The following is a 57,028-nucleotide window of genomic DNA, read 5'->3' as shown; positions in this document are numbered from 1 at the left end:
TTACTATTTGTTCCTATTGCTCTTTCTCAAGTTTTTAACCAATGTCATTTTCATTCACACTACTGGTTCTCTATCAAATATTTAATGTGTCATAAACCAGCACTCCTGTCCAACGTAGCAGTTTTCTTCCCAACTCCCACTGCGCTGAGCCACTTTCTTTCTGAATCATTGGGAACACAAGCAACTTTGAAAATACTAGTATACCTGAAGGTTATGTAATAATGTTACAGAATTCTAAGATACAGATGTTTCTTCCTCACAGGAAAACATTTCATGAAGAGGAGAGGGCAAGATGCTGAGTTTGTCAAGGTGTCCCCTGTAAGATCTGAATTAGGCCTACGTGCTATAGTGGCTACTTGTCTTTGTGGAAGTTGAGCTTTGCAATGGTAATATGCAGCAGTTGCTAATTTCAGACAGGAATTACTGGCATAATTCAGCTCTGATCGATTACGGTTAATTTAGAGGGAGAGGTGGTCTTCCCCATAGCAGGGAAAGGCTCAGAGCCAACATTTTGTAGGAAGGAACTGAAAGCTCGGTTAGGGGCGCTAAAAGACTCTTCTGTTTCATAGTCCTCAGAGAAGTTAAAAATTCACCACCAGTGTCCCGGTTGGAGCTACCGAGGTCCTTCAGCAGCCAATGTGGAAAAGCACTACAAGCAGATATTTCCCTGACCTTAACCTCCCAACAGCACTCTCAAAACAGCACGCATCACATCCTTCATTTTCCTACTGTAGCCAAAGCATGAATTAAGCTTCCTTGCCACACGCCCTAGCAACATATCGCTCGACTCCACCGCTCCCGCAGGAAAATTAAAGTAGCCATCCCTGCTGCCGTGCTCAACTAAACACGCGGCACCGCACACCGCTGCGGGCCCTGAGGGAGACTAGGCCCCTGATCCCCACCGGGCGGCCACCTCCCCACCGCAACCTTCCTGCGTTAACGTGATGCCGCTCGCTACCTCCACCGCGATCCGACAGCCGCCCGGGAGGCTCCGCGGGGAACCCCCGGGACCGGCTTAGCCGACAGCCCGGCCCTCGCCGCGGTACCTCACGGACGACGCCGCCGCGCCCCAACCACAACATGGCGGCGGGGGCCGTCACGTGCCCGGCGCCGGCGGGCGCCCACCGCGCCTGCGCAGCGCCTCCCCCTGAGGGAGGCGAGAAGATGGCGGAAGCGGAGTAGAGCGGCTTGTCCGAGGCGAGTCTCCCGGCGGGACGCGCGGAGGAGGAGGAGGAGGAGGAGGAGGAGGAGGAGAAGAAGGGGGGGAGCGGCAGCGGCAGGCCCCGGCCAGGCCGCGGCGGGGCGGGGCGCGTAGGCGGGGACCCGCGCCCTGACAGCGGGCCGGCCCCGCTCGGGGAGCGAGTGCCTCCCCTCCCGCCCACCTTTCCTCCCTCCCCGGCGGCGGCTGGCGCCTGTGGGGCCGCCGGAGGCGGTGGTGGGCGGCGGGGGGGTGTGTGCGGTGAGCGCTGCGCCGAAACGTGGCTGCCGGTTGTGGCGGCGGCTGGGCCGGGCGAGGCCGCGGCCCGGTGCTGAGGGGGCGGCGGGTCAGCCCGCCGGGCCCGGCCTGCGGCGGGGAGCGCCGGCCGCGGCCGCCGAGGGGCCCTGCGGCTGCCTGCCGAGCTGCCCCGCCGCTCCTGGGTCGCTCCGTGCCGGTTGGCGGGCGAGTTAGTGCCGCATGGCGTGGTTTGTATTTCCACAGAGCGTAGTTTTAAATGTGCCTGTTTTGTTTTGGTTTTGTTTAACGAGAATACAGAACCCCAAGGTTTGGGCGAGGTTGGCCTGTGCTGTAGTTGGAGCGAAGGGAGAGAGAGGATTTATCTCGGAGCCTTCGGTCACGTATGGAAATGCCCGTAGGGCTTAGACTTGGAGGAAATTTTCAGGTGTTTTCAGTGGTGTTTGTACCCTTGGAGTTGTAAGGAGATGTCATGAATGGAAAGAATGAGATTAAACCATATATGTAAAAAAAAAAAAACAACAAAAAACAAAACCAAAACAACAAACCAACCTCAAACTATTTTCAAATACCAGTTACGATTGCAGATTGTCAGCAGTGTTTGTTATTACTGTGACATTTACCAAAAGTCAGACTTTCTAAGTAGTGACACTTGTATTCCTTGTGAAGGTAGTTTAATGTTATTGGTATAAAATAGCAGGTATTTCTTTACTTTAGATATTTGCTTTGACCAAAAAAATAAAGAGAACAGAACTTCTGAACATTTACATTATGGATGGTGTAATTTGAAATTACATGGTGTCTCATGCTGTTACTGCTTAAATAAATACTTACTTTCAGGATAGTTTTCTGTTGTGCTTTGTGTTTTGGGCTTGCTTAAATGCGTGGTGGTTGTTTAAAGTCAGAGTTTAGTGCGTTTTCTAAAACTTTGCATTACAGAGGTTCTTTTGAGTTAAAGTTGCTCACAGGCAACATCGTTGTAAGGTCTTCATACATTAAAATTAATTTTATTATGAGGTAGGAGTTTTGCCTTTTTGATATTATTGAGTACTCAATGAACAATTTCAGAAGATTATTTTCAATTGTGTGTGGGATTTTTTTTTTTATGACTAGAAGCGGTCTCCGCATATGCAGCGTTGTAAAGTAAATGAAAGCAACGCTGCAAAGGCAGTCTGATTTTAAGTCGCTAATGGGTTTTATGCTTTCTGTCATAAAATACCCATCTGCTGAATTGCAATGGATTCTTGGTTTCCTTGCTAAAAACAACCACTTTTTAGGTATTTCTTCTTCTCCCTTAAACATCCCATTTCTCACTTAGAGAGGAGAGTTTTCAAACAAGTGTGATCTGTTGAAACACTTAACTAATCTCTCAGCCAAAAGAGGGCACGCTATTTCCGCGTGTTCATGCTGTGATGCGTGGTGTTTGTGTTGCGGTAGGACTGCGGGGTGGCGAGTAAGCATCTCATGCTGGCTCTAAATGAGGTGCTAGAGGAGGACTGAGATACACCTCAGCTTCAGGCCATGCTGAACAAAAGTTTAGGGGCTCTTTCCTGTTTTGGTTGTACATCCGTTGTGGCAACAACTTGGGCAATGACAAAATTATTTTTGAAAATGAGACACTTTCAGCTGAAGGGTTAAAAACTCTCATGGGCTGAACTTCTGAGGGAATAGCTTGTAGAGGGGGATACGTTGCACATCTCACTAATAATACATCTAAAATGTGGCTGAGAACAAAGGAAATTAAACATCTGATGTTGTTTTCCTAGGCTAATTTAACCAGTTGCATAACTCTGCTAAAACAAGCTAGACAAGTTGTAGGTGTAAATATTTTGATGTGCTTTTTTTATGTTGTCCTCTGGAGGAGACAGGACTTTTTTTCAAGGTACTTTTCATTAGCATTATGTGAAATTAATGTAAAGTGGTTTTAGAAGCGATGCTGGTTTTATTGTAATTGAAGTGGTTAACCATGTATGTTAACTTGTGCTCTAATGTAGGTAGGCAAATGGCATCAATAAAGCACAACAGATCTGAATTTTTAAAAACAAGGCCGTATTTTTTCTTCAGCTCTAGTAGTAGGGGTCTCTGCTTTTAAAGTGTGCTTTATTGCCATGAATTTTCTTTGATGGCTAAACATAGACAAGTATACAATAGAATGATAGGCGTGAGGTCCTTGGGTGACCACATATATCTGTTAAAGTTTAGTTATTCAAAATACCAAGGAGCTATAGCATTGTGTGCAGTTCTCTACTTGCGAAGTAGTCAAGTTTTGAGAGGGGAAGGTAGCAGCCTGGCAGCATTGCATTCTGCTTTCAGCTGTGAGAGTTGAAACTTATAATTATGTTCGTGTTTGATGCAGCATCCAATGGGCAGTGTGTTAAGCACTTGGCAATGCTGCTTTTTTCCTAGTACATTGCAGCGCTCTCAACAATTATTTTTCTGAGCACTTCTTTACTGTAAGGAAATACATCTTCTCCCCACCCTTTTTAACATCCTTTTAAAAGCAATAAACAGCAACTATGCTGTTTCCTGTTAATCATAATACCAATACTGAAAAAGAAACTAAAGTAAACTCTCCTCATATATTGAGGCATGTGATTGATTTCAGTTTTAAAGACGACATTTTGGGAGAGATTGTACTCTGCAGTAGAGGGAAGTCTCCTAAGTCTCAGGGAGAACCATCAGAGATGCTTAAATAGGTAGTTTCTTCCTTGGTTCTTGCTGTATTTTGTGAGGTATTGCTGTAAAAAGTAAAAGCATTTTTCTCTACATCCTTTCCATCTCTTTCCAAATAGAGCATGCCACCAGTGATTTTTTGGCAAGAACATGTTTTGCTCAATGTACAGAATGGTCCTCCAGCAGTTTCAGTGCTATGCCGTGGGGAAGAGGGATGCGGCAGTACTCCTGTGTAGCTTGCTGGAACTCTTGCATGTATTCCTAAATCGGTCACCTATTGCTACTCTCAATGGATCTTAGAAGATTGTAACTGCATCTCTCAACAAATGCCATCAAGTAATAGCAAATACTACAAACTTATCCATTTGAAAATTGTCCATTATTCTGTCTCAGTGAAGCTTAGATATTTTTTTTTTGCCTTTAAAATTGGTGTGTACTGGCCTTCTGTTTGTGAACCACTTTTATTTCAATTCTCCCAGGCCGGACGAACACTGCACAGCTATGGAGAATGAACCAAACACAACGACATGTTCCGCATCTACAACTACTGTCACTACCACCTCCACCGCCCGGACACAGCTACCACAGATATCCGTCTACAGCGGCTCTGACAGGCATGCCGTCCAGGTACTGGGCTATGAGATATTCTTTCCTGTCCTGTACAGTGCTCTCAAATACAGGCATTGCGCAATACTTTTACACAAGATTAACTTTCCATTCTTAATCGTTGTCTTATTTCTTGGTATCTGATTTACTGGTTTTCAGAAGATGTTTTTTACTGATGGGTATCAGACCACTTAAGAATAGTGCAGGGTATGGGCCTGCCTCCCAAATAAGGGAAGGGGAAATGCTATGCTAGAAAGTTTGGGTTTTTTCACCATTCCCTAAGGGTATGGATTATTAACATAAGACTTTACACCAAATAAAGCTGTATGACCAACATTGACTACAGGGATCCAGAGGTATCTGTGTGTGTGTAACTGCTGCTTTGGATCCAGCCCCCTCTTGCTGTTCTTTAAATTAGGTCTCCCAGACTCTGTACGGTCCATTCTGTTGGGTTTGGTAATTGAGTCTCACACACTATCCTGATCTTTCAAAAAGCTGAACATTATGTAGGACTTGTTGACAAGAACCTAAGAGGCTTGGATGTTGTGTTATGAATGATGGTGTATTGTCAGCTGATTGTCAGGCTTTTCTTGAAAACATGAATGTATTTATGTTGGCTATATTCTGTGACTTGGCTGAGAACAGTGATGGAGCGAGTTCAGTATTATGTAATTGGTGTGAAAGCATTTATTTGGTTTTATTTCCTTGTAAAGGTAAACTTCAGCATCATGTCAGCATGGTGTGTACTTTGTAATTGTAATTAATTACCTACTGATTCATCACAGGTTATTCAGCAGGCCTTGCATCGTCCTCCTAGCTCAGCTGCTCAGTACCTCCAGCAGATGTATGCAGCCCAACAGCAGCATCTAATGCTGCAGACTGCTGCTTTGCAGCAGCAGCACTTAAGCAGTACCCAATTTCAGAGTCTGGCAACTGTACCACAGGTGAGAGCGAAGATTGCTGAAAAAGAATGGTGCACTACTTTCTAGAGTAGGACTACAATTCTAGAGCATTGTCAAACATAATAACAGCTTAAGTGCCTGAGCTTAATGCCTCACAATAATTCACTGTTATATTTTAATGACTTTGTTATTTTAAATTGTACCTTCCTCCAAACTATTCGGAGGATTTTGTCCAGTGTTACAGATGCTCCAGTAGGCGACCATTCCATGCTTTATTGCATGCATTATAATGCATCATGTAAATCATCAAATAGTAATAAAATAAATATTAAAAATAGACTACTTCAATCTTCATCCCATGTTTTTCACTAGAAGTTGATGGGGAAAGCAATGAATAGCAATGTATCTTAGTGAAATCAAATAAAAATAATGAACATCTGGTATCTTAGTGTGTTTTGCCACACATCTGGCTGCATTATAAGTAATGGCAAAATTCAATTTTAACTCTGAGTAGAAATATAAGAAGTAAATGACATCTCATTTCTGAAGCACAGCTTTTAACATTAGTTGAACAATGGAGGAGACCCATTTTGAAAACTCAAGCAGTGGAAAGGTTTCCTTTGACCTCAGTGAACCTTGGATTGACAATACTATCTTGCAGAGATAGGTGGTTGTTAATGATTTTACACATGGAAATGCTGAAACGGAGTTAAAGACTTCAGGGATATAGCTATTTGTTGTCAGAACTGGGACTGACTCTTCTATGCTCCTGGCTTTTTCTTCTATACCTTTTCCATCAGATCACTGTAATATATTGATTTGTCATATTTTTTTCTGTGACAGATTTGTGTGTGCATATACAGTTACTGAGACAGACAAGCTCAGATTGGGAAGGGCTAGAAGGTTTTGGTATAGAGTCTGTTAATACGGAAATCTGAATCACTGTCCCTGTATTTATCTGAAGGGCTGGAATAGCGTACTGTTACAGACACTAGATGTGCATACATAAATCATTCTAGAATATGAGGGTGTTCTTTACAGCATTTATAAAGTTTGTTTTATTTTTAGAGGATTCTAATCATAATAAAAATTATGATGTGAGTTTTAATAATGACAGTTTTTAATGATGTCACATTGTAAGTTCTGAGCACCATAGGTAGTGAGCTGATCAGTTAACTCCATCATTAACAGTTTGATAGACTTTACCTCTGATAGTTTTTGTTCAAGTCTTGATCTGCAAGACTCTGAGTGCCTGAAATTGGGTAGGAATTCAAGGCATTTAGCACATTGCAGATGGCATTCCTTAGTGCAGAGTGCACTTTGCTGAAAACTAATTCCACTGAGTAAAGCATTTTTACTGTTAACTCAGAGAAGAGGTAACGGTAGAGAGGGATGTTTCTGATGTTCATATTATTGCATAAACCATCACTTAAACACTTTTTGATTTCAATATTTGACACATATTCTTGCTATTTAGGCAAGCCTGTCAGGTGGGAGGCAATGTACTTCCCCCACTGGGAGTGTCACTCAGCAGTCAAGCATGTCGCAGACGTCGGTACGTAACTGAACCAAGCCCTCCATCCATTTTCAACCCCTCTTGGTTATTATATAACTGCTTGGAAAAACAGAAATTATTTTAGTATTTAAATTTGTATGATTAAAATTAGTATTATGGAAACAGTAAATAGAAGTATGACAACTCTGTAGTAAGTGTTGGCTGCACTTCCAGCATCCTCCAGTCATCCTGATGCATGTTGCCAGCCGCTATCGTTGCTGGCCAGTGTTAGAGGCTTCCCTGGTCCCAGCCCACTCTTGGTGCTCTGAGGGGCAGCTGTTCGCTCCACAAGCGCTCATGACTGTTCAGACCGCTGCAGGAGTCACTCCCTGAGCTTTCATCTCTTACATGATTTCTTACTGGATTTTTCACATTGGTTTCTTTATTCAGGGCACTATTGTAGGTTAAAATCATAACTGTGTATCTGTGATTAAAGAGCACCAAATCTAAAGAATTGAAGTCGATGCTCACATACATATGTGAAACTGATTAAATGTTTGTAGCATTCATTCTTTTATTGATTATCATCTTTTATCATGCATCTTTTATGCACTTTCAATTATTTTATCCATATTCTAGGCATGTGCTCAGGTTTCAGTTATTAGCAGCTCTGTGTTCAGTCCATGCTGTATTTCTTCAGGCGGCATCTTCAGACATGTAATTTGCACAGTCTCTTATGTACAGTTCTACAGTTGTCTTGAGTAGGACTTTGTTAGTCCTATAGACATCCTGCTTATTAATCATGCCCTCAAGCTGTTCATGATTGCAGTGCATAGCTTTGGTAATTTAACTGTATACTTTTTTTAAGCTCTCATAGCATTGCTTTGGCTTATAGTTGTTAGAAGCAAAATCATTAATTCATTAAATTTAGGAGGGAAAGTCGTTAAAGATGTCTGATGTCAAACTAACAGAATAATTGGGCTGGGATTTTTCAAGGAAATCTTTTAAGTAAGTGATGAAAAAGAGCTGGGCACTTAACTCTGTTAGAGCAGTTAGAAAAAAAAGAGAAAAAAACCCAAACCAAAACCACAATAGCTTTTCTTTGAAAAGATGCCAAAGAGCAATTGTTGAGGAGCATTTAATATGAAATTGTAGAAAGTTTTAGTCTCCAGTCATTTTTAAATGTGCGTGTGTAGAATGAGGACTCAGAGTCCATATATGGTAGCACAAAGAAGTGTCCTGATCAGGTTGCATAACAAGCATAACAGAAGATATCAGTCTAGTGGGATAATATAAACATTTAAAGATGCTTATATATTCAAAATTAGGTATTTTCCTTAAAATATTGCAAGCTCATGCTACATATTCTGTAAATGTGTATTTCTATGAGGTATATTTTTCAGACTTCATAATATCATTGTTTGTACTCGTAACTGCCTATTGTTTACTGCAAAATGGTTGCTTGCAGTTTAAGAATGAAAATGTACAGTGTTGCCAAAATCCAGTTTTATGATGATTGGCTCAACCTATTTTTGATATCTTTACAGTTCAGAGATTTCAACTGCCCCTGCCATTTTTGTCAAAGGCTTTCTGGCTTTAGACCCTAGGATGAATGAATTTCCATGACAGAAGCAATATTTTTGTTTCCTTAGATTAACCTCTCCACCTCTCCTACACCTGCACAGATAATAAGCCGTTCACAGACCTCCAACACCACCAGCAGCAGTATTACCCAACAGACAATGTTGCTGGGGAGCACCTCTCCAACCCTGAGTGCAAGCCAGGCTCAAATGTATCTACGAGCTCAAATGGTAAGTTTTGATTAAAATTCTTAAGTTTGATTTTGGTCTGTCCCTGTCGTCTCCACCCCGCACCACCTCACCCAGAAAAAAAAAAAAACCACCCTAACCATTTCGGGTTTTATTTTGTTTCTATAAATTATTGATAAATATATTTCTTTAGTTTTAGATAGTATTGAGAATTTAGTCGCTAATTTTGTGAACATGTATTTTCTGAAACACTATAGGCATCAGAAGTAAAAGGATTGCTGTAGCTTAGTTCTCTGGTGAAGTTTGCTCAAGTGTTTTTAGCCTGGTCATACTACAGTTATTAATTTGATCAAATGTGGGGAAAAAAAGTAGAAAAAGAGCACCTTTCTTTTCTGGCTATGTAGAAGGGCGTACTGGAGTCTCTCTGTATTCAAGGTAGATTGTTTTCCAATGCACTGGTAACATTCCGAGTTGCGGCTCTGGATTAAAATTTTCTTAGATTGTTCTTTGCATTATTGTCTCTAGAATTAAAGTTAGATACATGGCTTTCATTCTCTTTGGATTCACATGAAACTCATTAGATTCTTGCAATTTCCTGTCAATGTGGCACTTCCATTTCCTAATGGGCAACTTTGAAAAATCTGTTCAGTGACTTTTTTTTTTATTTTATTTTTTTAAATTTAGTACTATCTCTAGTGAGTTTCATATGAATTGAACCTTAAAATCTGTGTGGGTTTCCATAGAAATTACTGAAGTTGTACATGAATGCTCATATGCCAATCAGTACTTGGTAAAGGCCAGAGACTCTATTATGGCTTGTGTGAGTTAATGACCAGAGCTTTCTAGTGTTAAGTTCAACTACATGAAATAGGAAGAATCACTGTTATACTACACTGAGATTCAGAGCCAGATGTCTGTGACTGCAGTGGCATATAAAAGTAGATGCAGGTGTGAGTTCTTGCAGGAGTTGCACCTATGAAGTATGTTTCGGAAAAGAGATCCTTTGTTCTTTTTCTGAGATTTTTCTTAGGCATGCACAGCAATGCTTTTTTGCTGTGTTGAGGTTTTTTTCTTTGGCTATTGTTTTCCTACATGTTTATTGAAAAAGTAGTGTAACTTGAAGATAAGGATTTAAAGATCAGACACCTGTTTATCCATTTGCCAGTGAAAGGATTTCCCAAGTCTCTGGTTTGTAAGCAAAGCTAGATGCTGAATGTACCTACTACTATTTAACAGAACAGGAATTACGAATTCATTTCATGTCACTGCCTTTCAGTATGTGTTAACAACTTAGTAGCTGAAGCAGTATGAGGATGACATTGCTGGGTTTTCTCGTAGCAATCTCTCTCAATGACATGGAGTAATGATGCAGGTGCTTTACACCCCAGTTTCAAGAGAGAAACTTACCCTGTTAGTTTCTGTTTAGAATGGTATTGCAAGATCATTTTGCTAGCCTCACTGGTTCAAACATCATACTTGTCTTTCAGTGTTTCTAGCTGGCATGCTAAAAGTCAGGTATTTTTCTTCATCACCAAGACCTTTCATTTTCTGTAAAAAGGTCAACTCTATGTTAACTTGTGTTATGTATCTCTCTTTAAAATATTGCATTTCTTTCAAATACTTTCAAAGTTTCAGTCTGTTACCAGATATTTTTTTCTTGCTTAACAGCTTATTTTCACTCCTGCAACCACTGTGGCTGCTGTCCAGTCTGACATTCCTGTTGTCTCATCATCTTCCTCATCTTCCTGTCAGTCTGCAGCTACTCAGGTGAGCTTGTGTAAATTTATTAAAGGTCTGTCCCGTAAGAGTGGGCCAAAACCGAAAAGTAAGGAAACATTGTGCTTAAGTTTACTTGCCTATAAAAACTATTAACGGGTACTGGTTATGTACAACTTCAGTGTGTTCTGATTGCTGTCATCACACATTTAGAGATGATCATGTTATATGTCATATCCAGGATCCAAATTTTACATTTGAGGTGTTTGTAATTAGCTGTCATCTTTATTGCCTTGAATAATTTCATGTTACCAGCTGAACCTGTATCACCTTTTCACTGCTCAACATAGTTGTTTATCACCTGGAAAAAAAAAATGTCATTATACAGATTGCTACAGAATGTATTAGTCACAGTCTTCCACTGTGAAAAGTGAACACTTGTCTAACAAATTTATCCTCTTGTGAGAGATCTTCTATCTTAGCAGTTTCTTTAAAAGCCTTTGATAAATGGACCTTGTTTAGAAACCTTTTGGAAATCCAAGTAAATTATAGCAGTTGAACTTTCTCTGACCTTATGTTTATTGACACCTTCAGAAGATTCTAGTAGGTTGGAAGACCTTAAAGATGTGTCACTGTTCTGAGATAATGGTATATTATTGAAGCTTGCCTTCTCTCTGCTTTTCCAGTAGGTATTTTGAGGCAGGCAGAGCTTGCTGGAGTCCAACTGTGTATTTATGTAGGATGTTGTTGATCAAGCTCACGATGTTAAGTTCATCAGTTGAGCCTCCGCTGAAAAGACAGGCTGCTCAGACAGACTGCTCCTTCAGTCTTGGAGTTATCATGCCTCATTGTCCTTTATCACAGCTGCCTCTCCTCCAGATTCTGCAGATCAAATCTGAAAGTTGTATTGGGTTTGCATGGCAAGGTTTTGGTAGTGGGGGGATTACAATGGTGGCTTCTATGAGAAGCTGCTAGAAGCTTCCCCTGTGTCCGACAGAGCCAGTGCCAGCTGGCTCCAAGACGGATCTGCTGCTGGCCAAGGCCGAGGCCATCAGCGACAGTGGTAGTGCCTCTGGGATAACAGATTTAAGAAGGGAAAAAAAGTTGCTGTGGCACAGCAACTGCAGCCAGAGACAGTAGTGAGAACATGCGAGAGAAACAACCCTGCAGACCCCCAGGTCAGTGCAGAAGCAGGGGAGGAGATGCTCCAGGCACTGGAGCAGAGATTCCCCTGTAGCCCGTGGGGAAGACCATGGTGAGGCAGGCTGTCCCCCTGCAGCCCAGGGAGGTACATGGGGGAGCAGATCTCCACCTGCAGCCCGGGGAGGACCCCACACTGGAGCAAGGGGATGCCTGAAGGAGGCTGTGACCCTGTGGGAAGCCCACACTGGAGCAGGCTCCTGGCAGGACCTGTGGCCCCGTGGAGAGAGGAGCCCATGCTGGAGCAGGTTTTCTGGCAGGACTTGTGACCCCATAGGGGAGCCACACTGGAGCAGTCTGTACCTGAAGGACTGCAGCCCATGGAAGGGACCCACCCTGGAGCAGTTCGTGAAGAACTGCAGCCCATGGGAAGGACACACGTTGGAGAAGTTCCTGGATGACTGTCTCCCACAGGAGGAACCACATGCTGGAGCAGGGGAAGAGTGAGGAGAACTCCCCCTTAAGAGGAAGGAGCAGCAGAGACAATGTGTGATGAACTGACCGTAACCCCCATTCCCTGTCCCCCTGTGCTGCTGGGGGAGAGGAGGTAGAGAATTCGGGAATGAAGCTGTGTCCAGGAAGAAGAGAGGGGTGGGGGGAAGGTGTTCTTAAGATTTGGCTTTATTTCTCATTACCCTACTCCAGTCGATTGGTAATAAATTAGGTTAATTTTCCCCAAGTCGAGTCTGTTTTGCCCGTGATGATAATTGGTGAGTGATACCTCCGTGTCCTTATCTTGGCTTACGAGCCCTTTGTTGTATTTTCTCTCCCCTATCCAACTGAGGAGGAGGAGTGATATTGCGGCTTTGGTGGGCACCTGGTGTCCAGCCGGGGTCAACCCACCACAAAAGTGCAGAGAGGTTACTAGATGGGCTAGCAACTCTTTCTGCATTTGTATCTTTGTCTTTTGCATTCAGGGTAGAGATGTCAATAAAGCCTGTCACTTTACAGTCTTGGTCCTTTTGTACCACAGGGTTTTAGAGGTCCACTTTGCACAAGTCTGCCCGTCTGTGCAATTTCATGAGGCGTCATTGCAGAGGGACAGTAGAATCTCACACCAGACAGCATTATTCAGTCAGATGAGCTGCTGTGGTGACCCTGCCAAACTTAAACCGTTCCTTTCCCCTCTCAACATTCACTACTGCACTATTGCCAGATGTTGTTAACTTTGGTTGTCTGGTAGTTTCTATAGCAGCAATGACATTGCAAAGATCCAGTTTCATCTGTAGTCAGTGATGCAATGGAAAAGCTTTAACACTGGTACACTTTATTTTTCTCACCTTGTGATAAATATGTCCTTGGGGTTTCAGTCAGATGGGTTTAGAGAAATGTGTTTACCGTATAAACAAACCTGAGCAAGTAGGCAATGCCAGTTCATAAGAAAAAAATGCATTTAGTTATGTACATAGATGTGTATATTACACTTAGCCAAGATGTTTGTGAAGGTACAGTATAGTGATCTCACAGTATCGCCTTCTATGTAGAAATACCAGAGAAACTCAGAAATTCATCAATGATTAGCAGTGTCTTAATGGCACATCTAACATGGCCTCGTAGGTGAACTGACACTTCTCTCCTACTTACTCTTCTTCCCTTCTGCTTTCATACTTTTTTTCTTTTCATACATGTGCCCCTCATGTGTGACCTGGACATCTCAGATTAGTTACCTTATCTGTTAAGGTGTGCTGAAGGTTGATTTGTACTCACAGAGGTACAATTGTAGTAAATGCCTCATGCATGCCAATAAGGAAGCAAATACTGTTGTCTTCAGAACAGGATTTGAATGCATCCTGTGGTAACACACTGAACAGCAAGAAGTAAAATGTAAACCGGCTGTTCGTTACACAGGTACTAACAGTTGAATGAGGAAGGGATTATGTAATCAAAATAGTGGATGGTGATAATAATTAGTCCTCTTTTTCATGTGAAGTATGATGTAAATTAGTGCTACAAGGGTAGTCTTTATCCTTGAAAATAAAATTCTAGCTCAGCATGTAGGATTGGAAAGCTGGGATCATTATGTACAGAATCTGGCTGTGATATAAAAGACATTAGTGAAAATAATCACTGACTGATTTGCATTTCAGAAAGCAAACCTTTTGTTTCATGTGACATTGGAAGTGTCATGATGAAAAGGTACATTAATATCGCTGTAGATATAAAGGGCTCAGATTTGTTAAGACATGGATAACATACAGCAGATTCTGGTCCCATTGACCGCCCGAGGCTCTGGTTTATGTTAGTCTCTGGAAGCATGCTTATAGACCTCTTGCACTTCTGTAGCGTCTGTAAAAAATAAAATTGCATTTGCTTAAGATGCTTTGTGTCATTCACTTCGAAGGCACAATAAAAGAGAAAAAAATGCAAGTTTCAATTCAAATTAATGTAATGAACAATTTCCATTTCTTTTAAAAGTTCAATAAGAAAAAAAGACTTTCCTGTTTCTTTATCACTGAAGTAATTCAAGATCCCTATTCTTTAAATTTGGTGGCTTAATAGATACATTGATATGCAGATTTTTAACTTCTCATGTATTTTGATCACATAGGATGCGAATCATTACATAATGGGTTTTTTTTGCTATTTTTGCCTGGATGTTTGTCATAGATGTTTCTTTGGTTTGGGTTTTTTCACATTTTGCTCATTTTTCAGGTTCAGAACTTGACATTGCGCAGTCAGAAGTTGGGTGTATTGTCAAGTTCACAGAATGGCCCACCAAAGAGCAGCAGTCAAACTCAGTCATTGTCTCTGTGCCCTAATAAACCTGTAACCAGTTCAAAGGGCAGCCAACCAGATCCCTCAGAAAGCAATAGAAAAGGCGAGAGCCCATCTCCAGAGTGTCGGAGTACACCAGTCACACGGACATCAAGCATACATCACTTAATAACACCAGGTAGGTTGAAAATGGACCTATAAGAAAGTTATTTCAATTAAAGTTTGTATGTTATGGTTCTGTCAGAGTCCAGTGCTGTCTGACCAGGTTCTTAGATATTCCACATGAATAGAGTTTTACGTTTAATAGTAAATTTACTTATTTGTCGATATTGGATGTTACACAGGTTTTTGATTTAGCAGAGCGATACAGCAGTGTTCTTAAATCACAGTACAAGCACAATATAGCAATTGCAAGACACAGTTGAATCACAGTACAAACATGATTCTCATTACTGTTTTTTCTGTATGCTCATTGTTAGGACATGTCATCCCCAATCTTTGGGAAGCAATACGTGGGCTGAAACCACCTCAGGCCTCTTGCTCTTATCAACATCTATTTTGCTGGGGTTGTTTTTTGGTTGTTTTTTTTTTTTTTCTGTCTTGTCTGTGTCATCAGAATGTTCTTATATCAAGTACTTTTGTATTTTGTATTAAGAGGTAAATCAAAACAAGCATGCAGTTGGTTAGATATTGCATGCAATGTAAAAGCCTGTATTTGCATTTTAGCTTCCTTATTTTGAAAGAGTAAGGCTAGTGTAGACAATTGATCTGAATTCTGTGGAATTTAGCTTGGCTTAATGGCAGCTTTTAGAGAAGGAGTAAAACTGCAAGGCAGACATTCCTGAGGCATTGAGCCCTGATGCTCCTAGAACTCACTTCTATAAGGAAAAAATCCATCTTCCCTAGCAGAATAAATAATAAAAAAGGCGACATAAATGAGTTGTTTCTCAAGTGGAAAAGACAAAGCAAGAAGAGGTTTGCATGTGGAGGAAAATATATGTGCGTGCGCTGTATGGAATTACTAGTGAGTCACTGGTTCGCTTGAAGGTGATGTGATATCTCTGGAAGCTGCACTATTTTTAAATTCATACCTTTCAGCATGTGTGTTCAAGTTCAGACAAATACTTTGAAAGATTTTAATTCATACTGAACTCTTGGAATTTTGTTTAGTGTCTTAAAATCAAATTACCTAAACTTTAACTTAGCAGTTTTCAACAAAGCCTGTGGATTGTGACATGCTTATCTCTTTCATTCCAGTCTGTTTCAAAGTAAAGGTTAAATCCATTTAAAGTAGCATGAAATTTTTAAATAAGCAAAGGCTGGATCAGCAATAATCCTAGAACTAGCACCAAAAAGATAAGTTTAGATGCTTTTATATAGAAAGTACATATAGGTGTATATATATGTAAAAAGCATGGCTATGTTCCTTTATTCGTTGCTGCATTTTGCTTTGGAAATTGATATATTACCTTAATAAATGGTTCTTGTGTACTCTATGCTGTCAAAGATGATATTTCTAAACATAGATCCGAAGGGTTGAAGAAGTTGTGGTGGTCTTACTTTAAAAACTTCCTTTCTTTTAATATTTTTATAATGTTCTCTTGACTTAAAGAAATAAATACTAATTGTCACTTTTTTTCCTCCCTCACAGCTTCATATTCTCCATTGCAACCTCATTCTCTAGTAAAACATCAGCAGATCCCACTTCATTCACCACCTCCAAAGATTTCCCATCATCAGCTGATATTGCAACAGCAGCAGCAAGTCCAGCCAATTGCACTTCAGACTCCTTCGGGTCAGGAACCCCCTCCATCACAGCACTGTCTACCGCTCCCAAGCCATGGTCTTCCTCCAGGTCCCAGCAGTGTCCAGTCTCATTGCTCACCTATTCACATCCATCCTCCCCCTCTAACACTATCTCCTACTCCATCCCAGTCAGCTCAGCAGTCAGTAGTGGTATCCCCTCCACCTTCTCACTCCCCTAGTCAATCACCCACAATAATTATTCACCCTCAAGCACTTATCCAGTCACAGGCAAACTCCCTCATGCCAACAGGTCTTCAGCCAGAGCAGACTGTTCCTCAGCAACCTACTACCAATCCAGTTCGACCAATTGCACAGCCGCTTAATCTTCCGTCACATCTTCCACTTCCATCTTCCCCAGCTGTACATATAGGGTCAGTAGATCAGCCCAGCTTAGTTTCCCCAGGCCAACAGATTGTGTCCTCGACACCACACCAGCAATATTCAGCCTTGCAGTCCACACCTATCCCTCTTGCAGCTCCTCCTCAGCTGTCAACATCTTCAACCCAGATTCAACAACTGCCGTTGCAGTCTGTGCAGTCTTTACAAGTGCAGCCTGAAATTCTGTCCCAGGGCCAGGTTTTGGTTCAAAACACTTTGGTTTCTGAGGAAGAACTTCCTGCTGCAGAAGCTTTGGTCCAGCTGCCATTTCAAACTCTTCCACCACCACAGACTGTTGCAGTAAATCTTCAGGTGCAGCCATCGGTACCAATTGAAACTCCAGTGGTAAGTGGTAATATTGTAGTCCTTTATTCTTTATCCTTGGCTTCTCTGAAGAGTTGTAAATCTGGCCCATTGACTTCAGAGGGAGCTAAACGAGGTGCTAGACAGAGAACAAGAAGAAACCTGTTGATTACAGAAACAAGTTTTAAGAAAACAGACATTTTCCTTGTGATTTGCTTTTTGGCTTTTTGTAATGGATCATCAGTCAAGACTATCAACCAAAAATCATGAAAGTGCAATTTTGGGGCCTCAGATCTTATTTCTTAATGAAATTGCAGCATATCTAAAGTTAAAAAAGCAAGTAAATATATGTCAATGCTTTTGTCAAAATGAATTTTAATAAATATACCGTATGGACCGTAAGCTTTTACCTGTTTACCTCTTTATGTTAATACAAATATAGGCAATCAACATTTTGAGTAGGAGAATCATCTGTATACTAGGCGCGAAGGTGTGTAGAAGATTATTAAGATGATAGAGTTCTGGATAATTAATTTTGTACTAACATCAAAAAGATCCTCTTCATAAAAGAATAGGGGAATTTTTGATGCTGTCTTGGTGTTCCCCATCACTGCCATTTAATTTAGTTCAGTGTTAGTCTCAGACATCTACAGTTTGTAACTGAAGATTCCAGCTTCACTCACACTGAACTAAAATCATGTGCAGTGAAATATCAGTGAAATAAAATGATATGCAAATAATGCTGACATTTAAGGTGGCATTTAATGGTAACATGCTAATGAGATTAATGTAAGTAAAAGAATCAACAGCTCTTGTAGGCTTTTTTGAGACTACCAACAGGGTAAGGAGGAAGGTGTGCTGTTTAATTTATATTAAGAGGGTAATAATCTCAACTTCCTGATATTTCATGTAGAAATTCAGCAAAAGAGTAGAAGCTAGGTTTGCTTTTGGCAAGGTGGTGTTCTACATCCTCATCTGCTAAACTGACTTGTCAGTAATTCATGTAAATTTACTTTAATAGTTTTGAGGAAAATACTTCATGATCTCTTATAACCACTAATGCTTGATAGTCTTAGTGTACTCTTCTGAAATACTCAGTTTGATTACGCTGCTGTATAAGATAGAGAACAATTTGCAGACTTGTCATTATGTTATAAAGCTTGCATTTTACAGAAGTGTTTAAATAGCCACAAATGTGTGTGCAAATAAAAATACAGTAAACTATAAAGATAAGATATTGAAAAAGTCAAGTTCTCTGATCTGTTTGATAGAACTATACCTCTTCATATTTTGCTATTTGTACCAAATAATTTTGCTCTTGTAGACATTATGATGCCCCCATAGTTCATTGTTTTGTATGCAGTTTGGAAACTAGTATTTTATTAGGAGATCAGCATATTTTAACTGGTAATTTATTTTAAAAGCTATTTATGTAACTCTTTTAAGGTATTAAGGTAGAATGGAAATCTCTCTAAAGCAATAGTTTGTTGGATGCAGATTTACCAAGTGGAGAATGTATGTGAAGAAGAGATGCCTGAGGAATCAGATTGTGTCCATATGGCTAGAACACCTACGCCACCCACTCTGTCTCCACCAGCCATAACCTTGGGGAATGGAGAGACACTTAATTCAGAAGATCCTTTGTCAGGTGAGAACAAATGTCAAACTAAGGTAGCTGTTCTTCTTAGAAACTTCTACTAGTTATTGATGTTTTAAAATAAAAATCTATTATTTTGATCTTTTCTGTAATTTAGTGGTATCATTTTTTAAGTAAAACAAACTATATGAAATGTATTAGAAATCCATGTGATAGAACGAATAATTCAGTCCCGAAGGTGTAGCTTATATACATATTTGGATAACATGTAGCATGGAAAATGCTTATTTGAGCTCTTTAGCATGTACTTTTATACTAAAATCTTGACAGGGGTGTCAGTCTCCAGTTAATCTTTAAGTGATAGCTGTGTGATATGGGCAAAATATGCTGACTGGTCTGGTGTGAAGATTGATTTTGCAGGATCAGGGTCAGCAATCAGAAGTTGCTGTTGGAATGGTTGACTGCAGTGTATGATTCTTTTTGGCACCATTTTTTTATATGCCACAGTGAAACAAAATTCTCAGGTACTTTTTAAGGTCCAAATCTCCCCGTAGGGGAAATGGAGTATTCAGAGAGTTCCCTGAAATAAAACTCAATAGCAACGAAGCTACTATTAAGCAGGCATCCTTTATTACAGCACTGGGCAGCACTGGGGATGAGTCCACCACGACTGCTCCAACGATTGGGTGAACCTTTAGAGGGTTATATACATTAAAGCTATACATATTCATAGAATTTCTGAGAACTTATTTCCATAAACAGGTTTTCCTGGTTTTTGAGAACTCATTAATATATGTAAATGTCTGATCTGCATGCGGAGTCATCTTCTTTTGTTGGTCTTTTGGGGTCCTCTGGTGGTCTTCGATAATCTTCATCACCTGTCCGCTAGTTGACCTCTTCCTCGGATTCTGTGCAGGGGCACATTTTACATGTTTGGATAGCTTATCCTAAAGAATGTTCGTGGGCAACTCTACTATCTATTCTTCCTTGATTAACATCCTTTTGATGCAAACCATACTGACAAACTAAGCTAATTTATCTGAAAAAGGGCTTAAGGTTATTGTTATCTTCTCAGAGGACAGAAGGAAACATACCTTTATTTACAACATCCCCTTGTCCTTGGGGCTTTAACCCTTTCAACAGTAAGGAGCTGTTCTAATGAAAATTTTTCTTCAGTGAATTTTAAGATATACATGCCTGTATCAATTGTTGTCCTGCAAACTAATGTAACTTCCACAATGTGCTAAATATACAAATATATACTCTCTCTCTATAGTATAGAGTGTGTATGTATATATGCTATGCATATAACTGGGTGCTTAGTGCCTTGATGTTGTATATACTTGTGACCCTGCAGGTTACTGAGGCTCAAAGCATCCCTGAAAATAAATTCTTTCTTCAGAAATACCTCAGCTGCTCACTCTTAAGAATCCAATGTTTGAAAATACTGGTTTCTGCTTTTGACTTAGGATTTGTGATTTGTGTAGGTAATTAATAGCCAAGTATGCTTATAGTTTGTAGCTACTGAGTAAAGGAAAATGTTTACATGAGAACTATTCATTTGTGGAAATAGTCTGTCAAGGAAGAACATCTTGTTTTGAAGGTAAAAACTGTAAACCATAGGGAAAAGCACGTGTTACAAGATGATGGGTGCAGAGATGGGTGCGTTTATCACCGCTTATTTCTAGAATTCTGAGCCAATGGTTGGACATAAGTGACAAAAACATAACGTAGTTTGTTACTTTTTTTCAGAACATGGGGGACTACCTTCAGTGACATCATCAGTCAGTGCCTCAGTAATTAAATCTCCGTCTGATCCTTCACATGCCTCTATTCCACCACCACCTCTTTTGCTTCCAGCAGCAACAACAAGGAGCAACAGCACATCAATGCCCAATAGCATTCCTAGCCTAGAAAATAAACCTCCACAGGCTATTGTTAAACCACAGATCCTGACCCATGTTATTGAAGGCTTTGTGATTCAGGAGGGGTTAGAGCCGTTCCCTGTAAGTGTAAAAGTTGCTATGAATTTTTTTACTGCTAATTTTTGAAACAAACTATTTTTAAGGGTGATGTTATTTGTGGCTAGTAGCTATTTAGATCTTGAATAATTTTTCAAATGTTGGTTTTGACCTTTTTTCCACTGATTGGTAACCTGTTTCTTACAGCATTCAGTATACTTGTATACTGTTTTTATTGTCTTACATATGTAGTCAGAATTCATGTTACTGTTTGGCCTGCCAGTATCACTGGATGACAAGGTTCTAAATGAAAACAGAGACAGAGTTGAGTAGATAGGCTATACGCGGAGATAACTACAGAGAGTGATTTTAGGCTACCATTTGCAATAACTTTGGTTTATGTTTGTCTGTCTTATAGATAACTTAAGTGATAATTTAAATGTGTGAGATGAGTCTGTGTTAAAATTCTAAAATGTTAACATTTTGTTGTTTAAAGCACTGGCAAGCCCCTTATTGAGCTTGGTGTGATTAGTACTATATCTGGTAAGAATTACTGTTGAAGACTTTTAAATCCGCAAATGGACAGTTTGAAACCTATAAGCCTGCCTTATTAACTAATTTAATGTGTCTCTCATTTTCCTATTTCTTCACTTCTCTAGAAATAATGTGTTTCTTCCTTTGTTAAATGTAATTGCAAACTCTGCAGAGCCAGGAGTGAGTCTTTGTTTTTGCTTGAGAAATGGTATTTAGAGCTTTGGTGCTGTATCATAATGATTCATTGGTACGGAATAGAAACTGTGATTCTAGTCTCAGTTACAGCTGCTAAGTCACAAATACTATTTTCAATTATTTATTGTTCAGTTAATCACTGTTGCTTTGCTTTTATTGCAATAGGTAAGTCGTTCATCTTTGCTGGTAGAACAGCCTGCAGAAAAAAGATTGCTAGTGGAGGGTCAAATCATGAGTGTTGTGTGTGTTGAATCAGACTTGCAGAATACAAAACATGCAGACAACTCATCGGACACAGAGATAGAGGATATGATTGCAGAAGGTTTGTAGTTTTTGTTTAAATACCCATTTTTTTTCCCCTGCAGTTCTGTATGTATTACAGAATCCCATCCTGTCTGTACTTCTGGAATCTTTCTCCAGCCTTTACACTATCTCTAATAGAAACTATTTTCAAGTGTTTTTTACTAGCTGCACATCATAACAGCAGTTGCTGTAGATGCACACAAATGTCAAGAACCTATGCACTTGTCCTGCTTAAGAATACAGTGGTCTTAGGCAAAACTCATGGGCTAAATTGAGTTCCCCATGCAGTACCTGACATAATCACCATCATGGATTTTTTAGAACTTGGCAATCAACTATTTTGGCTGTGTTACACCACTATTACTGTTCAAGCCCAAATGTAGGTAGCCTCATGAGTGATGTGAAATGACAATTAAACCATGGCCTGGCCCAGGAAATCCAAGTTCTTCTTCTTTAGCTCACATTTTTGTATAAATTCATCCAAGATTTGAAACTCCAGATTTTTTCAGCCACCTCTGTATTTTCTCTTCCACAGCTTGAGCAATTGCACAGGAGCTGTTTTTGGTGATCTGTTTGAATTTGTCTTAATGCAACTCTTAGTTTCATTCTTTTAAAATAGTTCTTTTCCCTCTTTCATTATCAAAACTGTAGCGAGCAGGTTAAGAAGGGACAAATAGAGTGCCTTCTACTGCCACAGGTCTGCATCAGGCAAGGGGCTAGAAAATGCCAAGACAGCGTGTCCTGAGCAGTAGCAAGTGTCATCATAGCTGTGCTTCAACTGCTTCCTGCTCTAGGCATTGTAAATTGTCATTTAATTAAAACAGTCCATCCCCCTGATCTTTTCTCACTGGAACTTTTGAGATAGCAACACCAATGGCAGTTTGTTAGTTACTGTGGTTTCTGCCCTGATGAATGGTACTGAAGTGCAATAGGGAAGTTGGCTGCATCTGTTGTGTATCTCAGCAAACAAATTAGCTCAAAACTCAGTCTTTTAGATTATTAGATTCTGATACATTATTTTTTTACTGCAGTGATTTATATCCATTACTGCTTATAAGTCTATTGGGTCAGACCCTAGTCAAGGATTGCAGACAAGGTAAAAAGCTTGCTTTAGAAAGCATTTTGAATTCAAGAAGAGTATTTGTTGGTAGTGAAGTCAAGTAAACATGGTTGGAATTTTTGCTTACCTGATTTACTTTACCGCTCAGGCAATATGTATCTCTGCTTAAAATTAAGAGTGTATTTTTACTTGCAGCACTGATTTTTAGTAGAAGCTGGATTAGCTTGGAAGGACATCACTGAAAGGAAATATTGATGGGTTGCAGTCCTCCTACGTGTTGATATAACATCTGTGCAAAGAAGTCAGAAACTGTGGAAATAGTGCCTGAAAATGAAACATAAAACAGGATATCCTGAATTATGGCTAATTATATGATTGCATTTACTAGTATATCTCAGTATAGTACAGAGCCCTGCATTTTGCAGTAACAGCGTAGTTTAGGCAGTGGCAGACATTTGAAGTGCTTTACTTTGTAACTGTAACTTTCTTTTGATTCTGTTGTGATTAAGTTGTCTACATAGAAAAATGAAGAAACAATTTTTACAGAGTAAATTTTTTAAAATATATTACACAATATTCTACTGTAAAATAATTCGAGGCCCATACTTTATTTTTCACAAACCTTCACATAGGCATAGCAGACTAAATTTTAGAAGGCAGGCATCTGGCATATTAGTAGTGGAGGCTTGCAGTGTGACTGGAAGTTTTCTAAACCTTTGTTTCATTTAATTTAAAATTGCTGTTATTTGTTTGGTCTCCCAGTAAGGGCTTCCGTTTAACCAGTTCTTTGAGAGGGAAGTCCAGTGACATGAAAGCATCAAGCACAAGAGGCTTTAAAAAAAAAAAGTAATCGGGTAAATTGCATGACTTGTTTGACTTTTTTTTGTTATTTTACAGCTCAATGGAGTTATATTACTTTTATATACAGAAAATGAGATGTGTAAATCTCTTAGGTCATGACTGTGCTTAGTAAATCGCTTCATAAATTGCTATTAAATGAACTTGCTTTCTTGATAAGACTACAGCTTTTTTTTTTTTCAATACCTTGTTTCACCCAATATATTTCAAACAAAAGAAACTTCTTGCCATCTGGTGTATCTTCTAGACTATGTGAAGCTCTGTTTGCAATAGTTATTTTGCCCTTAATTTGTTACAGTAGATCTTAATTCAGTTTTCTTTTCAATGGCATTCCCTAAGAACTTTTCAGTATTAACACTATGTTGTTTCTCAGATTTCAAACAGCTTGTCTGTTGTTTTATGGAATTATTCAAATGTGCATGGTTTTGGTTTTAGTTATTGTTCCTCACAGCTGGTGTTAGGTTTATGTACACAATGTGCAGCTACTCATTAGATGAACTAGTAAGAAGCATCCAGCATTGAGAGACATCCGCATATGCAGAAGTTGAGCAAAGGAGATTTTCTGATGCTAAACCAGGGTATGGTATGGTTGCATGTATGGTAGAAACACCTAATATGCAAAAGAAAAGGCTTTTAGCATCAATTTTCGCTTCGCTCTGTTGTCACTTTTTTCCACATAGCATGACCTGGGTTGGGAGCGAGGGGTGTTTTGGATTTTTTTAGAGAGAGTGTGATTTATTTGAAGGTTGCATTTCTGGTATTTAACTTCAGTTGTAAGGTTGGTCAGATCTGGTATGTCTCCCATTGCCAGTTTTTACTTCTTGTGTGATACCAACTTACTAAGTTGGAGACTTGCAACATGGTAATTTTCAGTCTGACACTGCTGGAGTATTTGTTGATTTCAGTTATGTCTTTGAGTCCTGATGCATCAGATTAGTTATTCAAATACTCTGTTCAGCATTTTCAGCCCTTTGCTGCACTAGTGCTTTTTTGTTACTTTGTCAGTACAATAGTTAGTGTTAGCAAGCAGTTTAGTGAGTTAACATTGCTATAACAGACTTTTACAAATTCATAGTTAAAATCTTTCAATTTAATATCAATTGATACCTGCATTTGCATTAGCTGGCATCAGAGTTTAACAAAGTGTTTAGAACAAAAGCTAGTTTGCAATTTTTGCAACTAATTGTGTAAAATGAAAAGTATGAACACAGAAGGTGAATAGCAAGAGGCAAACTATATGAAACAGTGACGTGTATAAATTAGAAATGTGGAAAAAATGTATGTTTGTTTAGTCCTCTGAATTTTTGAGCAATGTATTTTGTCTGTGATTGCAGCCATGTGGCACGCAGTTCTTTTACTTAACCTGAATGACCGCAAAATGTTGCATTTCAGTTCGTGCCAGTTTCACTTCTTCTCTCCTTATGATGTATTTCACAGATAGTGCATGGGGATAAGTTTATTTTTTGGTTGTGGCTTTTTTTTATTCCATGCCAGAAGTCAAGTTGGTTTGCAGATATGGAGACATTATTCTAAACTATGTACAAACCATGCTCTACCCATGAAATACACTTCCAGCAGAAGAGAGCATAGACATTCAGTATGTGACATGTATGCTGCCTTGTTGCCTTGTACTGCCTTCTTTTGGGCTTTTCTATTTTTTCTTTCACTGATCCTTCTGTCAGCTGGTGTTTGAATTCTTCACAAGGAACAGGAAAAGTGCCTCCTCATCTCACCAATAACAGAAAAATACTCTGCAACAGTAGACTGTAGATTGGTAGATGCTATAGTCCTTTTCTTTCTTATATGCAGCTTATCTTTTTAATAGATAAGATTCAGTGTTTTACTTGCTTTCACAAGTCCCTTTGGTTGTAGCGGTTGCTTATTCAAAGAAAGTATTTTAAAAGGTTAATGCATTATCTCATTACAGGAGAGCTTGAATTTAGACTGTGGAATGCCTGGTTGTCTTAATGAACTTTTTATAGGCAATTCATGAGGGCTGTAACACTTTTTAATTGTTTGCTATGTTTGAGGGCATACTTGCTCATGGATGACTTGAAATTTAACAAAAAAGCTGATTAAGTTCATTGAATAACTTAATTGAAGGTTCAGTAAGGTTCAGTTTGCTCAAGATGTTTTCTATAGAGAATGAAATCTGTGACTTGCTTAGCTTTGCATAATTTCCTCTTAATCAAAGTATTTAATTAAATGTGTTAGATATTTCAAACTCTTCTGCCTGCCTGCTTGAGATGAGAAATTTGAACATAATTTTGTGTCATTGAAACTGACTTCTTTATGCCTCACTCCTTTCTTTAGAGGGACTGGATGAAATTGAAAATGATCTTCTGAAGTGTGAATTTTGTGGAAAAATGGGATATTCTAATAAGTTTCTACGGTCAAAAAGATTCTGCTCCACATCCTGTGCCAAAAGGTACTCTGTCTAGTTATTGCTTATCATTATCTGGTGAATGGAATAGCACCCAAATAGTATCTGATGTTGAAAAATAAAGAAACAGTAAAACATGACTGCCTTCTACCCGAATTTGCAGAATATACGGGTACAAAGGACTATGGTAGATTATATTTCAAGAAGATAGACAAAGGAAATTACAGTAAAATCATGAACTTCTTTCCAGAGGGTGCTGTGAGTGCTCTTGGGCTTATGGGAAGGTGATGGGTATCATGGAAAAGAAATCCATTAAGGGTTACTAAGTGTTTGGAAATTGGTGCAGTGGTTCACGGGCCACAAATGGTTACATATTTCTCATATTCTTATTGTCTTTCCCTTGATGTTGGGCAATGTCAGAGAAAGAATGCTGGGCTAGGTGGGCTTTCTTTATAGTTTTGTGTGATGCTGGTGGAAATAAACCCACTCAGTTTATCTTGGCATAATTGAAATGCCACATAGACAAAAAACATTCTTAAATGTTTTTAGCAACAACGTAAAAATTCTTTATTTGTATACAGTAAAATAGAAATATTCATAAACATAAATAATTTAGTGTTTTCTAAAGCTTCTCCTTTCTTGAAAAGAATAAGTGATGCCATTTGCTTGTAGGTGGTTGGCAGAGGAAAACAGCTAGTTTCTATTTCTCTTTGGGTTTATATGCTGTGTTTGTTTTGGTTTGGTTAAGAGAGGAAGAATTCATAGTCAACATCTGAATGTAAAATTTTCCATCATTACAGCTGGAAAATTGATATTCAATCCCAGATGTTTTAGAAATGGGGAATAGTTTCCCATTTCTAATCACCACTTAGTTCTTTTTTTTTTTTTGCATCAGTGTCAGTGTGCCTTGAGACCACCTTTCTCTTACGTCTGCTGTTTTTTTAATCCCCAGTGTGAGACATTTCCATTTTCAGTAGTGGGAATGTATACATTTGATTTGGTACTTGTTGGGACTTCTATCATGGAAAATTTTTAAGAATGGGAAAGGCTGACATCTTCCAGGGAAGATAGAGATATATTTGATCTTGCATCAAGACAAGGGGTTTGAGTAAATGGCCTTTGAGATACCTTTCTCTTATATTTGTGACACCTGTTGTTATCTTTGATTAGGCAGCATTTCTGTAGACAAAAATGTAATTTTATTGTTACTTGATTGAATGCAGTCCAAAAAACTATTAGTGCATTATTGAGTATATCTTACTTCTTTAGGCACAGCCTTAGTTGCACTAAGAAATTTGGGCTGTTTACATCAGACAAGACCAGTCGCTGGAATCGGAAATCAGATAGCCAAAGTCTTGGGCGACGCGGGCGTCGACCGAGTGGCCCTGATGGGGCGTCACGAGATCATTTTCTTAGACAGGTCTGTGGAATATTTGCTTAAAACTATGGCATTGTTTTGGGAATTATAAATAAATTATAATACTGTAGTGTATTTGTACTACGTTTTCCAGCTTCCAATTACTTATCCATCTGCAGAAGAAGATACAGCTTCTCATGAAGATGCTGTTCCAGCTGCCATGACCACGCGTCTGCGAAGACAGAGTGAAAGAGAGAGGGAACGTGAACTTAGGGAACTAAGAATTAGGAAGATGCCAGAGAGCATTGACTTGTTACCAGTGGTGCAAGCTGACCCATCAGTATGGACTGTTGATGAAGTTTGGGCCTTCATACATTCTTTGCCTGGTATGTGCAATGACTTCTTCCATCTGTTTTAACAGTAAAGCTCCTTGCTTTTTAGCATTGGTGTGATGGGGAAGTGGTGTGGTAACAGCACTAGTGTACTCGTTAGTTGGTGATAGAAACTGGAATGTGATTTCTTTCCTCTTGCTTGTTCCTTCAGCACAAATCTCATGTTGATAGAACTAGTCCCACTTCTGCTGTTGCACCCCAGCTGATGGAGATTAGAGCTGTTCCTTCAGTCTGATTTCTCTCAAGAGGTCAGTAGAGAGATCAGACACACTTCCTCCCCTTTACATTTCTTTCTTCTCTTCCCTCCTCACTTGCTGCTTATTCAGTAGAAGAAGCAAGAAGGGAGTTATTTTCCTTTATACAACTGAAAAATTTGAAAGACCTGTCATGATATGTCATTAAAAAAGAATAAACAAATTTCTTCTATAAAGCTAAATTTTGTTTTGCATAGCTTTGCTCAGTAACTGAAATGCAGAGAACTTCTGCATACAGTCTCTGCATACAGTCTCTGCATACAGTCTCTGCATACAGTCTCTGCATACAGTCTCTGCATACAGTCTCTGCATACTGTTAGACACAGTCTGTTCTCAGAAGAAAATAATGTTGTTTCTACTTATTCACAAACCTTTTTTCTAGCTCAGTATTAACAGTTACCTTTATATCATCTTCAGGTTATTTGGTATTTATTTATCATTTCCTAACTATCATAAGCTGTAAAGTTTCACTCCCCTCTTTCTCCCAAGGATACCATTCTGTCTGATCAGATACTGTAATCCTTCCAGGTAACAAGGTAGGTCTCCATAATAGCAGTCATACAAAAATTTTTGTTCCTTACCCATGTAACTCAATGTCAAAACATTGAAACACAGGTTAAGTTTGTTCCTAATTTTCTAGTTTAGAAATGCTAAACCATTTTTCTGTGTATCCCATTAGGTTAATAACCTGTAAGGAATGTATCTTCATTGCGAAGTCACGCACGTGGGTTTTGACAGTTAATCTTCTATAAAGTAGGTCAGGTAAAGAATTGAGTAAGGGATGTCTTAAATCAGCAGAGGTCATCCTTGCAGTACCTTTCTTCTGCTGGTTTATAAATTTCAAGTAAGTTACACTATATGCTTCTGGGAACCTGTAGTGATGTCTGTAAAAACAAGCAAAGCTCCTTAAATTTAAGACACGGTCATTCATATTTCTGTACTTTAGCTGTGTTACTGGAGTATGACTGTATCACTGCTGGTTTTAGTTACTATTTTTATAGATCTGAGGCTCTAGTTAACTCAATACCTTCCGGATCCCAGGTTCTGCAAAAGAATAAATGATAGTTCCTTTATAGGAAACTTAAAGTACCACATAAACACGATTCCCTTGCAAGTATGAAAACAAAAATATTATTCTTAACATGTGGTTTCCATTTTGAACCCATTCCTTGTAGAATGTTTCACCAGCTGCTGGATCTGGGTTTTTTTATGTTCCATAAACAAGGTAATCTTTGATTTTAAACAAACTTCATATTTTTCTGTATTTAATGAAAAATTATTGTAATTACTCATTCCCATCCACATTAAGGCCTAGTTTCTCAAATACTTTTTTTAAAGAAGTTCAGTAGGTATTTAAAATTATATTCACAATCTGCCAGAATTTTTATTGTTACATAGCTACATTCATGGTTTTTTGGCAATTTTGCGGTTCATTCTGTTCAATATATTCTCAAGCCACTCTCTTGAAAATATATTTTTTCAATGCTGTCAGAGTTGAATAATGCAAGAAATAATATAATTGACTTTCACTATACTATTTTGTTCAATATATACTTGGTGCAGTCCATGCAGACCATCTGCCATGTTGTAGGAGAAGGTGATTTGTCAGCTTTTCATAAACATTAGGGACATCTGTTCTGATTTACAGCTTCCTCTATAGAGACTGTAGCTGAGGTGTAACTGTGGAGTCGTGTCCTTGTGAGGTTTTCCGATTGCTCTGGAGTCTTTTGGAGAAATGAAGATTGTAGGACAGTTGTACTGTTACTTTCTTCTTCTGGGGGAAAGAGCAACAGTTTAAGCCCGAGCAGAGTTGTTCCTCCTTTCTTTCTTCAGTTGCAAGATTAATGGTCTTTCACCCACATCCCATCCTTTTTTCAGCTAAGTTATTGCACAACAACCTATGGTGAAAGTGCTTAAGAATAACCAAATGTGCTTGAATGGGGGAACTGAAATACATCAACTTTCATCCTTTGCTTTTCTGAAATGGCTTTGAGAAAAGGTATTTTAGGAAAAGTTGCATGGAAATGCTTCATATCGTGCTTAAAGAAAAAAGCCTGCAACAACAACCAATTATCTGTTTTAATAAGACTGCTTTTATTCCTACATGTAAAAACTTCTCTTGATCTCTGATTCTTTGTAAATGCTGTGGTCTGACAATCACCATGTTCAGGTCTCAAGTCAGACATACAGTGGCACCTTTCACAGAAATACTTAGCACTTGGCTTACATATGTTTTGTCTGTTGTCAAGACATAAATGAGAACCTTTATGATGATGATAGAGCTGTTAAATCCTCCTGAGAATGGTCAGTTGTCCTAAGATTTTTCTTCATGTTACTGGCAGCATTATTTTCACTTGGTAGCTGGAATTGGCAGCACTGTTCCAGGCACCCTCTGACAACTCTGGGCTCTTGAAGAATGTTCCCTTATTGATGCACTGCGCTAGTGCATCACTGTACCAGGAATATTAAACGTAAATGTTATGGAATACATGCAAGCCCTAAAACATTTTGATGGCTTTAGTGGCTATATAAATACTGGTTTTGACAAACTAATTTTTTTTTTTTTTCTCCAAAAGACACCACTCTAATTTCTTGTTACAATAAATAATGCTCAAGAACTGGGTGTTTATCATGTATTAAAGCTGCGTTGTTTTAAATGCTATGGAAAATAGTCCTTAGTCCTGAGTAAAAGTTAGCCAACTGCTACAGAATAACTGTTTTACTTTTGGGATTGTAGTTTATACAGTTGTAACCTAAACTACAGAGGTTCAGAGGTGTAGCCAGAGGCTACAATAAAATTCCATAATAAGACCTTTCTCTTTTCAAAATATCTTTTAATTTTTCCCTTTCCTTTATAAAGTGGCAGCTAATTGTTGCATGAGGTCTGCTTAACAAATCATTAAGGAAAAAAATCCTGCTTTATTCTCTGTGAAAAGCTAACCTTTTCCAACCTTGAATGTTGTGACTGCTGCACAGTAATAAAATTAAGGTTTGGATGTCAATACTTTCTTCCACATTTCCTTTCTATTTTTCTCTTACACATTTGTAAATCCATCAGAAAATTAGAGTATCTATTCTTTATAGAATTTAAATCTGAACACACAAGAGGACATGAAATTAGTGAATTGCTCTTCATCTGGGGTGGAAAAGGAGTTTTTCACAATGTGTTCGCATTTCTGTAATTGTATACTTTTAGAACAGGGGAAAATACAAAAACGCCAAAAAACAGGCTTTACTGAGGAATAATTGAAAGCAGGAATGGAAGGTGGAGCACAAATTAAAATGTGTCTGAAAGGCTCTGAGACAGATGGAGAGACCACTGGATCGAGAATATAAATAAATGAAAAAAAAAAAAGTGGTTATGGGGAAAGAAGTTTCAAATAAACAACTGACAATGAGTGCTGTTATTGCCATTGTTAGAAGACCTTTGTCCATACAGCAGAGCTGCCATACAGGCAGGCATAACTGACTGTTTCTGCTTAACAGATGTCCAGAACATCGTTTGAGGAACCTTTTGTTTCCACAGTGTTCTTCAGTGGAGAGGTGCCCTCAGTTACTTGGGACAGTCTGACCAATGAAGAGTCCTTTTTCTAACATTGTAGGCCTCAGTAACCTGAGACCATGTTATTTCATGTTCAGAAAAAGTTCATCATTTTAAAAACAACCCAACTAGTTTAAAGTTGCACTTGTGAAGTGAGTTACTGCTGCGTATAGAATATTCACTCAGGTAACTGATGATAAATGTCTTCATGAGGCAGTTATGCTAAAGCCCATAAATGAAAATTCTGTTTCCTCAACCCAGTGGTGGTAACATACAGATGGAATCAACACCTTTTGGAAATTGTAGCTATGTTAATTTTTTCTTTGAGTTGTACATAGCAGTAGAATATGCATATCTTTTTATTGCTGGAAAGAACCCACTTGAATTATGCTCTTACTTGATTGCTATTTTGGTGGTATTTTGCCAGTCTCTTCCAATTGTCAGATCATGGCAATTGTTCCTCTTAATGAATTGAGAAAGCTTTATTCGCTAGGACTTGAAATTTCCAATGAGTAATGCTCCAATAATTACAGTGTAATTAGAGGCTGTAGTAAAAATTACTTTCAGATTATCCTGGAAGTTCCCATTGTAATACTGAACTCTTGCATATACCTTGGGTTCTACGAGCTAAGGGAATGAGCATTGCAAATTGTGTAGCTGGAAAGCTCTAGCGTGGACAGTCATTGCATCTCAGAGTGCACATTTATACCCCAGTAATTCTTTTTTCTGTTGCCTTGTAGGTTGTCAAGATATTGCGGATGAATTCAGAGCACAAGAAATTGATGGACAAGCTCTCCTCTTGTTGAAGGAGGATCACCTTATGAGTGCAATGAATATTAAGCTTGGACCTGCATTGAAAATCTGTGCACGTATCAATTCATTGAAAGAGTCGTAGAGGGTGAACATGAAGGTTTAAACAAGTTTCTCAGTGACAGAACCGACAGTAATATGCCAACACCTTCACTGTGGCATGAGTGTTACTGTGATGTTTTGTTAAATATATAGGGGTTTCCCCACATAAAGACTTTAAAATATTCCTTTGATTATACCAGGTAGTCTTCTGTAGTTTCCAATGATTAATAGATTCATGGTAAAGCCTGAGTAATACTTAGAGTTGAAGTGGGAGTTCATGGGAAAACATGAAGTGAAATATGCTGTGATAGGTTAAATGTTCCCCAACGTGACCTTATCTTATATGTTTAAGATTAACACCCCAGCACCCACCCCAATCTAAACACCATTTAAATTGTGTTGCTGTATTCTAAAAGATTTTTTTCCCACATACAGCAGTTTTTGGACTGAAATAACAGAAGTGTCCACAGACCCTGTGGAAGCACTAATAACAGTAAAATGCTATGCATTTAGTTGTGCTCTCTGATTTTCAAAATTAGTCTTGAGCAAATTGTTTGTAAGGGGTAGGTTGGCAGCCGGTTTTCCTTGTGTAGGCTTAGCCTCATCTCTGCCACTGTAGTATTTTCCTGAAGTCTGGAAATACTATAAACCATGTAGACGTCTCATCAAAACCCTCGTCATCAGGCTACTGTAATGCAATGGCATGACACTCTTGCCAGAGGTAACTGAAGCACATGTTACTTTACTCTTTGTATGCTGCTATGCACTAAGAGGGCATTAAGTTGTTAGGTTTGTAGTTTTGCATGCTGCTAGTTAAACTAGACCAGCAGTTCTCAAATGGGTGTTGAGAGTGGATCCTGAGGAGGTGTGAGAACCTCAGGGTTCAGGTTCCGAAATTCCTAGGCGTGAGGGGCTGAAAACTGCAGCCAGAACTAGCTCATGTTAAGACAAGTGTACTTTAAAGACTGGAGGTGGAGAAGGGATAGCATAGCTCAGATGCTCTTTTTCTTGATGCCTCTTCTAACTTGTCTTTCCCTGTAGTACATTCCCATTGCCTCACTGGAAGCTTCCAAGCACCTTTTATTTGTCCACTGGCTAGCGTGAGCTGGGCTTGCAGTAGTCTGAGGAAGGAGCACGGTGAGTTGCTCGATGAGGTCCCTTCAGAGCTCGGTGTAGGAGCGGCTGCTGCTGTGATGAGGGAGCCTGGAGCTGCAGGTCAGCAGGAGTGCCACCGGTAGGCAGCTCTGGGAGAAATCTCTAGGGGCTCTGCTTTGTCCCTCTGGCAGGAGATACTGACTTGCATCCTGCAGACCCAGGCGGTGGGATTTTAGTGTCTCCCTCTGTCTTCCCTCTCTTGCACTCTGTCCGGAACAAATATGAGTTTCCCCAGTTACTGACGCTCTCAGAAGCTGCTTGGGCTCTGGGGCGGCAGCGCCTTCTCAGCCTTTGCTTCCCCATCACCTGTGTATGGATGTTCATGGATGTATTTTGTACCGTCTATTCCTTCCCTTTGCAGCTCCACTCCCCTTATGTACAGACCTAGGTCCCTAAGCTCTTGTATAGGGAAAGAAGGGCACGTGTGCCGATACAGTCGTTGTGTATATTTGAATTAATTATGTGTATGTGTCTGCAAATAATGTATTTTGTATTTTATGCAAATTAATGCATAATATATGATTGTGTAGGGAGATATCCAGGGGGACTGTAAAGTATTTCTGAAAAGAAGAGGAACTGATCTCAAGTTTGAGAACTGCTGACCTAGATCAAAAGGAGTCAATGCACATACACTGGCTGAAAGGAAGGTTTATGACAGGTAGATAAATATGTACATTATTTAACTGATGACCTTAAAGAGTAAATTGGGATTACAGAAAAATCTGTGCTTCACTTTCCTTTAATTAGACTATTGCTTTGTTTCTACTAACTGACTTTCTACCGTTATCTTCCAGAGATCAACGTTAGAATCATTGTTTTTAATTACAACTGTTTGAGCTTACTAATAGCAGATGTTATTAATATTTTTATTAACCACTGAAGCTCCAAGTTAGGACAACCCATTGCTGTTACGTGCTAGTATGTGGTGAGAGCCCTTATCCAAATGGCACCAAAGGCTGTAGAGAATTAATTGATGTCTGGGTTCATTTTGGAGGGAAGTTGCTAAGCACTTTCTAATTTGTTTTTTGTGTCTCCAGTTACTGTTGTAAAATAAACTTCTTAGTTTAAGGTTCGAAGTTTGGCAATGTTAATTTGAAAGATATTCAAATGATGGAGACAGTACGTTCCCATTTGTAGCATTTGTGTAAGATACACCGTGTAGCATATCTGTAACATATGTTCTAAAGAGTACGTTCTGTTTTGATGAGCTAATTGAAGACTAAAGATATCTTAGATATTTATCCTTTGGCTTTTGTCTTAAAGTTTTATTATTTTTATATGAAAATTTCACTGGCTAATTTTTAATCTGTCTTCTGATTGTACTGTTCTTTGGCAATGTAAAAAGTAGCTATACGTAAATGTGATTTGCTAATGGCTTAAGGCATATTTGAAAATGTGGACTTATGAGTCTTATTAGACCTGCAGTTAATCACAGTAGTGTTACATGCATGAGGATTTCACGGCCATTTTAATTTTGCTTTGTTAGACAGCTTTCAGAAGACCTTCTACAGCTAGTGTTTATGTATGACTCGGACATAATCACTGACAGATGCCAGGAGCGCAGAGCAGACCTGACTAATGCACGTCTGTTCTGGTTGTTCTGGTACACTACGTTTTCTGTGGTTTTGGGAGAGCCACAGATAGTGAGTTATGCTTTAAACATTCGTGAAAGCAGCAACTAAGAATGTGGGCCTTATGCAGATTGAAAGTTTTTTCTCCTTCACTGATTTTGGCATTAAGCAGGAACTTAAAAGCAGACACAGCTATACTAACCTATGCTGATAGAAGTGCACATGTATTGGAGTGTTTGCCAGTAGAGCCGTGTCAATAAAATCAGTTTTAAAAAAATCACACCTGTACGTGAAAGTAGACTGGAAGACTTCCAAGTGCAACTGAAGTCTACTTCAGAAGCTTTTGAATTTACTCAAAAAAGCAATATAATATGTAGAGTAATATTCCTCCAGAACGATTTTACATACCAGTTGCTTGTTTCTGTTCAGATTGGTGAGGTTTTCCCAGGATCATACTGCCATTTCCCATGGCTTTCCCCACAAATTCAGCTAGACCCTCCTGCAAAAGAGAAACTATTGCAGATTTTAATTGACTGGTTTTTTCACACTTTCTCTCACTCAACGTGTGTACAAGAAATCCTTTTCATTAGCTTTATTTCCTGGAGTTTTGTTTTCTGTATTCAGACTGCTGCTGTTGTGGGCTACGTCTCATGGTAATCCCTGCAATATTTCAATTCCTATAGAAAGGAATAGAGGATGCCATGGGATCTTAGCTCAAAAGGGAGATATGTTGGATGGCTTTTTTCCCTTCCTTTTTCTCCACTAGTCTCCATCCTACCCTACTCCTTAATGCAAACTGCCGCATTACCTCAGGGCAAAACCCTTTTGCTGAGCACTGGGCTGAAGGTGACTGTCAAGATTTCTTCCAATAGAATTACAACTATTACACTTGTCTCAGCTTCAGAATTTATTTGGGATTTTAAAGAAATGCACCTGAATGATCAAAATGGGTATGCAGACCCCCCTGCTTAATCTGGCTCCTGTCACTCAGCAACCCTGCTTTGCAGCAGAAACAGAGAACTCCAGCAAGGAAGCCGGGCCATCTCCACTCACTAAAGTGCTCTGGGAGCTTGAGGCTGCTCCTTGTTCAAAAACAAGCATTGCCAATGAATTGCTAACTTCACCTAGCCAGCCCATATTGCCTCACATTTGGCGCACTTGTAAGACTTTATCACCTTGCTCATGTAGAAAATAGACAATAACCATCTTGTCAAGTTAAACTGCTGCTTGTCTTGGATCACCAGAGAATATTTGAAGGGTTTTTAAACAGACTGCATGGTAAATCCATTATTTACCCATTAATCCATCATATTTTTTTCCAGAAAGGAAGTTCCTGATGGAGGGTAAAACCTTTGCTAGATTTGTGTCAATGAGATATCTCAAATAGAAGGTTTATGCCCTGCAAGCATCCATTTCCTCATTTCTTTCCTGTGAAAGCAGGGGTTTTCCCCTTAACTTCTTTTTGGACAAATCACAAGTGGGAATCCAGCCTTCTGGATAGAACAGATGGAGTCCATTGTAACTGCAGATGTGGCAGCAAGAGGAAAGGAAAGGGATAAAACACATTTGAGCAGGCTTACAATAGCTGTTGCGTAACTTCCTTATCTTGATCTTAGCTGTAAGAACATGTTCAGGTATAAAACCATTTCTTAAATGTAGTTTGAATGGAAGTTTATGTAGTGAGACTTTACTGGCTGTAGTGTGTCTCTGTCTGACATACCAGTTAAAACTAATGCCTATTCCAGATGACTGTTCTCATTTTAATATCACAATATCAATGCAGAAACTTACAGCTCAGTAGCTTAAGAAATTTGTTACACATTGACAAATGTATAGCTCTAAGTGATCAAAGAATTCGATGACAGCTGTATTATGAGTCCTGGTTTTGTGAATAATTAGACATCCACATAATTTATAATGAGTATTACTTCTGATTCTGTTGAGACTATTCATATTAAAATTAACCATGTGTATAAAAGCTTGCAGGGTTACTTTCTTACCAGTATTGCATAGAGATGTCCTGTTAGCATATCTTTAGATATACAGTTGTCACTCGTTAACCAGACTTTTACTCATCAATAGGTGGCAGATAATGACTCTGCAAAAGAGTCAATCTAGGATACTTTTTTTAACATTTACCCAAACTACTTTATTAGAGATGGAGAGCAACTAACATTTTAAAGTATTTTGTTTTAAATATACTGTTTCTGTTGTGTGCTGAGTGGAACAGGAATTAACAGAGCTATAAATGCATAATTTCAGTGTAAGGAGTTAATAATTGCTCATAGTGAATTAATTTTTAAGTCACTCTTGCACAGTGACCTGTAGTTTCAGACGGGAAATATTGTGAGGAGAAAGAAATTTAAACTCATTTAATGCTTAGTTCATTTAAACTAAGCCTAAATTAAGTTAATTTTAAAGGGATTTGCCTTTATTCATGAGAATTTTAGACCCTATCGCTTCTATGTAGTTACATCCACTGGATGGCTTTGCAAATAGTGGCATTTAAAAAAAGAGATGTACAGATAAGTGCCTGCTGTGTAGATGCTGTGTCTACTTTTCAAAAAGCTGTCCCTAATGTAGTCTGAGCTGATGGACAGCCTGTACCCTGCAGTCAGAGCCTGGGACGTAGGCTGAGTACAAAAGCAGTTAGCACGTTACCCTAATCCATATGAATCAGCCTGATTTGTTTTTAGCATCTTCATAACTCTGGAGGAGGTCTATCAGGTGCCATTTCCTTCTCCATATAAATTTCTAAATGTGCTTTTTGCCCTGTTGGGTGTCAGCTGGAGCATTTTGTGTCCCAAGTCTCATGCTCAGCACTTCCACATGTATTCAAGGCCCTCATCCTAAGCTGCTGCGTAGGTTTGTGTAACCTCTGTTAAAACCTATACACACCTGCTCATTCACTTGAAGGTTGTGTGTATTCTTTACTGATCTCTTATAGCTGAGTGGAAGGAAAAAACAAAATTCAAAGATGTGAATATGCTTGTAACTGAAGTTACGTAGTAAGCTTATAGTCTAGATTTGTAACCGTTGATCTAACTTTTCCAAAGCACGGTTCTTGGGAGCGTGACGGATGTGAACAGATTTCAGGTTAAAAACTCAAACTTCCAGCATGTATTAGCTTCCTGCTGAATTATCCAAAATGACTGTACAGTAAGGAGCTAGAAAAAGGAGATCTAAAGAGATTTTTTCCATCTAGAAAGAATTATAATTTGAGCACAATTGTGCATTCATAAAATAGTGATCATAAAAATCGTTTAAGTGCAATACATAACACTTAAGGAGCATTTTAATTGTGCGTGAAAAGCACTGTATTGTTACGTGGGATTGTTGGAAGGCTTATAGTGTTGTTCATAGGTACTAAACCAGCGTATCCTTGCTGATTATGAGATTAGGCTAGAAGCACAAATATAATTTACTCATGAGGCATATCTGCTTTGCAGGTGAAGTCTGGTGGGAAGGCTCATGTTGTCCTCCACTACCTGGCCAGTGTACTGGCAGCCAGGATGTTGCCATCCTCTGGCAATTTTTGCAAAGCCTGTGTGTGAAAGAACCATGAGATATTCTGCACACCCAACTTCCTTTTTAAGTAATCTTTGTGTTACAGTGTTAGCAAACCAGTACTGATCAGGAAAGATGTGTGTAAAGAAGGAAGGGTTTTATTAATGAGTGCCAAATACTTCTATTTAGAGTTGAAAATGCATAGAATATCTCATTAAAATCAATGTTGATCTTTAAGGGATTCTTTATATGAGGAAAGTACAGAAGTTTCTCATAAAGGGTTAACACTTTAGCCGCTGTTACCATTAATATCAAATAATCCTATAAGAATTAAAGACTGTAAAGTATTTGAATGGTGTAAGGCCATTAGTTGCTGGCACAGCACAAGAAGTAATGTACAGAGTTGTCTGTAGTTCTTACCGTTTCAGATATCGGCACCTTCCTAGCGTAGCTTCTCTCCTCTTTCTGTCTGGCAGTGAAACTGTAATCCTGTTGTACAGAGTAATGGTTTATGGTGATATGGCTGGACTCAAGGGTCAGCTTTAGGACTTCCCAGAAGCACCAGATAAAAGAAAACACACAGAGGAAGAGACTTAGTTGTTAGGAGTGTCATAGGATGAGGATTACAACTGGTTATCTCCCTCCATAAAAAGTCAAGGATAAAAGTGGGCTTACAAAGAGAGCTATTAATGTACTTTAAAATAGTTACATAGCAGGCTTAGACGCCACAGTTGGATGCCATGTGGAGACCTGTAGTGCCACTATTACCTACTCGGTGGGTGTAGTGACAACCTGAAGGTTGATGCTCTTTGGCTCTTTTCCCCAAAGAGTATGGAAGAACAAATTTGATAGTAAATACAGTGATGTAACATCAGTACATTAATACTTGCTTTGGCTGCACGTTGTGGCTTCCCTGTAAAAAATAAAATTTTAAAAACTTAAAACAGCTTTAGAAGCGCTGCAGCAACTATGGGAATTCTGCCATGTCAGGGCAGGTGGGGTTGTATAAACTTTAATTATGGGTTGAGAAGCTGAACCACACTGATAAATAAAACACAGCAGCAGCCTTACCCAACTTCTTGCAGTTCTGGTTTTGTAGACGTTAATGAATCAGAAGGGTGAGACCAACTACACAGAACAGAAGCATCTGAAATGTATGTTCCTGAAAATAACTTTGCCTTCATCTGGTGTTAAATGAATTTTAAATTAGGAATTTTTCCTTGCCTGCTGAGTCTGTAGGGATTAGTTATTTCATGATCTTCTGAAATGCCTGGTGCATTACTATATTTGAGATATTTGCTGGTTTTTAAATGGAATTAGGTTTTGTAAATATTTTGTCAACCCCATTTCAGTGGGTATCCAGTTTATATAAAACCTGAAGAAATGCTGTGTCAAAAAACTGTGTTTAGACATGGTTTATCCTATAGCATCTCAAGCGCTAAGTAACAGCAATTACAATTTGAGAGAGCAGGGAGTGATTGCTTAAGATTGTTTTTCACATTACTATTGTATGTGCTTCCCTACTTTTAACAGAGAAATAGAATTTCCTCCAAATACATTTTCCAGCATAAAAGATGAAATAATTTGTGGTGCCAAACACTTCAAACTATGTTGCTAAGCATTGCCTCCTCTTATTGCACTAGTTTTAAAATTCAGTTTTTGATCATTTACTGTCCTTTTGATGGCCTTTTTAACAGATTTCCCCCAAACCATTTTCTACTGCTTAAAAATGCTCATGTCCTTTTGATTACATCACTGAAACCTCAAAGTTTACCACAGACTGTGGGTGAAGTAATAAACCAGAATGATAATTGGACTTTGGTATATTGCAGAAATGTAAGATTAATATATGATTGAGACGTGATTGTGTATTCTTATGGAGTAATATACTGGAATATTCTTTTATAAGAAATTTTAACCCATGTAGGATTAAATTCTGCAATTAAATCTATGTCTATAATTGATATATAATAATGTAAATTATAACCCCCAAATTAAATTTTACAGTTGAAGAGCACACAGTGAACTATGTAAAAATATGATCTTCACTTTGTGAATCATTTTTTTTAAAAAGCACTTTCCTATTACCAACTAGCATGTGAATGAATTTTAGATTCTCTCATTTGTTACAATCCGTAGAAGTGAAATTTCTTTAATCTGTCTGTTAATGGGTAAATTCATCATACAAATGCTGAAACAAAGCACCTTATACTATGCTGCTTAAACTTGCTTGTAATTGCACCTTTTGTTATCTGCAGATTTTTCTTAATGAGTATTCTTGTGTGGTATCATTGTTCCCTGTAGGTCTGGGTGAATGATTAACCAACCTACAGCATCATTTACTTATAGAGTTTCTATTTCAATACAACATTGTATTGTGAGTTCAGTGCTTCAGAAATAAATGCTACTTCCATTTGTCTGCTTTGGTTGTGTATCATTTATTTCTCTTCTACAAAATTAAAGCAAGACCTTCATAAAACTGTAAGAATTTGAAAATTAAGAGAGTATTTTTGCTAGAAGCCTGACTAATTCTTCCCCTACTGCAGTAGTCCCACTTCAAGTTTAACTATTTTAATTTTAAAGTCATTTTGGCTTCAAAATAAATTACGTTTTAATTTAAGCCATTCTTTGACTTTGGGCATGTATTTATGTATAGCAACCAACCTTGCTGCTTATTGCTCTGACTGTAATTATTTCATTTTTAATATGTACATATATACATTAGAGGAGCAGTAGCAAAGAAATAATGAGACATCACCACCTTTCCTGTAGCTGTGGAAGTTGCACATCTTGCACTATTTTTGTACTATGTAAACAAAGTTTATATTTCTGGAGGAGTTGTAGTTTTCCATTAACTAAAACAATTTATTTCTCATTAAACAAACAACCTTAACTTAAATCAAACTGACAAGACATCACACTTTAACAAGAAAATACACTTCAAAAAATTGCAGAAGTTTTTTGAACCTTTGACAGTAGTTTAACACATGTACATAACTGATAAAAGGGCTCCAGCTTTGAAAAAGACTTTATTGCATTTTGTACTATAAAACCTGAGATCATTTCCATTTAAAGCAAGTGTAAAATTTGAGTAATAAACGTAAGGTTTAACTGAAAACTTGTTTTTTGTAAGTAGTGGTCTTTTCTTAAACCCATACTTCAGTTAAATTGTCTGAACTGGCAGGTGCTTACTGCCCACTGGAACCCAGTGTGGAAGGTGCACAGTGTCCCACAGGCTGGTGCAATATTCATTACAATATTGGTGGATGCTGGACTTTTTCCCACGGGTTGTAGCTCTTTTCCTTGTATTTCCTTGAGATGTTTCCTTGTATTATCTGTAAGGACATGGTCAAAGAACATCAGAGTACACACTTCTGTCGCACAGCACTTATTTGCAGTCTTTTTCAGTCAGCAGCTCATTAACAGATTACAATTACTGTGCCTGGTTTATCAGCTGGCTCTGTGTTTTCATTGTTAAATGGCATAAAGCAGAATTTCCAGCTGACAAATGGATCTGTAGACCACATCTCCTCTGTCAATTCAACATCGTGGCATCGACACCAGTATGCTACTGCAATGAGAAAGCTGTTGATGAAGTACAGCCAGGGGACATTCATCTCCATGTAGGCTGGAATCCGAGCACCAAGAAACAAAATGATAATTTGAAGAAGAACAAAAGGTGCCCAAGTGCCAAGAAAACAGAGGAGGAGTCTGGTCAGGAGCTGCCACTTAAAGCAAGTGCCGTTGTTGTTAGACACATAGGAGAACATCAGAACAGGCTCATTGGCAAAGGAAACCACCCTGACAGACAGCAGCATGGCTATAAGCTCCTTCCGACAAGCCAGGAGAGCTGTACCCATGAGCAGCACCATGGCACACGAGACAGAGTAGCTCTGCACGCTGGCATAGAGAGGACACTGATAAGCAGAAAAATGGTTCTGAATTTCCAGTTCTTCATAGGTAGCGGGAACTTTCAGAATACAAAAAAACCCTGAAATCCATATAACAGCCACAGCAAATACATAAAGTAATCTTTGACCTCTTCTAGGAAATTGAGAGGTTTGTGCTATAGTCATGTAATAATCCAGACCAGCCACAAGATACACCGGGTAATGCAAATTACCGTAGGTAAGAGAAATAATCTGCGTGAACAGGCAAATGTGGTACTTTGTAAATCGCAGACCCCAGAGTGCAAAGTCCTCAAAATAGAAAATGAAGGATATACTCATCAGCAGTGTGAAATCAAGAAGTGCCAGCGAAACACAGAAGTATCCCATAAAACTAACTTTCACGGTTTTTTGCTTAACTTGCAACATGAAGAAATCAAGGAACACTTTTCCGAGCATAATCAGGAGCAACATGCAGCTGATTTCAAGAGGTTGGTTGACCTGGGTGTAGTGGTACTGACCAGAACAATTTTCACAGAGTATGGCAGCCATCCTCCAATGGTGACAACCAGCAAAATCAGTATCACAGGGCATAGTGCTTCATCTCTGAAAAGACAAAAAAAAGTTTGTAAAAATTTATTTCTGGGTACCTCTACCAATTAGCTAATTCTCCATCACAGCAGCTACCAAATTTACAGCTGATTTTTCCAGGCTCCTTAATTAAGACTAAATAGCTTCACTAACACATCATAAAATTGTCAAAAAGTGCCTAAATTTTATGTTCTTTGAATTACATTCTTGAGAGTTTAAAGGTCAACATAGACCTTATAAGGTACTTTTCTAGCTACTGTCCTAAGGAAAGGTTTAGGAAATAAGGTTGACTGCGTTCCTTTCCTTTAGAAAGCATGGGGGTCTTTCTGTCCAGCTGGGCAGAGGGATGGATGTCTCGGAGCCTCTACATATTTTGAAGAAATTAGACAAGCACATAGGACAGAAATCATACAAGACACAGGAGATGTTACGGCATAGCCTCACAGTTCATTATGCTCATAGAATCTATATGGAATTGAGACTGCAGAAATATCCTGAAAGCAGAAAAAGCATCAACCCAACTCATGCTTTTTCAGTGCTAAAACCCTGGAACTCTGAGGCAACAGAAAGCACACACGCTTCATTAGTTGATCGGGCTTTTTTGCTCATCCTTCAGCAATGTAAGTACTACAATGATAGACAGCTCAGAACAGCTGTTTTCTCCCCTCGGACTTCTGTAAGTTTCCTTATGATAGCTCTTTTCTGTGTTAATTCCTAAGGAAAAGGAACACAGGATGGCTTCATGTATGTGAGCAAGACTTGTTAGACAAAGCTGTACATGCTTTCTTCTCTCTTCCCTGAAGAAGCAGCATGGTGTCAGCATTCTCAGCAACAGCAGAGAAAAGCTGAGAAGCAAGGCAGCTGTAAAAAGGCATTGCCGCTTCGGATCTCTGTTAACAGTGATTCACTTGTATCTAAATAGACGCCTACATTTTATTACCAGCTCGCCAGAGCTAGTGAACATTTGAGTTAGTGTCTCCCGAAAAGCAGACTAGGAACAGCTAGAAGTACTTGGCGGTACAAGTGGAGACGTACCCGCTGAACGCGGTTTCGAGCCTGCGTGGGCTTGCCGCTTCACTCTTCATCCGCACAAGTACGTTTCATCCTCTGAAACGTAACACGTCCTACAGTACAAACTCCAAACAGCCTTCCGTGTGTACTTTGTCGTCAAAGATGCTGCACTTGCGCGTGCAGAGCGGAGGAAACCCGCACGCGGAACTGGGTCACGCTCTGTAAGCCGTCGCTCCGGCTGTATGACCGCAACGCCAACTCACCTGTTCGCAGGTTAGGCCTCTCCTCTCCTGTGCCGAGACCGCGACGCGGCAGCAGCAGCAGCGGCGGGAACAGCGCTCATCCTGCGGGCACAGAGGGCACTTGTGCCCGGGGCGGCCCTCAGGACCTCCACGTCCCTCGTCCCCGAGGAGTGCTCCTCCACCCCGGCCCTCCCCGCCTCCGGCGGGGTTTCTGTTCTTCCCTGCAGCGCTCCGGTCCCCCGCCGGGCTGAGGGAGGCGGCGGTGGCCGCAGGAGGGAGGGGGGTGGTGGCGACGGTGACGGGACGCGACGACTCTGAGGCGAAGCCCGGGCCGGGAGCCGCTCCCCGCCCTGTGTTCCCGCCCGGGCCGTCCCCCTCCTTCCCCAGGCACCCACCTGCTCCGCGCTCCTCCTCGGCGTGTGCCGCGGGGAACCTTCCCCGGCCTCCCCCGCCGCTCCCCTCCGCGCCGCCTCGGCCACCTCAGGTGGCGGCCATCTCCGCCCCTCCGCATCGCACGGGGACCCGGGCGGGGTGGGGAAGGGAAGAAGGGAAGGGAAGAAGGGAAGGGAAGGGCTCGGCTCGGCTCGGCTCGCCGCCCTGCCCTGCCCTACCCTTCCCGCCCCTCACCGGGCCGAGCCGAGCCCGGCCGGTCCGCCGACTCGGCGCCCGCCAGTTTCCCGCCGACCCCGGGGCGCCTCAGCCGCCCAGCCCCGGCCCTTCCTCACGGCGGGCGGGCGTGGGGCAAGGCGCTGAGGGGCTGGCGTGGAGGGAAGCGCCACCGCCTTGAGGAAGAGGGTGAAATGGGGTTTAATCCCTCCCTCCACACACGCTCGCTGGGACCGAGGGAGGCGAAACGGCTCCGGGCGCGGGAGGTGAACGCCAGTCGGTACCTGAGCGGCGAGGGCAGAGCGGAGCGGCCCTCCTGCGGCCGCCCGCATCACGGTAGACGTGGCGGAGAAACATTTTCTGCTCTAAATGTCTGACGTGTGTGAGGGAGAAAAAAAAAAGGAAAGAAGGGCAGCAGGGCGATGGCGGGGCGCTGAGGGGCCTTCAGCGGGTGAAGTCGGTGAGAGCCCGGGCCCTCAGGGCTGGAGGGCGATCGCGTGTGGCAGCGACCGGGAGACGCTTCGTCCACGAAGCCTTGCGGTCGCACACGGCGTGTCTTCACCCACCCGCCCACGTCGGCTTTGCTTCGGGACTCAGCCCTGTTGGTTTCCCCCAGGCCACGTTAAGTCCCAAGGAGCGGGGATGCTGATCCCCTCCCAGAGGTGTCCCTGAAAGCACCCAGCGGAATTCGGAAGAAGGAATTTCTGTTTCTTTTCTGCTCTGGCAGCTGGACGGACTCTCGGTGCGTGCCGTGTGGGTGTTTGGCGTCCCTGCAGCCTGGCAGCGGATCTCCTGTCCCCATCCATGGAGCCCTCCGTGGGGAAGTGCGTGGGTCACCGTGGGGCATGATCGCCCGTGAAGTGCCCTGGCCTTGTGGGCTTCCACATGCACGTCACCCACCCCGTAATGAACGCGGTATGCCTCTAAAGACGTGACAAACCGCCTTTTTGCAGCCTATGTCTCTACTTTTACCGTGGATTCAGACATCAAATAAATCTGAGTGTTGCAGAAGTCAGCCAATGGTGTATTTGCAACACAGTTCCGATTTTTAACATCACGTAATGGTTTTATACAGCACCTCTGGTTTTGAAATACAACACGGAATTGTACAAACCCCTCAATACTGGATATTTATTCTCTGCCACAGGGCAACTTAATATTTAACTGGCAACTACATTCTGGTAATGATATAGTTAAAGGGCTATACAGTAAATATTAAGGAATATTTTACTGTGACTGTTACCTTGGCAAAAGGATTTTTTACAAATGGCTCTCTCAATTCTATCCTCTTTAGAGATTCTTAACAATTAAGAAGAGTTTAGGGGAGAGGTTAGGGAATACCCATTATTTGTTTTAAGAGAATGATGAATTAAAGTAGATTATCCTGAAAGTATATATAAAAACTTCTAAATGAGCTGGGTTTTTGGCTTGGCCATCCTGTAGCAGTCTACTTAATAGAATTTAAAAATTCACAGTAACAGCTTTTCACCTCTTCCAAATTAAAGTACTGATTTAGTTTTCCATTTGTTGTTTTAATTCCCATCTACCAACACATGTGGGATAGGAGCACATCCCACTGCAAGAATGGCTTGCTGAGGGACCTGAGCTTTGCTCCTCAAGTTAATTAGCAGCAGTTTCCTGATTGCTGCGTGTATGCAATATAGCTGTAACACTGTGACATAATGTGTTTATGGGTTTGCATAGCAAGGATCTGGTAGCGGGGGAGGTTACAGGGGTGGCTTCTGTGAGAAGCTGCTGGAAGCTTCCCCTGTGTCCAACAGAGCCAATGCCAGCCGGCTCTGAGATGGACCTGCCACCAGCCAAGGCCGAGCCCATCAGTGACAGGGTTAGTGCCTCTGGGAGAGTGTATTTAAGAAGGGGAAAAAAACCACCTGCACAAATGCAGCTGGAAAGAGGAGTGAGAACATGTGAGAGAAACAACCCTGCAGAGCCCGAGGTCAGTGCAGAAGGAGGGGAGGAGATGCTCCAGGCACCGGAGCAGAGATTCCCCTGCAGCCTGTGGGGAAGACCACGGTGAGGCAGGCTGTCCCCCTGCAGCCCAGGGAGGTCCACGGGGGAGCAGATCTCCACCTGCAGCCCGGGGAGGAGCCCACGCCAGAGCAGGGGGATGCCCGAAGGAAGCTGTGACCCCATGGGAAGCCCGCGCTGGAGCAGGCTCCTGGCAGGACCTGTGGCCCCGTGGAGAGAGGAGCCCATGCTGGAGCAGGTTTTCTGGCAGGACTTGTGACTCCGCGGGGGACCCACGCTGGAGCAGTTTGTGCCTGAAGGACTGCAGCCCGGGGAAGGGACCCACACTGCAGCAGGGGAAGAGTGTGATGAGTCCTGCCCCTGAAGAGGATGAAGCGGCAGAGATAATGTGTGATGAACTGACCCCAACCCCCATTCTCCCTCACCCTGCACCGCTGAGGGGGGTAGGTAGAGAATCTGGGAGTGAAGCTGTGCCTGGGAAGGAAGGAGGGGTGGGGGAAAGGTGTTTTAAGATTTGTTTTTATTTCTCATTACTCTACTCTGGTTGATTGGCAATAAATTAAGTTAACTTTCCCTAAGTTGAGTCTGTTTTGCCCTTGACGGTAATTGGTTGAGTGATCTCTCCTGTCTTTATCTTGACCCACGAGCCCTTTGTTATATTTTCTCTCCCCTGTCCAGCTTGGGGGGAGATGATAGAATGCCTTTGGTAGGCACCTGGCATCCAGCCAGGGTTAACCCACCACACATCTTTATTTTTTCCCTTTATGCTTTTGGTAATTCAGGGCTAAATCTAATGAAAGGCTTGGAAGCCTGTGAGTTCGATGCTGCAGCACCTGCCCTGTGCTGAACAGTCCAGAGCCCAGTACTGCCGCTCCTCTGCCTCCACGGGATGCTCGTCCAAACTCGTTCACTGAGCAGTAGCTGCTAGTGTGAGTCTCTAGGTGATCTGGGAACAGGTAGTGTCTAATGTCCTGCTTTTCTCAAAAATGAGGCACTGGCAGGAATAAATGACATCTTTTAGATGCTTCCTGCAGGTGGGACCGCTGGAGAAATTTAGGCAGAACACCTGATTTCTGGGACCTAATGAGGGGAGCTAAGCCTTTGGGAGCTTTTGGATTTGTTGTAAGTTACTCAGTTTAACCTGTCTTTTGTTGGGTCTCAACTTCCTTTGTTGATCATAGACCAGCTACATTTTTAGCATGTCTAGTGTCTGTTGGGAGGGAAACATTTTTTTATCATCTTTCTTGCAGGGTAGGTTGCAAATCCGTGTTTGATCTATCTGTGTGTGATCTGTGTGTACAAAAGTATGAAGTGGCTGTAGGACCTCTTCCTCTCTGGAATTAAATTCAGAGGTAAGTAGAGCTTTTCATTTTTGCCCCTTTTTTTTTTTTTCCTTCTCCTTTCATGGTTCATCTCAAGGATTAAATAACTTCAGGAAATAAAAAGTTTGGGGTTTTTTTTGTGTGGAAAACCAAGATGATCAATATTATGTTCCGAAAAAATGTGGGAGCTTAAAGTAATCTCAAGCAGCATTCACACTGGCGATATTTACTTATCCAAAAAGTACTCTACTAGGACCATTGCACAAATTGCAATATGGTAAGAAAATGTTTACACCTGAGATGGGTATTGTACATTCTGAGTACCCAGTCCACAATGTGGTCCCACTCACAAGTATCTGAATGGTGATGCTCTCAATAGTAGCTAGTTTTCTTCTTCTAATCCAAAGTTAAAGCAGCGAAAATGATTTTCCTAGTGGTAGCTAATGAATTGTTTGGATGGTATCTTTCTGATGTTTTTGTTTGTTTCTGATCATGTCTGTCTTTATGACTGCACAAATTACTGTACTGGCCTATGCCAGGAGATACCTGGATGGTGGAAATGAGCAACCAGGAGGGGATGGGGACAGTTTAGACATTTTTTTCTGCTGACAAAAATCCTAGTGAGCATGTGACCTCCAGAGTATGCAGCACAGTATGCCAGCTCCGTGCTCAGTGAGCCTTCTGAGCAGGCTCCTCAGCGAGGCCCACAGGAGCACTGTGCTGCCCAGGTTACATCCTGAGTTAATGTTGAGACTACTTCTTAGCTTCCCTTTCCCTCCACCAAGGCCCTCTGTGGCGCTTGTTTGAAAGTTTGCTTATTACTCACCGATTGCTGTCAAGTGATTGTATTCTGCTCATGAATACTACATTTAATCTTCCTGTTTTTTAGAGAAATGATGATGCACAACGGGATGCTGTGGAAATCAAATGCATTGCTTAGTGTTGGCGGGTCCTTCTCACTGTGTTAGGAGCAGCTTACACTCAGTCATGAATAAGGTCAGGCTCTTCTTTAGCATCGGCTCAATTTGCAACTTCACAGGAAAACTTGCAGGTACTTGACAAATACCATACTCTGTAAATAATGATTAAAGAGGCTGCATTTATATTCATGTGCAGCTACAGAAACATTTAAGAAATTACTTTATATTTGCATGCAGGCAGCTGTGTGTGAAAATAAGACAGGAAACTGCCTCCTCCAGAAGGAGAGTACATGCAATAGTACACCAAATCTCTTGCAAAAGCCATTTGTGTATTCTTCAGATGATTGTGTTGTGTTTCTATGCCTGCTGGAGTCGCAAGATACTTGCGTAGATGCTTCCTTCCTTCTTCAAGACTGTTTCCTGCTGCTGGTTGCTCATATTTTGGGTTCTGTTGTGGAACTTAACTGTAAGGGTAGGATTTTAGGACAAAGGGGAAAGGAACAAGAAAAAAAACAACAAACAAACTAATTTCAAATCTAACTTGATCAGTTTCTGACAGGAAGAGAGTGACTGAACAAACTTAGTGTCCTCACAGAACAGGGACTGATCTCTACCCTCTCCTCCCTTCTGTGAGGGAGTTCAGCACTGCAGCCCCACGGTTCACTGCGCCTTCTGAAGTCACTTATAAAAGACCCATGGGGAATAGTAGAGTTTCTGCGTGTTGCTTCTACTTCATCCTCAGTGCTGCCTGATTTAGGGCCAGGAAGTTTCCTTCAGACAGGGGTAGGTGTAGATAATGAACACAACTTCTTTACCATCATGTGAAGGAGTGTAGGGTGTGCTTCCTATCTAGTTAGAACTGAATCTTTGCTTTTCCCCAGTTCTTCCTGTCTGGGATGTGTTGTGCTTCAGAAGCTGGTTGCCATCTGCCCCTTTATTCAGTTGAGCAGAAGGAATAAATTTAAATCTCACCTTTGTGCATTTCAAGACATCTTATGTTGACCTCTTGGACATGTCAAGCCATGTGGGAGCAAGACAGGGAGATCACATGCATATTTATACATTTTGATGTCACATGGGGAAAAGCTATACACTGAAAAGTGAACTCCTGAAAAAATTGTTATGAAAAATCAATATCCTGAGCAGCAAGGAGATGGGTGTGACTTGGTTTGGAGAAAAATGGACATAACATCCGTGAGCAGAGCTGGCAGTGGACCGCGGTGAGTGCAGAATGTCGTCTCTGGAATGTATTTGTACGTGGAGATAAGTGCCAATCTGATACAGCCTTTCCTGGATATGCCTTTAACCGGGTGTTGCCTAGCAGAGCATGTTTAATGCCCTATTAGATTTTATGCCTTGTCAGCACAGGATTAGCAACTGGAGTTTTGCAATGGCTGATGAGCAAGCAGTTGTGGAGTTGCAGTTCCTGAAAGGCTGCATGTCTCAGAAAAAACAGTATGGTGTTTATGAGGATTTTAAATTTTTAACAAAATGTTTTACTAATAAAATATTTAACTAATGGACTATTTAACTAACTTTATTTTTGAAAGAAGAAAATGCTTGGTCAGTGTCCCATTTACAAGATGTTTTCATTTACTTTTCAGGAATCTTTTAAAAGCACAAACAATGCACATTTGGATCTTGATTTGAATCATTTGAGGTGCTCATCTTAAAAGTAACAGGTTTGTTCTTAGGAAGTTCTTGTTGAGAAGAAACTCTAAATATTTCCACAGTAATTTTAATTTGAAGGCATCTTGCTATAGAATTCTAACTCTGCTTATTCAGAGAAGATCTAGTAAATGCAGTACATAGTTGATGCCAGCCTTGATGCATTTTTCAGTAGTAGTGTTTCCTTGATTTGTTTAACTGCAGCATGCTTTTGCTGTACAAGGTGTAACCTTTCCCGGTGCTCATGATGACATTGCAGTCTTTTGGGGTTTTTTTTGGCTTATCTTTGACAGAAAAAAATTTTCAGGGAATTAGAAGAAAGATGGGAAGAGCAAGGCTCAGAAAACTACATTATATGAACCAGTAATTTATAAAGCCCAATTCATGGCTTGCTGGTCACTGTGACAAGAAACTAAAATTGTTAAGACTGAAGCCAACATGGAGTGCAAGATATGATCCTATTCATTATGTTGCTCACAAACAACAAGACATAGTAATCTTCTGTAACCTTTTAGTATATTGCTACCTCCCAGTAGACTTCAATTTTAAACAAATTCTGTAGTGGCACTTTCATTAAAAAGGGAGGAAATGTGATTTGAATCCCACCCTAAATCTGAAGAATTCAAAACTATTTCTTCTGATTACCAACAAACATTCTTTCTTAATTATTGGTTGTAGATTCATATGCTAGAAAGAGAAAAAAAGAATTTACTGCTAAGGCTAGTGAGAGTCACTCAAGACTCCTCTCTGTGTTTCATTTATTGACTAGTAAAGGTAAACTGCAAGAGTGTCTCATAAGCACCTGCATCCTTTACTGGATCCAGGCTACAGAGTACTTTCAGGGATCATAAGCTTAGCCTTTGCCCTGTTTGGTTTCTGTTGCACATGATGAGGATTAATGGCGGTTACCACCTGTAGAGAATATTTTGACCTTTATCTAAAGCACGGTCAGTGTTTACCGAGTACTGTTAGCTCTCTTTTTAACTTGCATTGAAACCATTTGCGTAGTGCTACTACTAATTCCTCTCTCAAAAGTCTTTTATTATAAAACAATTATTTTTCTGAGTGATCATTATTTTCACATAAAAAAAATACACATGGCAAAACGAATGCCTACTGTGTCAGCCAGTAAGTAATGGACTCTTTGTGGACACAGTCAGGAAATGTGTCTTTTGTTTTCCTGCACCTGTTGCTGTATTACAAATAAAAATCACCCAATGTTTTATTAAATAAAATGAGAAGCCCTAATGAAATTGTACCAGCCATTACCAGGAAGTCTATTGAAAACATTCAGCAGCTGCTTCTGTCTCAGTTCATTGACACTGATAGGATTGTTTTGTCCTTCTCCTTACGCTCTAAGTGAGAAAGCTACAGTGCCATGTTGGTGTACAGCAGAGCCTTGGACCATTTCACACCACTGTTCTCTAACTCCCTTTGAAGTATTTGATCAGAACCAGTATCAAATCATGCTCAACAGTTAAGCACCTCTGACTTGTAGAAGTTTGTTAGAAGTCAGTGTCCTGGGTCTTACAGCTAAGTGTTTTGCAAACACCAGTTTATATAACCTTACAGCACAGTGGTAAAGCAGGCAAAGATCTATTCTATTATTCTGATTTTATAGAGAGGGATTGATCAGAGAGGTTAAGAATCAAATCAGTCAACCCTTCTTTTTAGACGAAATACCTAGGCAGCCTGAGGAATCTTCTGGAGTGAGCTGGGAGTCAGCCTTGTTCAATATAGTTAAATATCACCACTCCTTCTCTAAAGGTCCCTAACAGAATTGATCTCTCTGTCTCTTCTGTATTTAAAAGTCAATACATCTATCACATAACTGTGCTGGCAAGGAGGTGGAGACTCTTCCACGGAACAGACTGTAGTTCCTAGCAAGAGTTGCCTAATTTAAAAAAAAAGATGACCCTAGCAATAATCTCCATGCTAAATGCTGAGCAGCAGATCTTACATTAAAACTGCTAAGAAGTTGCATCATAACCGCTTTGGATATTGGAACATGTTTGATAAAAGACTTTCTGGTAGAAATAGCATAATAAAGAATTTTGTTCAAACTTGCATGATTCAAACATTTCCAGGTTTGGTCTTAAAAATGTATGAGAAGTAGTCAGATGAAATGTCAGCCAAGCAGTAAATGATAGAGCCCTCCCTTCCCACAGCAGCTAGGGCAGGAATAGCTATGCCTGTGGGCAGGAGGCGCAGTACGAGGAGGCGCAGTCTCTGAGCATCTCCTGCTGGAGCATTCCTTTCTGACCACAGAGCGTGAGCAGAAAAATTACCACTGGAGTCTGACTCCTGTCCTGTTTTTTGTGATGTTACGAATTTGTGAATCTACTCTGGATTTATCCCAGTGCAACTCCATGAAGAATTTAGACTCAAATATAAGGCAGGCAGGCAAATACAAGCTTTCTAGAACTCAAAAAAATAATATGTATAGACTCTTCCTATCTGAAAAGTTGATCTGAAATTATATGCTGCAATGTGCCTCAAGCAGTTGTTGGTGAATGGCTTTGGCATCCCCGGTCTGGCCTGCCACGAATAAAGTCAAGCCAGGGACACCCCTCGCTCTTAGGGTCCTGTATCTGCTCCACTTTGCTTTATTCCACGACCGGTCTTCTTGAGTGGGTCCTACTGGTGTTTTCAGCCACCGTGAGATGGCCCGTCTGTCCTTCTCTCTTCAAGCACTAACCTGAGGAGGAGTGAAAGAGGGAAGTGAATTTGGATGTTAAAAGGACTCAGATCTCCCTTAATAAGTAAGTTAAGGCCAGAGCATCTCTCATGGGGTACTTAAGGGCCAGCACCTTTTTAAAATCACCAGTTGTTGCCATTGGATCCGTGCATTAGGATTCTGCACCTCTCTGCCTTACAGACTCAACGCCTCCCTGGTGCCAATATCAAAAACTTCCTAGCGCCTGGAGCCAAAGCCGTGAGCTCCTTCATCCCGGCTGGCCCAGGAACGGGCACGTGCCGGGTGTGCCCCAGGGCTCGCGGATGTGAGAGGCAGGACGTAGCGTTACTTGAAAAATCCTGTCTTTTACCCCAAGCTAACGGCAGCGCATAGCAACGTGGGGCACCTAGATCGGAGTAAGGTGGATTTGGGGGACAGGGAAGAGGCGAAGGACACATCCCTGTTGTTACAAACAGCCGGGCTGTGGCATCTACAGTCAGGCCCACAGGGACCAAAAGCTCGTTTAGGCTCTGGGACACCCCGTGACGGGGAAGGCAGTCTTCTGTCCTCACTGTGGCATCTCCAGGGAGGAAAACAGTAGGTACTGATACGTAACTCCTGCACAGGGGTCTTCTGTCAGGGTAGTGTTTAGGTGTATTTTATTTTGTAAATTGCTTAGGTTTGCGGCTGGAGTATATAAATTGCAGCATGGGGATAGCAAGGGGTAAGCAGCTCCACAAATGCACAAGGGAGGAAAAGGGCAGGGCACAAAACAGCGAGGCGGATGAAAAGGGTTCGCTCTGTAAACAGCTCACTTGAACTGAAGCTGCCAACAGATCTAAGAGGGACTCTGACGGGGACTTCCAACTGCTGCCGGTATGACAACGGCAGCGGGAAGAGGATGTTTTTTTGTTGCCCAGTGCTTTTGATGCCAGCTGTGAGGTTTGAGCGTTACTTTGCTCTCATCATGACCCTTTTAGAAAAGCGTTAAATGCTCAGAGGAGCTGGAGGGCAACCCTGCAAGGCTCTCGCAGCTTAGTGCCGCAGAGAGACCCGCAGGTGGTTGCAGGAAGGAAAAGAAGGGGCTAAGCCAGGCAGCTATATTTTCCACACTTCTACATTTAATGTTTACATCGTCTACATTGAATGTTTACATAAGGCAGGTGCTTCTGTCAGCCTTTCTCCTGATCTAACAAAAGGAAGGCAAGTCCTAGTTAAAGTATAATTCAAGAGTTAACTGAGGAACCGAGACATGCTCCATTTTTCTCTATCTGCCCTTCATGCTGTGTGGTGCTCTGTGAACTCCATCCAGTACTGATTTCAAACAGAAACAAAAACAGGCCTAAATGAGCAATGTGTATATACATATATCCTATAAAATATGTATTAAAAAGAAATAAATCAGAAAAATCTGCTATGTGATATATAGCAGGTGAAAGTACATGTTCTCCTTGAGCAGCTGCTACAAAGGTACTTTGCTATCAGAAAATTGCTTATCATCACAGATACAAGCATCCCCACCAGCACTGTAACATTTCTACAGATAAAGAAATACGCAAGTTTGTCAAAGAATAATTTTTAATTATTTCTTAATTGCTAGAGAAATATCTGCCTTTGTTTAAGAACACCGGAACACCACAAGTGAGCTGAGGTTGTATCCACACCAGAGCAGAGCACACTTGGGTATGACACCTCCACTAAATACTGATCTGCATTAAATACTCATTTGTGTTTTACCAGTAATTATTTAGTTCCAAAAAGTTAGGAATAATCCTATTTTCTTGCAAATAAAAATAATCAGAAATTTATATTGGGTATATAAAACACTGGAATACCAGTAAGACCACTATAAAATTTTATTGCAGGTATGACATTTTAGTAACTAGTTATTTCAATAACTTTCCACTAAATATATATATATGTATATACTTGTTTCCCTAAGGTCACCCTCTGGAAATTAAAAGTAAAAATCAGTAAGAAGAACTTTGAACCACCTGATACGAAAGCGGCCCGTTAACTAACTCAATGTGGCCAAGTACCTTTGTGATTTTCTCTCCTTGGACTGGAAGCGTTTGTCAGGATACCGTTAAGTCCACTCATAATTTTACTATTACTGGCACATTGTAATCACTTCTCCCATTATCTCATTCCAAAATAATTCTGAAGTATTTGGGGAATATTTGTAGAAAATGCTAGATTACAGGAATGGGTCATGGAGTCCCTTCCTTTACCACAGAACAGCTCTGACAAGATCTCTTTCTTCACACTACTTCAGACGATTCAGTTGTTCACTGCAGATCAAGTAAAGAGTTTAAGACCAATTTCTACAGCTGTGTGAGCCTGGAACTCTATTAAGGTGACAGTACAAATTTTTGATAGTTAATTTTGAGATCCAGACACTTGTCCCCAGGCCACAGGTGGATAGCGCTGGCGTATCGCCCACATCCACTTAACAGGAAGCAGTCGGCAACATCACTAAAGTATTTATTATTTGACCATTTCAACTTTATTTTCTCAGCAAGGCCCTCAGGACGTTATTTCACATCTAGGACGAGAAGTACTTGAAACGTACTTGAAATCCACAGCACTGGTTGCTTTAAAAAGTGGCAGTGGCTCAGCTGCCTGCTGTGAACCACTGCTAGAGACACTGCCAGTGCACATGTTCTGCCCTGTTCAGCGTGTACTACTGCTCTCCCCCATGCTCATTTGTAAATGGCTTCTGAAGACAGGTATGCAAAAGGTCAGCCACCCTTGTTTTGGCTTCCACTGGAATTAGCAAGAATCTCACGTAATGAACTGCGAGGATGCCTTCCATACGGAGATTTTTGTAACACTGCACTTGCACAGTAAAAAGCAAGAGTTACCACGCAAGCTGTAGTACTAGCTCTTCAGGTCAGAGGTACCGTGAATGATGGCGCCAACGAGCTGAAGATTCTCGCACAGAAAGAAAGGCAGCTCTGTTCTCAATGCTAGACATGAAGATGTGAAATGCAAGCACCAAGGAAACCAGCCTCTGTATGAGCCAAGTGTCGAGAGCATCTTAAACCAGCTGCCTGAGTGAGTGAAAAGGCAGCTGTTGGCCAAGATGCTTCATCATCACAGAATGCATACCCCTGTAAGGCATGGAAGGCAGCAACAGGACTTCGTTAGCTATTTTCATCAGTGATAACACACAAGTGTCCAGGAGTCAATCCCTTTAGGTAATGGGTCCTTTAATTTTTTGCTATATTAATAAAAAAAAAGATCCAATTTATCTGCTTCTTTATGGAGTAAATATTCAGGAGATTTAAGAAGCAAATACACCATATCCATGAAGTGTTTATCAACGCACCCATTATGATGTATATATATATTTGCACGATCCAAAAAATTAGTATCTTCATCCAAAATACTGATGCTGGAAGGAAGGGGAAGCAATTTAGGATAGGAAAAAAAGTTCTCCAAGTCAGTTATTAAAATGTCAAGCTTACCCTTATCTTCTCCGAGTGGGTTCGGGAGACGATCCAATCTATAGTTAAAGTCACCTAGAGGAATGATGCCAAGTCTTCACTTCTTCAGTGCTTAGTTAACCAAAACATA

General features: G+C 40.5%; 2 protein-coding genes across 21 annotated transcripts; one reads left to right on the top strand and one right to left on the bottom strand.

Annotated features, from left to right (window-relative positions):
* Nucleotides 1-1,147: 1,147 nt before the first annotated feature.
* On the top strand, nt 1,148-40,404 carry PHC3 (polyhomeotic homolog 3). 10 transcript variants are annotated; one of them, XR_012650898.1, is made up of 16 exons: nt 1,148-1,197; nt 4,606-4,753; nt 5,518-5,676; nt 7,112-7,189; nt 8,782-8,940; nt 10,567-10,665; nt 14,467-14,707; nt 16,181-17,058; nt 18,514-18,664; nt 20,366-20,619; nt 21,469-21,625; nt 25,838-25,952; nt 27,177-27,327; nt 27,419-27,650; nt 27,808-27,904; nt 32,192-32,352. XR_012650898.1 is itself a non-coding variant. In XM_075031365.1 (15 exons), exons 2-15 carry the CDS (start codon nt 4,628-4,630, stop codon nt 32,344-32,346), a joined length of 2,922 nt encoding a protein of 973 aa, XP_074887466.1. In that variant the 5' UTR covers nt 1,148-1,197; nt 4,606-4,627; the 3' UTR covers nt 32,347-40,404. The 10 variants fall into 10 exon arrangements, 6 of the variants coding, with proteins under 6 accessions (XP_074887466.1, XP_074887464.1, XP_074887468.1 ...); XR_012650899.1 differs by lacking the exon at nt 27,808-27,904 and having other exon boundaries at nt 27,444-27,650; nt 32,192-40,404; XM_075031365.1 differs by lacking the exon at nt 27,808-27,904 and having other exon boundaries at nt 8,815-8,940; nt 32,192-40,404.
* An 821-nt stretch (nt 40,405-41,225) lies between these two features.
* Nucleotides 41,226-45,190, bottom strand: GPR160 (G protein-coupled receptor 160). Of its 11 annotated transcripts, none has more exons than XR_012650905.1 (4): nt 44,663-45,190; nt 44,289-44,387; nt 42,945-43,029; nt 41,226-41,871 (listed from the first exon to the last, which is right to left on the bottom strand). XR_012650905.1 is itself a non-coding variant. In XM_075031373.1 (4 exons), the coding sequence occupies exon 4, from the start codon at nt 43,015-43,017 to the stop codon at nt 41,956-41,958; it is 1,062 nt and encodes a 353-aa protein (XP_074887474.1). In that variant the 5' UTR covers nt 43,018-43,029; nt 44,050-44,138; nt 44,289-44,369; nt 44,663-45,190; the 3' UTR covers nt 41,226-41,955. The 11 variants fall into 11 exon arrangements, 6 of the variants coding, with proteins under 6 accessions (XP_074887474.1, XP_074887475.1, XP_074887472.1 ...); XR_012650902.1 differs by having other exon boundaries at nt 44,050-44,369; XR_012650903.1 differs by having other exon boundaries at nt 44,289-44,369.
* Between the last annotated feature and the right edge of the window lie 11,838 nt (nt 45,191-57,028).

The sequence above is a fragment of the Buteo buteo genome, chromosome 7 (genome assembly GCF_964188355.1).
Source record: "Buteo buteo chromosome 7, bButBut1.hap1.1, whole genome shotgun sequence".
NCBI lineage: Eukaryota > Metazoa > Chordata > Aves > Accipitriformes > Accipitridae > Buteo > Buteo buteo.
This window is presented reverse-complemented; position numbering and strand designations above follow the sequence as displayed.

Coding starts and splice junctions, on each gene's coding strand:
- PHC3 (XM_075031363.1), top strand. CDS start 4,628: ATGGAGAATGAACCAAACACAACGACATGTTCCGCATCTACAACTACT. Junction 8,941..10,566: donor TGTATCTACGAGCTCAAATG/GTAAGTTTTGAT, acceptor CTTGCTTAACAG/CTTATTTTCACTCCTGCAAC. Junction 14,708..16,180: donor ACATCACTTAATAACACCAG/GTAGGTTGAAAA, acceptor CCTCCCTCACAG/CTTCATATTCTCCATTGCAA.
- GPR160 (XM_075031371.1), bottom strand. CDS start 43,017: ATGCCCTGTGATACTGATTTTGCTGGTTGTCACCATTGGAGGATGGCT.